The 60,948-nt window shown below is 38.9% G+C and overlaps 1 protein-coding gene across 1 annotated transcript; it reads left to right on the plus strand.

The window, feature by feature from the left end:
* Window positions 1-22,918: 22,918 nt before the first annotated feature.
* LOC149798091 (uncharacterized) lies at window positions 22,919-49,251 on the plus strand. Its single transcript, XM_089963181.1, has 13 exons — window positions 22,919-23,085; window positions 23,729-24,029; window positions 26,026-26,225; window positions 26,760-26,867; window positions 30,957-31,050; window positions 31,636-31,685; window positions 38,183-38,264; window positions 41,247-41,332; window positions 42,984-43,178; window positions 44,038-44,133; window positions 44,539-44,802; window positions 45,111-45,196; window positions 48,011-49,251. Exons 2-13 carry the CDS (start codon window positions 23,816-23,818, stop codon window positions 48,180-48,182), a joined length of 1,647 nt encoding a protein of 548 aa, XP_089819307.1. The 5' UTR covers window positions 22,919-23,085; window positions 23,729-23,815; the 3' UTR covers window positions 48,183-49,251.
* Window positions 49,252-60,948: the final 11,697 nt, after the last annotated feature.

Below are 60,948 nucleotides of genomic sequence, written 5' to 3' on the forward strand. Positions count from 1 at the left end.
CGTGGACCTCCTTCGTGAGGACTTGATCCTAATCAATTGCGAAGAAGAACTGAACTTTGTAAAGGCTGACGAATTTGGAAATGTCATCATTTCAGCCTACGTGACAGCCCATGCTCCATTAAATTGGTACAAAGCTTTAGAACTGTTAGGAGATCGTGTGCTGTATTTTGACACGAACAGTTGCATCTACTTCGATCGCCTAGGTCAATGTCACCATGACATCAAAGGATATCGTATAGGAGCCTGGACGGACGAGCACACCGACGACAAGTTCTAAGCTTTGCTAGTGGTGGTCTCAACAATTACGGCTACGAATATCGGGACCCCTAGGAGAAGTGCACACCGAGTGTAAAATGAAAGGATTGACTCTCAATTATCGCACTAGTCAAGGGGTGAACTTTTAGGGTATTGAAAGAAGCCTTGGAGACTGGAGAGGATCAACATTTCAAAGTGTTCTTCTACCAACATCACAAGATTGTACGTTTAGCGACATACCAAATTGCCAGTCGACCTCTGGAAAAAGTCTATCAAATCGTGTAACAGAAGCGAGTGCGGCTTCCCAACCACTTCATTTTACCTCACAGACACATCGATACTGGTCAGCATATAAAAAAGAAAACGTCCAAGACCGATAGTTCATTGTGACTACCAGACTGTCAGTGACATGGAAATCACCGAAAGGCCTTATCAGGAGGGCTCCTCTGTGACTGTGCCAAGTGATGTAGAAACTCTAAGAACAACACAAACTGTCTCTTGAACACCACACCTTCGTTACCAAACATGTTGTACAGTGACTTATATATATTCGACTTTAATAGTTTTTATGTGTATTGTATTGATGTACTTAACCCTTTGGCTTTTATGTATTGTTGTCTTTCGTGTTCCATTTAAAAAAATGTTTTGAAAGAAACGTGACCTGAAAAAGGTATAAAAACTATTGTCTTGTCTATCTTCCTTTCAAAAGTGACATTCTCTGCACTATGGCTACCACTGTTGTCTCTGCTCCCACTTTCAAAGGCATCGACGAAAACATAGACCGTGCTAGTTGGGAGGCCTTCTATCTTAGCCAACGTTTTAACATGTCAATTGCTGGACCTAGCGGATGAGGCAAAACCGAATTTGTCAAACGTATGATGGAACATAAAAATCATTTGATCGGTCATCCACTTCAACGTATCATGTGGTGTTGCAAAAAGTGGCAATCAGCGTACATCCTCCTGCGAGAGTCCATCGTGTTTGTGGAAGGCATTCCTCGCGAAGACGACGGGATCATGTCTGACCTCAGTCGAACTCATCTTATCATCTTCGACGACATGTTAAGAGAAGACGACGAAGAAATTGAATTTTGATTTACGCGCAAACGGTATCATTTTAATGCCAGTGTCATTTACATCACCCAAAATTTGTTTGAACAAAGTAAAGCCCATCGCACTATCTGTCTCAATGATCATTAAGTGGTCTTGTTTAAAAGTCCTAGAGATAAATCACAAGTGCAAGAGTTAAACAATCATTTAGGAACTCCTTGGCTGACTCAAACCCCTCACGCCTATTTACTCGTGGATTTAAAACCCACGACCCATGATTATATGTGATTTCGTACCCATCTGTTTCACCACTGGTGCCAAGACGGAGGGCCTGTCGTGTACACGTTCCATGTAGACTTTTAAAAAATCTATACAAACCTTAGTTACTTTTGGTCTGTCTCACATATCGTCGCGCATAACGTCCCTTCAGTCTTATCTTCTCGTCACATTGATTCGTGCCTTATACGGCATCAGTCGAGAAAAATTCTCAATACGTGCTCGTGTATCAGAATCCAGTCTCAGGGAAGTCTTACGCTGATTTAGGGTGACAGCACGTCAATTATTGCAAGGCATCATTCACATCCCTCATCAAAACCAAACCCTTTTTTGAATGAAACGAAGTAGCCTTGACGCAACTGGAAGATCCCCGTATCGACACTAAAACCAACAAGCAACTCATTTTGAAACCTGGAGGTAGCGGTTCTCTAGGAGCTGCCATCATCCGCTCCTTCTTAAAATGGGATCCCAATGATCCCAAAGTCATCTCCCAGAAGAAAAGGAGCAGGGCTGTCAAGACTAGGTCAGAGCCCCAGAAAACGAAATGTCCCCAGAAAAAGAGAAGTCCACAGAAAAGACCCCAGAAAACAGCTTCTACCCGCAACATAGACACATTGGCCAGGAGGCAACATTATATCCCCAAGCCACGATCTGCAGCGACGGTGACCGCGTCTCAAGTATCCTCAGGTGCTTCCCTTCTCCCTTGCTGGTGATGCCACCCTAACCCAATTTGACACGCGTCTTTCCTAATTTAATGAAAAAAATGGAAACCAGTGTCTTCAGCAACATCCCCAGTGCTGACACCATCCACCTCTTTAGATCCAGTGGCAGCTGCTAACAAAGTATCTGCCTCCAAAATCAAAGTCCAAGAGAGACTGGGCATGTTACAGACTTTACTGGATTTATCCATGCAAGAACTGTCCCAATTTAGTCCGTTGCGAACCCCTCATCGTCGAGTGATACCTGCCGTGAAGATGATACGACGGACTGACAATCAAATGTGACGCATTCCAGTATACAAAGACCTGTACCAGACCCTATGTATTAGTGACCTTGTGCTCCATAACAAACAAAGAAGTTATCCCTCTCCTAACTCCAAAGGAAAGAAAAGGGAAGGAGTTCCTTCTCGTTTAGCCAAACATTAGGACGTGTTGTCCGTCCTGTCCAAAGCCCCTCTACCCAGGCGAAAACAACTCATTCAAACATCCGTGTGTGAATGATGCCTGAATATCCTGAAAGGCACGATACCTTTGTCTCAACATCAGATAGAATGCTTATCCAAGCATTGACACGTTCTTCGCCAAATGGTCAAGAAAAAAATACCCATCCTTCAAAGGCAAAAGATGTTGGTACAACGTGGAGAAAGTTTATCCATCTAGTTAGGACCCTTGCTGAAAGGAGTATTGGAAACAATGCTAGGAGAACTCATGGAAGCAAGATAAAGGGTACCTTTGGGGTCCAAAGATCTCAGACCTGACCTTTGGAATCAAATGGAAGGACGAAAACTGACTTTAGTGCTCAACAAACGATGGATGGAATTATATCGTTGGCAAGAACAACGCCTTACACATTTACCTCACAATCCCCATCTGACCGAGATGTCCCAGTTACAACGCGAGTTGCAATCGTTGATGGATCTCAGTGATTTGTCAGAAAGGGAAAAATCGCAACAGTACGGTCAAGTGTTGCAACGACTTCAACTCTGTCACCAGAATGTTTTAGACGACCCTGATGGAACTTTCATCACCACCACCACCACCCACTGACCAAGACAGACACAGCCCCATGGATGCCTGAGGAAGAAGAGGCACGAAAGGTCTTTCAAACAACTTCTGCTTCGACAGAAGGGAAAAAGTAAAATGGGAAACCATAAGTGAAAAAGGAAAGCAAGACAAAGCCATCCCATTATCACCACCACCATTACCCTCGACTTCTACTCCTGTTGCACGTCGGACACGTAAAGCCGTTTCCTAGCCACCACCTCACACCATCCAAAGAAGCATCAATGGACAGTGGGTGACATATTAAAAAGCCCTGATGGAGAATTTGTTAGCCAGCATTCACTACGATCCAACCCATCCTTCGGGTTACGGAGGAGTTGAGAAATTGTATCGTGCTGACAAAACCCGACTCAAAAGTGTCCACTTACCTCAAGTGCAACGATGGTTACAAGAACAAGCCACGTACACCTTACACAAACCCATTAGAGGAATATTTTTCAGAAATCGGAAGCCGATCTAGCCTATGTGTTTCATTTGGCCATCTACAATCGTGACTACAAACATTTGTTTTGTGTCATCGATGTCTTTTCCAAATTTACTTGGGTCGTGCCATTGACTTCCAAATAGAGTACTGGGTTAGTGCGAGCCCTAAATCTGGTGTTGAAACAAAGTGGTCGTCAGCCTATAGGAAGGAAAGCCGACAAAGGCACCAAATGTTTGAATCAAGCTATCCAAAATCAAATTTAAAAAACGAGACATGCATTTTTCACCACCGAGAATCCAGACACCAAAGTCATTACCAATTTGAGTTTGAAACAAGGAGACAAGCAATTGTAGGCCATTTTACTGAGCAGTTGCATCAGTTACCTTCACCCCAATCCTTCCCTAAATTACTCTAACTGTAAAAACGGGAGCCTTGTGCCCAAGGCCAACCACCCTCCCAACAGTCACCACCAAAACAGAAACATGATTTAGACACTTCTCTGACGTCGAGTGACCCCTCAGACAGCAGAACTCTGGAATTATGAATGCCCAATTTTACTTACCTTTACCAAGTGACAGTTCCAAGGATGTGTTTCCCCACAAGAATTTGTGCTGCTTCATTTCCAAATTACGTCAGTCCATCCAATTGAATCACGAAGCGCATTGGTAAGTGGCTTTGGTTGAAATGATTCACCCTAAGCAAGTCCTAAATATCAATGGAAATCAAACGAAGTTTTGGGTCCGAATCCTGAATCCACAAGTACAAGACAACACGGATACCAATGATCCTGAATTTTACCAATCACAAACAAATTCTCCCCCGAACATGTATGAGATGAAAATTTAAGCAGGCTATTATTTTAGTGGTCAACATTTTGTGGACACGATTACCGCTATTTTCGACACTCAGTTTGGCAAAGCCTTGGACAAAGCCGAACAAAGTTTCACGATCGAGTACCATAGAATGGCTCGTTGCCTATTCATGAAATTTACGGATCGCCAAACGTTGTCCATCCTTTGTAATCCTTAATTGTTTGAGATATTTGGTGGAGATAAGATCACTTCATCTAATAGTCAGGCCTCATCTAATGGTCAGGTTTCCCCTGACATCAGCATCTTCAGCAACACCCGAGTTTTAAAGTTATTTCGTTCCCCGGTAGAACTGAAAAGGGATTGAATTTGATCTTTGTGTACTCCGATGTGGTCGAGTCCAATGTGGTGGAACACGCAACCGCACTGTTACTACGAGTCATTCCTTTCAAACTGGATTCTGCCACTACCAATAATGAGGAAGGTGGAAACACCTATCACATCAGTCACATAATCCGATAAGACATGTATAAGTGAAAACTTTCACCATCGCCACTGGACTCCGATCCGAGATCGAAGGATCGAAGGTCATCTGTTCCAAGGACAGTTACCCAAACGTTTAATCTTTGGTATAGTTAGCAATGCAGCCTTCAATAGAGCCGTCACTGCCAATCGTTTCGAGTTTAAGCACTACAAAGTGTCCGAGATCGAAGTCAGTCGTGAAGACAAATCCTTGTGTACCAGACCCTCCGAACCTGACTTTAGTGACTAGAAGATCGTACTTGTCGCTATACGAATCCAGGGGACAGTTAGGGATCAACACCAGCCACTGTATATCGTACGACGATTATGCATAAGGCTACGCCTTGTGGGCCTTTGATTTCACATCAGACCGATGCAGCGACGAGGATCGTTTACACCCCATAAAATTAGGCAAACTTCGTGTGGAACTTCAGTTTGCAAAAGGTCTAACCGAGACGGTGAACGTCCTCTTGTCTGCTGAATTCGACAACACTCTAGAAATCAACAGTTTTAGAGAAGTCATTCTAGACTATTAGAAGCTATGAAAGACTCTTATCGCTCTTTGAATGGTGGAGACTCTTGGGAATGGAATGGGAGGATATCGTGGAAGCAGAACCCAAAGACACAGACGAAGAGGGGATGGCCTTGTCCAGTTGGCCAGAACAAACACCTGGCGGAAGAAATTACATTGATATGGATGTCAAAACGATCATCCCAGTCAAATTCAACACGATCAATATATGATGATGAGCCAAGAAGAAAAATTGGACAAGTATGTGGATGACGCTTGAGATCTCATCTCGGAAGAAGCAGTGTTGACTTGCGCGATCATTCGTTCCCTCCAATGACTGCTCTAGAGATATGTTGCATCGAATCTCTCTTGGCCCAGAGTACGGAGACAATGCAAGGGCCAATTACTTGACAGAGATTTTCAAGCAAAAAGTCAGAATTGTATTGATGACTTATCATACCTGTGAAACCAGAAACAAACCAAAAGAAAATGGATACATGAGAACTTTATTACCTTTTGAAATACGGTTCGTATATTGCTTCTTGGAATCCGGTCGTGTGCGCTAAAGATGAACAGCTCCATCGCGAACCTAACGACCATCAAGCTTATGTCATCAACAAGGACGACATTCATCTCCAAAGAACCCACTGGGTAGCCATCTACTTTCCCGAAGATGGTTTTGTGCAGCATTTTGATTCGTATGGAATGCCACCTTTGGAAGACGACATCATCGATTTTCTGAGAAGAAATAACCAGACGACACTATTCAATAATGTGAAATTACAAGGCACAGTTTCCATGGTGTATGGACAATATTGCGTGTATTTTCCTCATCAGCACAGTCTTGGATATCCTTTAGAACATTTAGTGATTCATTTTAATCGTGACTCTTCTAGAAACGATGAAAAATTAGAACAATGGTTTGGTGACTGTTATGGCTATCTATTGTCGTTAGCTAGGAAACGTAATGTATATAATGGCCAAAAGACCTCCATCAGTGGAAGTCTAACTTGACTTCACAACGCTGTAAACCTTGTCAAAAATGTGTTATGTGATATTGATTGGATTGTTATGTAATTGTTTGGTTAATTGTTGGTTGAATAAAAATGTTATATTTTGAAGAAAAAAATCTGTTGGTTGTTTATTTTAAAACTTTTTTATCACTGTATATCCTCTTTGACTTCTCTCTTTTCCCTCACCATGAGATAAGTTATAGCGTTCCTCCCAAAAAATTAGAGATTTTTCTACCGTGTCCGCGCTTTAGCCATATAAATCGCGGCGTCTCCATTCTGACCATTCATAGTATCGATCAAGAGAGCAGTGAGCAGTACAAAAAGACATTACGTGAAATCAGATATGGAGACCAGATGTACTTATTCCCGAACTAGCCCTGAATGCGATACGAGGGTTAGGCTTGAATGTCACTTCAGGATGGAGCATTCGATCACAAGCAAGACGTAATACACTTGTGCTAATTTGGGAAGAACGTTAATTTAGCAATAACTGGAGAAGTGGCCCCCAGAGACGACCGACGTATAGAAGATCAGTTAGCACTTTGCCAAGGGAGCGAGCAAGAGAACAGCATTTCCAACCTGCTAGTAACGTCGACACCATCAGAACCCCCATTAGAATTACACCAATAGAGAGTCCACATTCCAGTGGATAAACAACTGCGGAGGCCCTCTTTAACTTGCCAGTAAAAACAACATTAACAATTGCCCCTGTGAATAATAATCAAGAAGATGCACTCCAGAGGGACAAGGAGGTTTAAACCATAACACCAGAGAGGACTAAAGAAGTAGAGGCAATGGAGGTTACTCGGATCCATGGAAAAACTATGAAGAGTACAAAAGAAACTCCTGCAAACAAGAATCAAGAAATAAGGCCAACGTCAGCAGTAATTCCAGCAGAGCCATTACTAGTTAAAACCGTATCTACACCAGCACTAACATCAACACCATCGATAGAAGTATGCCAAATCCTTACTATGGCACGAAAAATCTACAAGAGATGCAGAACAACGCTTCAGTGGCATCAGAACTACCAACAGAAATAACCACAACAACAACAACAGTCGTATCTGGGACACCAAAAAAGACAATTACTCCGGCAAAAACCAAGCCTTTAACAACAAATATAACCACTGCAACCACTGGAGCTATTGGAATCACGTCAACAAATACCAGGAGAAAGAAACAGAGAAAGAAAAACAATGAACCATTACCCATTCATTCTGAAATTCCAGATATTCCAGAACATACACAGCTAAAGCAACAACAACAGCAAAAACGGAAGCCAAGACCCACAGCCAACCAAAGCGCAGATGTGGTCAACTATGTATTTGATCAAGCCGAGAAAATATGAACTGGATGAATGATGGCCGATCAAATATCCGCATTAAATTACTTAGAAGATTTAAGACGGATGATGAATACCTATCAAAGGGCAAATGCTCAAGGGAAATCCACTCTTCAGCGTGACACCCAATTTATGCGTGCGGCTGTAGGACTCAACAAATTAGAAGATGAATTCCACCTGACTGCATTATCATTATTGTTTTTAATATCCAACTAACTGATCAAAGTACACAGCATGGAAATAACAAAATTTCAATCACTGCCTGTATACGAACACATGGCCCTCGTAGATATCATCTGCCCGGATATAACTGAGACAGAAGGAATTACTATTTCCTGACGAGGATTAACCTCAGTCCTTTTTAGGGCTATTAAATGCATTGCCGTTTATAAAGGATTACCTTCTGGCACGAAATCCCGTTTCGATATCACTTCACTTCACAAATACGATTATTTAATCACCATTCCAAATTAATAACCAATTATCCTCGACCAGACAAAAGTTGCTGGTCTCTTAAACCTATCACATTTTGTTTTGTATATATAATAAATATGCAAACTATGTACTTTTGAAATTAAATTAAGGTTGGAAAATGTATTCCTCACAAAGATGGCTCTAATTACGAGTATGGCTTAAACAAACCTGGTAGTAGGAATCAACCATTACGCAGACAACTGGGTTAAATTTGATCATAATATATAGCATTTCAGGTACGTTCCGACTGCCATTGGTGTCTCCTTCCGGGTTCCTCTCATCCCTGCCTACTCGGACATTAAAAGACGAGTGTGTGGGCCGATTCCCACTCGTCTATAAATTAGGTGCCCCGAAGAGCGTGTACGCACAGAACCGGGGTAACGTCATAAGAGCAGTGCCTAATCCCGTGAGATGGCTTATCCTGTAGTATACAGACATTTATTTACATTGAGTGTGTGTTGGGTCCACTCCCACTCATGGTAGCCATTCATACAGGTCGAATGGGACGTATTGTCCCACGACCTGTCGGCCAAATCAAACAGCACGATGTGAGTGCATTAAAGCTTTGGGAGATGTGGCATCATACCGTCCCCCTCGAAAAAATATATCAGCTTCTTGTGGGGGCATTAACCGGTCGCAAATGCCCTTGTGGGCGAAAGCGACCTTAATTCAAATAACGTAACGTAACGCAGTCTGCCATCCATTGTTGATTCGTCGACCTATGAAGATCACGTCAAGACTAGCAAAGCTGAATGAAGCACACGTGAATTAACATCGTGTCAGGCAATGTCTGATATCCAAGCCTGAAGAGATAGAGAATGTCAGGATGTTAAAGTAGTCCAAGACCTAATAGAAGAGGGTTTCAAAGATGAACTCAGGAAGGAACTAGAATAATGGACCGAGAATACAGACGTCTGAAGCAGCATAGAGAACAACAACAGCAACAACAACAACAGCAGGAGACAGGCAGAGGTTTTGTGGACTGCCGTGTAGACACTAAGGAGTTCTCCTTCTCATTCCGATGAAGCAGACCGTATCCCGTGGGAAAGCCTGCAGCCAGACGGGGGTGCTAACCCAGGCGTTAAGAGATTGCCACAACCCCAAACAAAACTGCCCTTTTCAGGGCAACCCCAAATTTATAGAAAAGACATACTACTCTATTGCCGAAATTTGACTGTCTTGGTGTGTAGGAGGGTTTACAAAATAGAAGTTTGACTATTAACACTTAATTTCTCTGGCTTTGTAAAATAATGTGTGTGCATGTGGGTATTTGTGCTTGTTTGTGAGTAATGCCTATAAACTATTCGTTTCCCTAGCTTGTAAGATAGTGTGAGCCTTTTATATGTATGAGTCATACTAAAATTTGTTTGCAAAAATGAACGAGAGTGTTTCTTCAAGGTAGGTGCGTTCCATGTTTTATGATATAGTGGGTATTGTTAGATTTTTCGTAAGGGGGTGTTTTCCTTCACGTCCGTGCTGCGAAAATATAAAGCGTAGCGTTCGTCATCTGGCTACCTTCGTTGACCTGTCAACACATTCAAAAAATGAACAGATAGCAGAAAATAATGGAATCTCAGATGCATATGGAAAATGCTCGTCGCCTCCTAGACGAGTTCATGTCTGAAGAAGAACAAGAAGTTGCCTTAGAGAAGGACAAAGAAAATGGTATCATTTTTCTCCTGTGGTGAGGACACCCTTACAAAAGCCACCGCAAGCGTTCGCAGTGCCTCAAACATAAGATTGGGACATGCAGCAACAACAAGAAGAGCGGGAACCAATTCAACCACAGCAACATATTCAGAATCCCTCAAACTGAAGATTGGGAGAGTGAAGCGAATCAACCCGCTTCATCACTCCCCATTTTCACCATTTCTAGGACAATGACTGGAGCCGCCGTTGCGTGTGTGGTGCCCGGCCTGGGAGGTGACAGCATAAACCAGGTGCAACTGGAGTCTTTAAAAATGAAAAGCAGACCTTCTCAGGGCTGAATAGATCTCTAGAAAAGAGAGCATGATCAAGTTGCTAGTAATATATTTGTGTCTGTGTGTGTTTGTGGGCTCTTACGTTTGTGTGTGTGTGTGTGTATGTGAGCGCTTAATTGTGTGTGTATGTGTATGTATTTGTTTGTGTGCGTGTATGTGTGCGCGCGTACGTGTGTGCATGTTTTCCTTAACATTCCTTCTTCTTAAGGGAAAACGCGCATTTACCTTTTCATAAAAGAAAACCCACATTTCCATAAAATGGTTAATTTGCAGGAGGTAGTGGAGAAGATATAGAGGGTTAGAGATATAGACAAACAGAGATTTATGTTTGCGCATGTGTGTTTGTGTTTGTGTGTGTGTGTGTGTGTGTGTGTGTGTGTGTGTGTGTGTGTGTGTGTGTGTGTGTGTGCGTACGTTTTTGTGTGTGTGTGTGTATTAGTGTCTTGGCTTGTAGCAATTTATTTTAGGTTTGCACTATTAACTTTGTGGTTTATTTGGTTGGTGAAATGGGTAGTTAGTGTGAGGAAATGTTTTCTTTCACGTGCGTGCTTAATGTATATAAAGTGTAGCGTTCGTCAGTCTGGCTACCCTCGTTGACCAGTCAACACGTTCAAAATGAATATGATGAATGACTTAAAAGATAGTTGGTATTGGATGATTGAGGCAGCGTATGTAGTAGAAAGGCTTGCAGCTGAATGGAGGTATCTAGTTACCCTAAACATTGTGTCAAGTCAAGTGACGAGTCTAAAACCAGCCAGATATCTGGTTAAAGAGGTCGTAGACAAGGAAGTGGAGAAATTGAGAGGAGTTATTAAGTTAGTGTATGTTAACGCGGGAATATTGAAGGAGGCTCTTGATAGAGTGACAAAATTCATGTATTTTTTAGTAGAAATAGAGACTTTAACAGATTGATCTTATCTGTTTCTCAGGACTGTGGAGTGTGTATTGGAGAAATTAAATCAAGAAAAAGAAATGGTTAGTAAGGTGATGGAAGAGGAGGTGAAGAACATAAAACGTACCTGGGCTAAGGACAGAAAGGAGAAAGAAAAAAGCTAGAAAAAGAGGCCTTTGACAGACCCAATCAAAACTGGATTAAGGTAAAGAAAAGTTTAGATCCATGGGACGTCCTGACTGGATACCAGAAATGAAAACATGAAGAGGAAAGGAATAATAGAAAAAGTGAGGAAATGGTGGAAGAACAAGAGGAAATAGAAGGAGAAGAAGAAACCCAAAGGCCTTTTGATGGACACTCCATTTTTGTGTGTGATAGATTTATATTCGTCAATCTATGTGTATGTAATATATCTCTGTCTATGTCTCAATCCCTGTCTCTAACCACGTCCACGTCTCTATGTCTATGTCTCTATTTGTCTCTAGAGTAACACATATTCAGGTCAACCCCTTGCCACACTGTTAAGCCCGATTAATGTCATCCTCTTGCAACACTGTTGACAGTGTCAAGTACCGTGACGTGACCCCTGTTCAATTCCTGTTGTCCGTAGATCGGTCACAATCCATTGTAGCTATACATTCCTTATGTTCAATTTCCCTTGTCCGTATAGTATTTCACCCTTGTTAAATTTCCCCTTGTCCGTAGGGTACAACCCCGCTATTTTAACTTTGAAGTCCCACTGTCCTTAGAGTATCCCCACTCGGTACTGACATCTCTTAAATTCGGGATATACAGCAAATGTTCAGCAGTCAGTCGACAATAAATATAACACTACCTTTTTGATAATACACACACACAAGTGTTACTGCACTGGATGACAGTAGAAGGGGCTGCACTTTAGTGTTTTGAGAGATAGGCAGACAGACTTAACATTACAGAAAGAAAGAAAGAATCGTAAAGAAAAAACTAATGTAGGACAATTTTTGGTTGTCAGTTTTTGCGGTATTATAGGACAAACATAATTAAGACAACCATTCATTCTTTGTGAAAAAATGTTCATGTTTTCTTTCATTCATCAGTTCTATAAACAAAATTATAATCTGATATTTATTGTCGACATTTGCTGTATATCCCAAATCTCAGAGAAATACCGTGTTTTGCAGCACACGATACAGTTTTGCAAAGTTTTCGCACATTTAAGGGCAGGAAATTTTTTTATAATAAAAGCAGCACTAAAAGAGCACCTTGTTCTATCGACAGTCTAAACTGAGGAAAAATAGGACGAACATTGTTACAGTCTTCTCCCCTTCAGCAATACGTCTTGGCATTAGGTGAAAGTTTACCATAGGCAGGGTCATAGAGTGCAGTGACCCGGGTTATTCTCGAAACAGCCGTGTTTTTCCCTTTCGGAAAAACGGTAAACCTAATGTTAGAGGGTTTTTTTCTGTGACGTAAGGCAGTGTCAAATAGGATATATATGGTGTACAAGTTCAAGTCAGTTGAAGATTTAATAGCAATCAACGATTTAATAATGGAAAGAAATCGTTCTGCAATATTTTAGGGGTGTAAGTTTTTCAAAAAATTACATGACAAACGGAACAGTTCATGTAATTATGGTGACTACTGATTACATGTTTGGAGAGGTTTTCCTAAAAGGTGAAAAAATACTATTGGGATTTCAATCAAAACGATTACGTTGAAGGGAGATAATGATATTCATACTTTTAAAAATATCACTCTCTTACGTTTGTATGGCATATTTTTCCTACGAAATTTCAATAACACACATTTCATTCAAATAACCATTCCTACAGGAAAATAACACCACCATTGTAAAATATCACAAGAGTGAATTGGAGACATAAGCTACTAAAATCATTCTATCAAAAACGTCGATATAAAGTTATCACAGAACAGAACACCAAACGTGCTTTAATGTATTTCGCAATAAGACGGACATAATTTCTACGAGTCGCCCACGGTACGATTGCTTGTGCATTAGTTTTATTATTTGTAAAGTGACTAGTGGTCAGGTACAGAAAAACAAGTCCGATCTTTTCGCTTTGCGAATTGTAACAAGATAACCGGGTGGGATTTTGGATTTACAATAGAAAACTTTTGATGGTGATACAAATACAATGTTTAATGACGAATGACTTGAATGAGAAAAGAAAGAAATATCGAATCAATTAACAGAATCCGCACGAACTATAAAAGAAAAATACAAATAAATGACCATACATGTACAAGGACGAGGGGTGAATGATTCACAGTGATTTCACAACAAAAAAATAATGTGTTTTACTCATATAGTAAAAGTGTGGTATTTTACTCATATAGTGGAAATATATTCACTCAGATAGTGAAAATGATGAAAACAAATGGACAGATGTACAAAATATCTTTACTGTCCCAAAGATTAGCCCACGGCTAAAAGATTACATGTATGGAGTTACTCACTCCGTCCCAGCACACTTGGCTACCAGTCACACTGGTCAATCAAGTAGCAAGCAGTCCGTATTCCAGGTTGGTCAATCAGTCAATCAGCGCCCATCAATCTCTTCCAATCCCAGTCAGGAACGTCCGATCACCTGCTACTCGACCAGCAACACTGTTTACTCAGCTCTACAGCTGCTATTGTTCAGCTTCACAGCTGTTATGGTCAGCTTATATGGTTAGCTCTGCAGCTGTACAACGTTGACTCCAATCACTCCGATAATTCTGATCACTCTAAATCACCATCGGGTATCGTTGTACACCAAAACACGAAACACGAGTACGTGTACTTAATAAATAAAATGATTTATACAATTTCGTGACACGAATAACAACTGAAACCGATTTGAAGCTAAGGCATTGAGATATATCGGTTAGTCTATGAAGTTACTTACAATGAGTGACGTATTGTTTGGCTCAAAATTCAAGGCAGGTAGTGTAGTTGCCAGGCACAGTGAAACACGTCTGATCTTGTCACTGTAAGAAGAGCGACTAAAGGAAATTCTGAGCTAAGGTGGCAGAAAAAAGTGGAGCCAATACAATTGCTTCTAACGACTGTCGCTTTGTATTTGCTGAGGCTCTTGCGTTTTTATCATTGCAGCGCAGACTGGCTGGAGTGTGAACTTACTATCCTGTTTTGCGTTTAACATCACATCAGATACTTAAGTGTATCATTATTGTTTGCGTTTCGAAACTGACAAAAATATGTTCTCACTTGAACATTTTGAAATACACACATTCACATAGGTAGAGAGAGAAATGATATAGTATTGAAGTGGTATTTTCCTTCTTCATCAAATTAGTGAATGTGGGGCTTGTATGAAACAAAAAAGCTAAAGTTCAGTGAACCTCAAGGACGACGACCCAAGCTGTCTGTCTGAGTTGCATGTATTGACATAAGAAACATATGCCCTCTAAAACACAAAGATATATGGTAAGCATGATTTGAATGAACATAAAGACAGCAAACTGTGCTAATAAAGGTATGTTTTCCTTCTCGTCTGCGTAACTTAGACTTTCAATCCCTTTGCAAGACAAACTTGGTACCTTTTGTAAAGCTTGAAATAAGAACACTGAACAAACTTAAGCACTCTGCTACAGACATTTTCCTTCACAGCAACATACTTAACAACATAAATACCGTTACAACAATAAAATAAAACAATCTTACATCTTCCATAAAAGAAGAAATACATAACAAATATAATTAAAGATTAACGACGACTAGCCAACAAAACCGAATTTAACAAAGGCAATGATATGTGTAGAAATGACTCTCACTTTGAGATTGTATGCAGATGTAATTTGTCATATACCAAATACTTGGAAAAACATTACAAACAAAGAAAAACCTTAATTCAAGGTTCATTTTCTCAACATTGTTTTTGTTTTTAGGGAACATACATAGGGAACAAACATATGGACTAATAAAGGGTGGAACAGAGACAATGCACATAAAAGCTTTGATATTTCTGAAAAAAAATGAGGGGATATTGATAAAGTTCTTAACCAGCTCTTTATCCATGAAGGGGTGTGGGATATCCATAAATAAGAAAGTACAGATTTTAGGTCACGTTGCAAGCGTATGCGTGTCTTGGAAAATTGTAAAACTTGGATAGATATTTTTCTTGTAACACTTGTAAAGTATTGAGTCTGTCCAAATATCAAAATCTAAAGCGATATAATTTTTGTAAGGCTTGTAAACTTTTCCACTTAAGAAAATGTGAAGTATCACAAGTTATTATGACAAACAGATGTGGAACATAGGGGCTTAACAGTTGTTGTTTAGATACACCCAGACCACTTCACAACTTACTTGCTCTGTCTCATACTTTGGTCTTGGAAACGATCACCTTTGTAGGTGCAGCAACAATGGTAAGAGCAGGACGAGACGTCGTCGCTGCTGTCTAAAAATGGTAGTTCTTTTAAAACTGAGTTTAGTAAAAACATTTATATAAAATGAAGAAACGGGTGTTATGTTATGGTTGTTAGACATCGTGGTCAACGACAAAAATGAATTGATAGAGAGAAGGAGACATCGTTGCCGAGTAGCGTGGTTTTCTGGAGTACTACGTGTTCTAATGGCTCAGCACCGTCTCTAGAGATACCAACAGTCTGTTTTTTTTTTCTTACAAATTATTTATTTCGTGGTAGGGTTTGAATCTAAGGGTCGTCACGATGCATGAGGTGTTGAAAACGAACCGTTAACGTTCGCATAAGTCAGTCAGGGTTCCTATATGTTTGGTTTTCACTTGCCCTTATGAAATATACCAAGCCATTGTCACAACAAGAGGTAGAGAGGGTATATACAGAAACAGCGAACTTGGTTAAATCATTTCTTAATCAGAAATCGAGATGAAATGATTTTAGTGAGAGAGAAGAGGAAAGTAAGAGTCACCGACGTGACTTATCGCCTCCCACACAAAATCAAGTGTTCGCTCAACTCGAAGCCATGAGCAAATCTGAACCAACACCTTCCACGTCTGCGACCAGACCGAGAGAGCCTACTTCAAACCAAAATTCATCAGTATCACCAGAAAAGTATTATTACAATATTAGAAAATTTAGAACTACGACTTACACTTACACTGTGAAGTTTAAAGAGTTCACGTCAGACGTACAGCTGAAGAAAGCAGAAAAGTTAATCACCGATTTGTAGGATTCTTTGTTAACCACACTGAAACGACAATGAGAAGCCAAAGAAGACGTTGTTTTCAGACTTTCCGTTTATCACGACAGTCTGAAGTCACCTGTTTGGATCGAGTTTAGCATCCCGGTAGAACTTACACCTTGCAAAGTCATCGGCAGGATTCACACGTGCAGCAATCCAACGACAAGTTTCACCTCACCTATGGAAAGCGACACTGTACATGACACACGTTTCTTTTTCCAAAGGGACCGGACAACGCAGAAAAGTATTATTGGAGGACAAAATTCGCAGCATCAAGCGCAGCATCGTTCAAATTAACAACATTCAAGACAATATGTGTTTAGCCCGAGCCATCGTCGTGGGAGGAATGTATGCCAATAAGAACGACACGGCAGAATGGAAAATAGCCTGGAAAACTATCCAACGATCAGACCGAGCCAGACAACGAAATGAAGCAGATTTCTTGCTAAAGCAAGCCTGTCTATCCAAAGACACCACTTGTGGCATTCCTGAAATGCAAAACTTGCAAGACGTCTTGGCTACACGCTGCACCTTGAAAATACATCCTCAAGAAGTGCGTGGACCTCTGTTGTTTCAAAGCAAAGATTTCAAAGACGGAAAATACATTCACGTTCTCATCACGATGAACATTTCGATGCCATTATCAGTATATCTTAATGCCTCGGATACGGTTATTACTGTGAGAAATGTGACCATGGGTATAACGATCAAGAAAAACAGAAGCAACGTGGATCGAAATGCCGAGGATGTTTCGCCTCTAAACCCTGTCTGGACGAAGGACAAGAACGAGTGCATCGCCCGGCTTGTCAGCGACCTTCTGTCAGTCCTACTTGTTACCAGTTACATCTCATGACGCAAAGTTGACAGAAATTAAGTGCTTTTCAACTCCTGAGACTGTGCCCTTCCTGTGGTCAAGTTATACGTAGCAATAATGCCAAGTCAAACATTTGTCCAGGAAAGGAACGATGTCATATTTGTCACCCAATCGAGGATTTGGAACACGAATGCTACATTCAGAAATACCATTCCAAACAGGAAGAGGAGAGAGATGACAAGAAGAAAGGGAAATTCATCTTTTTCGGTTTTGAATGCATGCAAGAGACTAGCATTCACATTCCTAATTTCTGCGTGGCTCATTGAGCGTGCGAGATGTGCATCAAAGAACCCATCTTTTGTCATTGCATCCACTGTAGCAAGATTCCTGGAGGACGTGAAAAAATCCGTCGAGAGCCTAACATGCTGGCCGATTTCGCTCGATGGATCTTAGACCCTATAGACGAGACGTGGTGCCAAGAGGACATCGAAAGTTACGGATATTGTCATCGCTATGCCAAGGTGATGGGTCAGAATTTATCTGGATAACATGGACAGTTTCTTCTGATACACTATACGGAACAAAGAACCAAACGTCCTTGAATCACTTTGAACGAAGCCAAAATTATTTCCGTGCAAGTGGGACAAGTACAGCTTAAACTTTCGATGACTTACTTGGCTATGTCATTGAGCTGAATGCATAAAACATATGGAATGACAGAATTGACCAAAGACATTTTTGCGCAATTTTTCAGTACCGATGCCAATCAACACGCCGTTCTGTGAAATTTGCTTGATGCTTACTACTATAACCCCGACTACATGCGCACCGAACAACGAGAAGCTTTCTACGCTTGATACCACTCTAACGCCTAGGAACCCTTCGACTTTCAGGAAGAAATGTTAAAGTATTGTCTATCCGACTTGGACATTTTATGGCGTTGCTGTGGACAATTTCGAGAACTCAAGTCGGAACACCTTTGGCAAAGGGTGCTCCTTAGTGTACCGGAAATGATTCATGCCCGAAAACACCCTGGCTGTCATGTGTCCTCAAACAACGAACTTTGTCAAATGTCGATACACGGTCAAAGCTCAGCGTTGTCTACATTACTTGTGCGACAAGGAAAACAAATGGATTTAACATGACAGAAACGGAGGAGGCGAAAAGACCATAGGAACGTATTAGGTGGATAGATGTGACTTAATAAACCCTAAGATCTTGTACGAGTTTATCGGATGCTTATTTCTCAGATGTCCGATCTGCTACCCTCAAAGTGACAGTTAAAATCAGTTTTTACAACGTACCATGGTAGACTTGTGCGAGGACACTTGTCAACCACGCTTGAAGTTAGAACCGGAAGGATACCAAGTGGTGGAAATGTGGAAACACGAGTACGTATCGTGGAAAGTTACATGTTGGTGGACCTCCTTTACCCCAGGGACAGTTTGTATAGAGGAAGAACCAATGTCACGTGTTTGCAGTACCACGCCGACGAGGAGAAAGGAGAAGAAATCAAATACCTAGACGTGTGTTCACTGTATACTTACGTGTGCAGATATTGTTATTTTCCAGTATGTCACCCACAAGTGCTGACGGAACACATCGGCCTGGAAAACATTCGACAATAGGAAGGATTAATCATGTGCAAAGTCTTGTCTCCCACGGACTTGTATCATTCCATTTTACCTTGCAATTGCCAAGGAAACTTATGTTTTTGCTGTGTCGTATTTGTGCCGAAACTTGTAACCAAGACCAACCTTGTCATCACACTCAGGAAGAACAAGCATTAACTTGAACGTGGGTCAGTGTGGAATTGTTTAAAGCTTTGGACTTGGGATACCAAGACAGAACAGTACCAAAAGGACGACGAGACTCAGAAAGGTATTTTTGCGGACTATGTGAATGCCTTTTTGAAACTGAAACAAGGGGCCAGCGGCTATCCTTCCTAGTGTCAAACTCCCGAAAACCAAAATAAATTCAAAGAGAAATACTTTAACTTGGAAGGTATCACTTTAGACCACGTGTAGGAACACAAAGGACATCAATCATTTGCCAAAGTGATGTTGAATTGCTTGTGGGGAAAATAGCCCAACGACTGTGTTTACAAAAGACGGAGTATTTGACAGAATCTTCCCGTTACTTCCAGATGATTCACGACAAAACCTAATACATGAAACACGTGGACTTCGTTCTTGAAGGCTTGATCCTGGTCAATTACGACGAAAAACTTGAGTTTGTAGCGGCCGACAAGCTTGGAAATTGCATCATTGCGGCCTACGTGACAGCCCATGCTGGTTTAAGATTCTACGTAACCTTATACCAATCAAGAGATCGTGTCCTGTATTATGATACGGACAGTTGCATTTACATTGATCGCCTTGGTCACCGTCACCCTAAAATCGAAGGAGACCGTTTAGGAGCCTGGACTGGAAGGACGAGCACCCCGACGACAAGATTCTGAGTTTTGCTGTGGCGTTCCAAAAACTTACGGCTACGAATACCGAGACCAACGAGGAGAACTGTACACAGAGTGCAAAGTGAAAGGATTGACACTGAATCATCGCACCAATATAGTGCTGAACTTTAGCACGCTGAAAGAAGTCTTGCAAACTGGATAGGATCAAGACTTTAAAGTGACCACCTACGAAACGCACAAGAATAAAAATGTATTAAAACGTGTTCAGGAAAGATAGTTCCGCTTCCCAACCACTTCACTTTACACGCCGATAATGACCAGCATATAAAGGGTAAAACTTCCAAGACCGATAGTTAATTGTGACTACAAACGCCAAGATGAAACCTTTCAGACAGCAGGTATCGAGCGAGAGAAACTCAAGTGTGATGCTGTGCATCGCGATCACATCACCAATGCAGTACCACATCTTGGTTGTTTATTTACTAACGCCATGGGGGCCCCGAGTGCCCGAGCGGTCTAAAGCGCTCTTCGTTACGGATCACTGCCATCTCACCTCTGTCTGCGTGGGTTCGAGTCTCGGATTCGGCTAATGTGGATATGTGAGAAAGCTTGCCGGTAGCATCTCGTGGGTCAGTGGTTCTTTCCTGGGTTTTCCGGGTTCTTCCTCCACCATTAATACTGGCCGCCATGTATAGCCTATCGTGTGCTGAAAAATGGCGTTAAACCCCATAACAACAACATCAACAACTAACGCCATGTCAAACTATGTGCAACCAGTGCGACTTCCAGACTTCAAGACTGTACCTCATGATACCCTGATATAACCCAGTATAAAAAGGGACGCCTTCCAAGAACAACACTTCATTGCGAGGACAAACACTGAGAAAGATGAATCACTCTACGCAGATGAAAAAACAGAAGGAGCAAACATCATTGACCTCTTTCACCAAAATATCGTCATATCAATGTGCGTTCAAGAAGGAAAAAGATTCAGTAGACCTAAAGGAGTATTTTTGTATCCAAATGACTCAGACAGCGACTTCGAGAAACTTTAAGACAACTTACGGTGAAATTTAAAGACTTCGCATATAACGTTCTACCCGAGGAAGCGGCAGGTTTCATCACAGATTTATTTGACTCACTGTTAGAGGAACTCAAACGTCAGTGACAAGTCAAAGATCGGGGTCGTTTGAGCCTATCTATGTATAACGACAGTTTGAACTCTCCTTATGTCTCGGGTTTAGTACACCTGCAGAATTAACTTCTTCCAAACTTTTGAGGGCTACTGAATACGTGCAGACAATGAGAGAAATTTTTTACATCACCGATGGAAAAGTGATCATTCATATGACATACGTTGTACTTCCATGGGAATAAAACAATGACTGCATCTACCGATAAGTGTACCTAACACGATGGATACAACAGCAGATTTACGAATCAAAGGGAGTATGTGATGAGAAACATTAACGCTGGTACACAAGTAGCTGACCAGATTTTAAACAACGTGTGTGACTGATAAAGAGAGAAACATGAACTTTGTTCTATTTGATTGTTTGGTTCTTGTTTTGTTCTGGCATTTTAACGTGTTTATAAACATTCCTACCCTTGTCGTTTGAAAATATGGTTGTGTGCTTGATTATAACCGACAAGCAGATGCTGGATAGTCGGGTGTGTCTTGCAAATATTGAAACAGTTGCTTAATGTCAGACATATGGACAATTTTAACATAGGTTGTCCAGTCCAGTCCCAGTTTGTCCCCAGAGTGTCTCCCACGTGTTAATCTACGGCGTAATTTTAATTTCCATTTGTGTTTAGATCGTATCATATAGCTGTGAAATTGTCTACATTGTTGTAAAGTAGTTTTTTGTGTTGTGATAAATTGTCAAGTACACTGAAAATATCCTAGCATTTGATTTTTCCGACAGTATTTTCTGTTTTCATATATGTTCATCTGTAATGACACAAATCTTGAAAACAAAACATTCCGCCTTAATGGCATTTTTCGTCTATATGGTGATTAGGACCGCCATTATATTGTAATATGAGTAACATGTCAAAATATCTTCGTCATTCTGTTGCTGTTATTCTTTACAGAATATCAAATTCCTTTTCGACTTCTCTAATATCTTAAATTTACCCTCCCATTTATGAAACAACAAATGGATACATGTTTATGGTCTTTGAATCGGTATGATTGTATGCAAACAGTCTACGATATTTACCACTCAGCGTTATACAGCATGTATTTATTTTTTTTCTGCCTACTTTCTATTAAGCAGTCCATTGCAATGGGCTTTATATAAATTAATTGTGTTTTCATTAATATTGACTGAATCGCGAGGAAACATGGCTAAGACTATGTGACGTCATTTGATTTTGCGGATAAATGTTTTCAATAGAAAAATCTTCCAGCAAGACATTTGCAACTAATTTATTGCAGGATTTTAAAACTATAAGTATTCAACTTGGCTAGAAGAAATATGTTGTAAAAGTATATTTTTTCACAGAAATGGCTCTCTGACATTTTTTAATTGTGCGCGGTTTTGTTTTGTTTTTGCGTAGGGAAAAATCAATTTCCTCTTGGAAATTGCCGATCTATGCATGAGAGCCTAGTGATACGGTTTATTTAAAGACTTCAACATTTGATGATTGTGTAAACGGTTCTGTTCAGTAAAGTGCTTTCCATTAAGCAAACTAGTTTGAAACTGCTTATTAGAATTTGTAATTAATCTATTCGTGAGAGTTGGTGTACAAATGTGTCTGTATGTAATCAATCCTAGGAATCGACTTTTCAGTGCCATAGCAGAATTGAATTCCTTTTATGTCTCAGTACCACTCTCGATCTGGCAAAAAGACCGTATAATGCATACATAAACAGTCACATGATTTTCACTGAGATTGACTTTTATCAAAAACACTAGATAATAATACTTGATGTAAATTGATTTTCTATGACGAAAGTTTTCCATACACAAATAAAAATCACTATTTTTGGTTCGCCTTCCACAACAATATTATTTTATAATGTCGTTAGCTGCGATGGAAAAAAAACAGAAACTATCAAATAATACATATCGATTTGACGGGCCGACGCGCTCGTTTAGCCGCGCATGGATCGTGTAATGATTATTAGAGTCCAGTATCCGAATTGAAATTTCCGGTGCATTGACTCGCAGCAAACGGCTGTTTTCTTTAATACGAGATTAGTTTCATGGCATTGAATGAAGTGGTATACAATTCGCATCGTCATCATAAACTTGGCTACAGCAGATGCTGATCAGGACCATTCATGACGTTGTGTTTCAATCCGGGCAACTACACTTACATCGTGAATATCATTCGTTTCTAACAGGTAAGTGTAATTCTATAAAAATGTGAAATAATTAAATATTCTGCTGATTACCTTCTAATGAAGACTTAAGTTAAATCAGTTGAAATTATACTATATTAAATTAATAATTTTCTCTTCTGTGTATGTGTGCGTTTCACTTTTTCCAAAAAGTCAATTGCAACGTAAAACAAGTTTTCATAATAAGAATGAAACAAACCGGATTTTTCTAAACCTTCTTGATTGACCAGTGACACAAAAATGTATTCTGATTTTCAAAAAAAATAGCCATAAAGTGAACTATTTTTTTATGTACAGGCTGTAGTACTGGAAAATGAACTTAAGAACAACAAGAGAAGATCCAAGTAACCTATATCCCATTTTGTTTTCTGAAATCAACTCTGAGGAAACTGCAGATACAAAGTAAAGCTGTTTTACTCTATTTATTGTCCTGTTCATGCTAGAGAAAGAAACTCAAATCGAATGAGCCGATTTGTAAGATAAACATTTTCACAGTCTTATGAACGTTTGGAGAAAACTAGTCTTGATGGCTAATTATATGTATTGAAGGTCAAAACACTAGTAAAATCTTCTGGATTTCTTTATTGTAATGACCTGACCAGGCACATTAAAGGTTTAATCTAATACGTAATTTACACTTTGACAGAAACAAAAATCGAACATCCGCAGGTGGCCATTTGTCTAATATTTTCGCCGATTTATGTGATGAATTGGATGTATCTACAAATGCAAGATGGAAAAATTACAAACTGATAAGGCCATGAAAGCAAGCACAGGCAGTGTGATTCCTTGTAGTGCGAAACGTACGACGAAGAAGGGTTACCATATTATCTGGAAAAGACAACTCTGGGCGGAACCCGAGGCAACCTTTAACAGGACTAGCCAGAAACTAGGTCAAATCCCAGAAAGGAAGGAAAAGGACTATAAAGATGGACAAGTTACACTGGGTGAATCTTTGTTCTGCTAAAGTAGCAAGCTTTTACTTGATTCATGTATTCCTACCAACTGACATATATATATATATATATATATATATATATATATATATATATATATATATATATATATATGTCACAAGATTCTGTTCAAACAAAACGCTCAGTCAACAGTCAATATTAGCTTTAGTTTCAGACTGCTTACTATACTAACTCTCCCGGCCGTGACTGATTGATCGCCCCCCCACTGAAAAAAAATTCAGCGGGCACCCATGGACCCGTATCTTTATACGGGTAGTATTCGTTTAATATCATGAATATTCCCCAAATTAAAAAGATTGAAACGTTTTCCAAATTTTGTTGCGTGATTTGTATAGTATTACTTACCCCTATCATATTTTAAATCGAAATTAAATTGAGGCGGTGAACAATATACATTACGAAATGTTGGAAATAACAAGACAGAGAATTAATGAAGCATTTAAAAAAATTGAAATGTCGCTTCAAGAGATGAAAAGGCAAATGACATACCTTTGCCGCCAACATGCATGACGCATTCTTAATCCAGTGCCGGACTATCTATTAAGCACTCTAAGCACATGCTTAGGGCACCAGAAAAAAATTCAAATTCATTGTTGATGATAAAATTGAATGAATTATTGTGGCGTGACGGGGTTATTATGCCGTCACTGTGGTAGGCGTGGGGTGGGGTGCTTCCAGTATTTATTTAAATTATTATAGAAGTCCCACTCAGGCTCGATTTTGGTTGGAAGTTAAATTAGTGAAAGATACATGTAAAGCTCTGAGCCCCCAGTCAGCAATGCCGACGATTAAATGACTGGAAAAGTGAAATTCAACAAATAACAATTTAATGACAATTCAATAATCAAATGATTAAAATTTCCCAAGTACTCGGATTCCGCTCGACCCTGTGTTTGCCTATTGCATCATTTGGTTTGTAGTGTGACATAGCTTTCAACCTGTCCTTGTGTTCTATTCATCTGTGTATTCTTCTCTCATATTCCTCCAATTCCTTCTTTTCCTCCCTACTTCCTCCAAATTCCTTCTCCTCCTAGACTTCTCTACATTCCTCCTCCTTCTCAACTTTCTCCTCCTCGACTCCTTTTCCTCCTCCTCCTCCTCGACAATCTCCCCGACTTGTCGATTCCGACTGCTCTGCTAGTCTTACTTACGTCTCCCCTCTTAGAGACTCGGAACTCACTGAACAGGAAGTTCTGTCCCCCAAAAAGCTTCCTTTACGAAGCTTTGTCTTTCCTTAGAATATCCTAAGTTTTTCCGCCAAATTATGAGTGGCTCTCTCGGAGTAACCCTATATTGCTTATCAACCTTCCTTGGCGATACTAAATTTTCGTTTGCTAGTTAGAAGCTATAATTTGGATCCAGATTGTTATCACACCCTCCGTCTCAATTCCGATTGGATGTCCCAAACTTAGCGGACAAAACGTCTTTCTCGCTGTCTGTCCACGTGAGGACGGATTTAGAACACGCCCCGGTCCTTCACGGTTGCCCTGATCTTAGGACAAAGCTGTAACACCTAGGTGGGAAGTCGCTCGATCTAACGCCTGTGCCAATTCAAGATGCCATATCTTCTCTCTGGTCACGGTAACCTTGCTTAAGAGACGAACTCTAGCCTAATGCTATGTACAGACATCAAACATGGCTTGTACTAATACCTTAGTTTATACACGATTTATGAGCTGGACTAAACAAACGTGATAATTATAAATGACAAGTTAGATCTGCATGTACGGGTATTTTGATTTGGAATGATGGCAACGATGACATTTTCCATTTTCCCGCCTTTTTAGCTGAAAATATTGTTATTTGAGTTTCACATTTTGTAGGAAGTGTAGTAGCACAATACTATTTTCAGTGCTTAGGGCCCTGTAAGGCCTTGATCCGGCACTGCTTACATCATATACGAGAGAGAGAGAGAGAGAGAGAAGCATAATGTAAAACATTCTGGTTCTCTGATATTTTATTCCAGACACACATGTCGCTAGCAAGCAAGAAACAGTCGACGCAGATGTTATGGACCCTTGTCAGAGAATTTATCTTAATGCATGTAAACTGTTTTATGTGACTCCGTCCACCCATTTCTTCCGAAGTCTTATGAAAGTTGACATTGAAGTGCCGAACCATTCACTTGGCCCAATGGGTACAAAAGCTGTGGCTGTAGCTTTAGTGGTAAGTGATTTTATCGACGAATAATTATGTGAGCAAGTCTTAATATTGTTTTTACTTGTTTTGTTTTGATGTTTGTTTTGCTGTTGTTTTCTTTTTGTCAAATAAATATGTGGGAATTTGTAAATTTGTTTTTTTCCGAATTATAAAATTGAAAGCCCCTATTTTCAGTCCTAAATAAAATATCTCAAAGCTGATCTTTTTAAAATATGTGTCAGAAATATAATCAAAATGAGAACATATGCGTACATCTTCAAACAATCAAAACCCACAAGGATCAGACTGTTTTATTCATTCCTATGTTACTTTTCATATATTTCCAGCGGTTGGATCAAAATACAAAATTTCAAAATATTTCAAACATGGATACAAAAACACACAAAATCAGTTAGTTTGATCAAATGTTAAGAATAGAAAAACATATTCAAGATCATGCGAACATGATATACGGCTGTGCTGTTATTCAATTTACAAGAGAATAAGACAACGCAAAATCTATATAGAGTATATTTTAAGTGGAGTGAATTTATTTAACAGAAAAATATCACTGTTCAGCGGTTGAGCCTAGCGGGAAATAAGATGGGTTCTGATGGTGTTAGGTACCTGACGGAGATGCTGGAAGAAAATAACACCATCACTGATATTGTGAGTACGAAATTATACTGTGTAATCAATATTATAATATCAAGACATATCCGTTTTTAAAAGCTTCATGTGAATCCCTATCAATAATAATAATAATAATAATAATAATAATAATAATAATAATAATAATGAGGACTTTGTATAGCGCCTAATCTTTAGAAGCTCTAAGGGCTTTACAACTTTAGACAACACCTATAAGATAAGAAACATAATAATATTATTACAAAAACAAACAGCATGAAATTAGAAAAACATTAATAAAACAAAAATAAAAAACATGCTGAGAATATTTCAGGTAGGAAACATTATTAGGTCTTTAAGTTTGTTTTTGCTGTCAAAATAAGTGAGTTTTGAGAGCCCTCGTGAATGTGATCACTGTGAATTTGTGTCTAAGTTTAGTGGGCAATTCATTCCACGTTCCTGGACCCTTGTATGCAAAAGAACGCTGTCCATATGACTGTTTTCATACTTGGAATAATGAGTATACGATTGTCAGAAGAGGAGCGTAAGTATCTTGCTGGTGTGTACACATGGGTGAGGTCAGATAGGTATGTTGGACTAGAGTCCGACAGTGAAATGTAGCACAGAGAACAAATTTCGTGTTTGATTCTGGATCGAATGGATAGCCAGTGTAGGGTACAGAGCAGCGGGGAGGTGTGCTCTGATCGTGGTACTCTAAGTATGATCCGAGCAGCTGTGTTTTGAACTTTTTGAAGTTTCTGGAGTAGATATTGAGATGAACCAGACAGAATTGAGTTACAATAGTCCAGTCTTGAAAATACTAATAAACACACAAGTGTTTTAGTGGCATCAACTGAAAGATATTTGCGAATTGCGCTGATGCGTCTCAGCTCAAGATATGCAGCCTTGCATATGTTCATGACATGTTGGTGCAATGTGAGAGTACTGTCCAGAGTAACACCTAGGTTTCGTACTGATTGTGTGAATTTAATGTTGGCGTTGCTGATATTTATTGTTTTAGGTAAATGATGTGAATGAGAAAGTCTTTGTGTTGTGATCAGAATGGCCTCAGTTTTATCATCATTCATCTGCAGCTTTTTACAAGTCATCCATGATTTCACATCAGAAATGCACCTCTCTACACCTTGGATGGTAGCATCAACTTCAGTTGGGTGGCTAGATTTGTATATTTGCGTGTCATCAGCGTACAATTGATGAGGCACTGGATGATGATCGATGACACTTGAGAGCGACTGAGTGTACAGAATGAAGAGAACAGGTCCAAGAACAGACCCCTGTGGAACACCACAACATAGATCAACTGGGTTGGAGTGTGTTCCATTTGCAGATACAATTTGTGTCCTGTTGACCAAGTAGGACTTGAACCACAGTAAGGCTGTATCATGAATGCCAAATACATGCTGGAGACGGTGAAGTAATATATCATGGTCTATTGTGTCAAATGCTGCAGACAAGTCAAGGAGGGTGAGGACTGTAATCTTTCCGCTATCTAATGCAGAGAGAATGTCATTAACTACTTTTAGAAGAGTAGTTTCAGTACTGTGGCAAGGGCGATATGCAGATTGTACATTGCTAAAAAGACTGTTTGAATTTAGATGAGATACAAGCTGGGATAGAACAACCTTTTCTAAGATTTTTGAAATGAATGGGAGATTAGAAACTGGTCGGTAGTTCTTTAAATCGTTATGGTCTAGTGTTTGTTTCTTCAGCAGAGGCTTTACAATCGCAGTTTTGAAAAATGATGGGAATTCCCCAGATGAGAGAGAGGTATTAATTACATCAGTTAGTGAAGGCAATACTGGATCTAAGCACTCAAGCAGCAGTGATGTTGGAATTGGATCAAGTTCACATGACTTTGGTGCACTCTTCATCAGGATTGTACGTACGAAATCCATAGAGACAGGTTCAAATGCTGCTAATGGTTGCCGCTCAAATTCTGTATCCCAACTGTATGGTGACGACGAGTCAATTGAAATTGTGGTGTCAAGCTTATCTCTAATGGTTTGTACTTTGTCACGGAAAAAATTTGCAAACATGTCCGGAAGGTCGACTGGAGAGAAGGTAGTTGGAAGTGGTGTTGATTTGTTCCTTGATATTAGCTTGTTAGTAATCTCGAAGAGCTCTTTGCAGCTGGAACTTTCCATGATCTTAGTAGTGTAGTGGGCTGATTTCGCTGCATGGACTATATTTGTGACATTCTTCTTGGCGACTTCATAGATTTGCTTATGAATAGTGAGTCTGGTGGAAAGCCATAGGCTCTCAGCTTTACGGCGGTCTCTTTTAGCAGTGCGAAGCTGGTCCCTAACACTGCTATACCATGGAGAACACTTTTTAATTGATACTCTGCACTTGGTAGCTGGGACATGTTTGTCAAGTAATGAAGCAGACAGTTATCGAGTTGTTCTGCGGTAGGAGGTAAGCAAATTGTTAGGTTAGCTTGGATGTCGTGCATTAATTTGGTTGTATTTATCATACAGAGGTTTCTCTTAGTAGCAGATAAAGGTGGAGGGTTAGGGACTGATACGTCAAGATGGCATATAATGCAGAGGTGATCTGATGCAAGGTCATGGGATACCAGGGAGGACCGTAGAATGTTATCATCAGGTCTATGAAGAATCCAGTCTAAAATGTGACCATGTTTATGGGTGGGTTGGTTAACTGACTGTTTGAGGTTGAAAACATTAATGGAATCTATGAGTTTTGATGTATTTGAGTTTCCGGGACAATCAAAGTGAAAGTTGAAATCTCCAAGAATAATCAGGTTGCCACCTATCGAATTTCCATAGTCCAGGAGATTCGGCAACTGCTCCAAAAAGAGAGAGTCAGCCAGCTTGTTTTTTCTACTAGGAGGAGGGCGGTATAGGCAGAAAAAATGGACTGACCTTTGCTCCATCAGTCGAATAGGCTTTTAGCCCTGAACGTTATAATCTAAGCATCACTAAATATATTTAAACTGTAAATTGCACTTATTTAAATAAATATGTAATTTCGAATTATAAACGTATGTCAGCGCTGGTGTGTCATATCGGTGCTACGAAGAAATCTACCAACGGACTTATTGAAGATTTTTAAAATTCCCTTATATTTTAAATACGGTGATGAAGGTAGAAAAAAAAATTATATTTTGTACAAAATTGCAAAACTTGTAATTCTTTTCCTCTTTATTGTATAAGGACTGTCAACAGAAAGATTAAAGATAAGAAACTGTAATAAAATAAACAATTTCCTTGTAAGCGTATTTTCTTAGGAAACAATTGATTTAGTTGGCATGATATTATGGAGGAAATGGGAAAGTTCATATTGTCAAAAGTTCCATTTAACTTTAACAAAATATTGTTATTTAAAACTGCGATGTGAACATGAAGCGTGTCAGTTTGTTTCAACATCCTTATTCGTGTTTGTGTTGTTGTTGTTGTTGTTGTAGGGTTTAACACCATTTTTTAGCACACGATAGGCTATACATGGCGGCCAGTATTAATGGTGGAGGAAGAACCCGGGAAAACCCCGGAAAGAACAACGTGTTTGTGTATCAAACATGTACTTAAAAATTGTGTTTGTTTATCAAACAGGTACTTAACAGTCGTGTTTGTTTATCAAACAGGTATTTAACAATCGTGTATGTTTATCAAACAGGTACTTAACAGTCGTGTTTGTGTGTCAAACAGGTACTTAACAATCGTGTTTGTGTGTCAAACAGGTACTTAACAATCGTGTTCGTGTGTCAAACAGGTACTTAACAATCGTGTTTGTGTATCAAACAGGTACTTAACAATTGTGTTTGTGTATCAAACAGGTACTTAATAGTCGTGTTTGTGTGTCAAACAGGTACTTAACAATCGTGTTTGTTTATCAAACAGGTACTTAACAGTCGTGTTTGTGTCTCAAACAGGTACTTAACAGTTGTGTTTGTGTATCAAACAGGTACTTAACAATTGTGTTTGTGTATCAAACAGGTACTTAACAATTGTGTTTGTGTATCAAACAGGTACTTAACAATCGTGTTTGTGTATCAAACAAGTACTTAACAATCGTGACAAACAGATATATACGAATTCAAACAGTAAAATGTCATTTTTATCTTTGTTATAGTGTATTAGTTTCTTTCAGAATTTGTCAGACAATGATATAGGAACCCTTGGGATGAAAATGTTAACAGACGCCTTGAAATCCAACAGATTCCTCAGATCGCTGGACATATCAGGTAGTTTATGAAAACATTTACTTTTACGGGAAATGCAAATGCTGTCGATGCAGGAATCTTTATGGATGGTGTCTCTGGTGTCCAATAAACCTCTAATTATCAATCTTCAGGAATCTTTATGGATGGTGTCTCTGGTGTCCAATAAACCTCTAATTATCAATCATCAGGAATCTTTATGGGTGGTGTCTCTGGTGTCCAATAAACATCTAATTATCAATCTTCAGAATGTGGAAAACAGTTAAATTCTCAAGGTTCAAAATATATAATGGTAATCGATAAATTCATGCTAATTGATAAGCGAAAGACTTAATCTGTTTTCAATCAAAATAAATACACAACAATGCAATGGAATAGCTTTGAAGCATAACATGCATTATCAGTGTAATCAAGAGGAATTCTGTTGTTAACAAAATCTGTGAAAATGTCGAAGTGCTAGGTACATGTTTGGAGAGTCAAAAATTTTACAGCTGCTACGAAAAGTGATACTTTAATTTTTGAATTGTTATATTGTTTTGTCTGTCGGATTAAATACTATTTTGTCACTATTTTGTGAATTATGGTGTTGAAAGTTACCTCTCTTCACAGAAAATAATATCAAAGATGAAGATTCCAGATACATAGCTGAATTAATCGAAGTAAGACCCATTGAACACCTCAGTTGTCGTCTGCCTTGTTTAGAATAGTCCGCTTACAAAATCCTTTTTGTTTCGGAATATCTGTCAGTGCACCCCGTTCCTGCGCACTCATTGTGTCTCTTCCAAGAGCATCAGAAAGGGTGACTGGGTTGGCCTTTGTCGTACCAATTTAATACACAAGCTATACAAGTATTTTTAATGATATTAATTGAACCCAGTTCCCTCGACCAAATAGAAGCCTCAATGAAACTTAATTTCTCCTGCCCCATATGAAAATTATGCTTGCATGCCTTCTGTGTCTATATCCATATCCTTCCCATACAACGCATGCTTTCCGATTTCATAGATCAATGGAAGGAAAAATTCGTTGCTCATCCCACAAGTTTCATGCTTCAGTTCATTTATCAGTGTATACAACTTCTTTTTTCTGTTTATTCACTTTTGTAAACTAATAATACATGTATAACAATCTGCTATCCTGTATTTATTTTGGTCTGTAGTATTCAATTTGTTTTCTTTTTCAGTATGTGGACAGCGCATTCGTTTTCTTTGTCCACGCTGTCTGTTTTATTGTCTGTCCCAATTCGTGTGGACAGTACGAACATCCTCTGTCTATTTTGTTGTCTATCACAATTGGTGTAGATTCTGTGCACGCTTTCTGCCTACTGTCTTATCCGCCCTGATTCGTGTAGACGCTGTGCACATCTTCTGCCCTTTGTGTTATCCGCCCTTGTTCGTGTGGACACTGCAGAACTTCTGCCTATTTTGTTATCTGACCCAACTGGTCTAGATTCGGTGGACATCTTCTGCCCATTATGTTATCCGCCCCGGTGCGTGTATACACTGTGGACATTTTCTGTCCATTGTGCTATCCGCCCCGGTTCGTGTAGACACTGAACATGTTCTACCCATTGTGCTATCCGCCCCGTTCGTGTAGACACTGTGAACATCTTCTGCCCATTGTGTTCTCTGCCCCGGTGCGTGAAGACACTGTGGACATCTGCCCATTATGTTCTCCGCCCCGGTTCGTGTAGACACTGTGGACATCTTCTGCCCTGTGTGCTATTCTCCCCGGTTCATTGTAGAAATCATCATTTCAATTTGTACTCAATTTATTAATATTGACTTGAATGTGGGACACGACTTTTGCTGTCAATACCTGCTTTAACATACAGATTTTTGTGTCATTCATTGCGTATCCTTTGCATGCCCACTAGGACCGATATGGTTCCCGTTTATGAGCAATATTCAAAGAACACATATATCCTCACTTCATTACATCGCAATGGAACATCATAAATAGTCATTTGACTATACATGGAGTGCTGAGTGATTTTATGTTGGTATTTTTCTTTCAGTGACTTTGATTGTAGAAATAAATACGTCAACTGTAGCATAAAAAATGTACATGTTCAAAACGGCCTGTAAATTTTGCTTCAGATAAATGTAATAAACTGACAACGAACAGTGCGAAACTAGTATCTAACTACCCTGAGCGCTTTCGACTATATATATATATATATAAAGAATCATTGACCCTTTTAAAAGGGTGTGTTAATGTATTTATGAAGAAGATAACTCAGCTTTTGCAATGAAACTTATCTAAACATAGTTACACCTAGGATGTCTTTAAATTATGCGTCATTGTATCATTATTTATTTTTGGTCCTCAGATCAAAGCAGCTCTCAAGAGCTATAAATCAATAAACAATGTCAGAGTGAGCAATCTCCTGATGAAGCATCGCCAAATGGTGACAGTAGAACAAAAGATGGCTCTATCCTCTAGCTTTTTGGACAAACGCTTTGTCTAAGCAAAACGATTCAATCTATAAATATGCTTTGGAAAATGAAGCAAGTGTGCATAGAAATGTATAATGTCTTATGTGTGCAATGAAATGCTGAATGCCTTATGTATGTAGGGAAATGCTGAATGCCTTATGTATGCAGGGAAATGCTGAATGCCTTATGTATGCAGGGAAATGCTGAATGCCTAGTGTAACAGGATTTGACCTGAATGCATGCTTGGCAGAGGCGTAGCTATGATATTTTGCGCCCAGGGACGAACTATAAAATTGGCGCCCCAGCCCCCTCCCCGTTTAATCACATTTTTGAATATTACCCTTGTTTACTTATTATAATGTAACGTTGTAAGCCTCATTTTGGCGCCCCTGTACCTTGGCGCCCGGGGACATATGTACCCCCCTGCTACCCTCCCCCCCCCCCGCTACGCCTCTGATGCTTGGATCAAATAACAACACAACACAATGTGGTGACAGATGGAAGTTAATGAAATGAATTAATAAAAATATGTATATACTCTACAAATACAGTGTGATTCTTTCACGCTCTAAACATACGACTCATTCAGTTACTTTACACAAACATTCACAAATAGGAAAACAAAAATGTGATTCGTATATTCTCATGTAATGAAAGTGAGATTCAAAAGATCTCACGTAATGAAAGTAAGATTCAAATAATCTCATGTTATCTCATGTAATAAAAGTAAGATTCACATAATCTCACGTAATGAAAGTCAGATTAAAAAAATTTCACGTAATGAAAGTAAGATTCAAATAATCTCATGTAATGAATGTACGATTCAAATAATCTCATGTAATGAGAGTAAGATTCAAATAATCTCATGTAATGAAAATGACTCAGTTGTACTCAGTTGAAACAACATAATCAATTGAAACAAACATATGACTCGTGCCAAAGTCATTTGTAAAGCCGTATGACTCATAAATACTTGTAAAAACATGCAAAAAGTGTCCATTGACAAACCATACAGTTCTCACGAATTCTTGGTTTGGCTCACTTGTATTGGCCACAGACACCCTTCATGGATCCACCATGCGCATTAGTTTACAAATCAGCAGCTCCGTCCCTGTATGGCGAGGGAGGGAGTAGGAACAGTTCGTCTTGGCCTCAGCCCATAAAGGGTCTCAAAAGGTGTTTTTTAAATAAACAGTTCTGAAAATAATAGATATAGGTCATAGATTAACTACCAATCCCGGATTATCAGGTCCCAGATTTTAAGGATACAAACCAACTGATCAAGTCCTTGTTATAAAAGTTTCGAAACGCTTCCCAAATGCAGGTGCCGCCCCTGATACATCTAGAAAGAGAACCCACTGTCCACTTACAGCAAATGAGACTTCAAATTGTGATCGTCACTAGAGCATGAAGAGCGTATCAAATGACACACTTTTCCGGCGATTGGTGAATATTCCTTAAGATAAATATACCAGTTATGTTTCATGACTGTGTGTGAAACAGTGCAAGAGAAACTGGGCCAAACGTAAATAACTGACAGTATCATTAGAACATTAAACGTTATACAATGTGGACTAATTTTTCCAACAACTAGTAATCATTTGCAAGATAGATGCATCAGTTAGGTTTCATAACTGCATAGGCAGCAAATATAATGTTTAGTGCAAAAAGTTAACATTATCACTGAAGCATGAGAAGCACACCATTTGCCGAAATAACATGAAATGTAGGTCACTTGCCGAAATAGCATGAAATGTAGGTCACTTGCCGAAAAAGCATGAAAAGTAGGTCACCTGCAGAAAAAGGTAAGACCTAATTCTTGTCATCTGAAAGGAAGACGATACAAAAATTTCAAATTCAACTCTATTTAATCAACTCCTAAATTTTGGATTAAATTCTAAAGACAATGTGTCGCATGCATGAATGAGTATTCAAGAGAACTGTTGCCCAGAAGCATCAACAGTAATTCCTCCCAACACCAATAACCATACCTCCCGCATTTACTGTGAAAATCTTCGACTCCAGCAATTTACCCATACATTTAACTGTTTCAATATTTATTAATTTTTCGTCAGTTTTATCACATGTATTTACACCTTGTACGTAAATTTTACAGCGATACACATGTGACATTTAATCGTCAAGCATTTCTTTAAAATTAATAAAAGAATCGAAGTTGGAGAAAATACTTGCAAAGTTGCAAAGGGAGAAGTCTCATTCAAAAAAATAATGTTTCTTTCGCTTCTATGTTTGTTTAAATCCATGCTGTTTTGTTATTCAGCATGATGTAGATTTCATGGAATCATGGAAGATAACTTTCTCTAGTTATCAAAACAAGTGTGTTGCTTGTGTATATTCATACAATTCACTTTAACTGTTGTTGTTTTTTTGGGTTTTTTTCACGTTTGTAATCTTGCTTGAACACCCTTTAGACGTACAATGTTTCGACATGTTCTATTCTGCTTTGATATGAATTATTCAGTTTGTTTGTTTGTATTTTCAATCTGTAGACTGTGTCGTCGTACCCAAAGTGCACATTCTCCATTTTATCGTCTATCCATATGATTGTAGACACTATGCGCATTTTCTGCCTCTTTTGTTCATGGGCCTATGAATTACGTAACATATACATTATCATTTTTCCATCGAAAGGTGCGCTAATCTTTTCTGAAAATGGTTAATCAGCTTGCAGAGTAATAAAATAAATACAAAATAATTTATATTATTAAAGGAACCCGACACTGTGTTATAATAGCAGCAATGATTGATGAACATGTCTCAACATTACGTCACTGTAATCTTTATTTCTATTATGTAGCACAATACAGCTTTCACAGGCTGAACATCAAGGCATGATCTGATAACTAACTATTTTCTATTAATGCATTGTGAAACGATGAAATCAATAACAGTAGGCTGTTTAGATGCAATAACACCAAACGGTTCTGTTTTCATTTTAATTGGTCAAGAGATGCATCTGAACAAAAATGCTTAATCCCTCATGTTGGCACTAATACATAGTACCATGTTTTTATGCTGATTATGAAGGATTCTTCGCGAAACATAATACACACTTTAAGCGTGCGTTTAGTTATGTTTACCAAAGTTTCAGCCCAATAAAGCATTTTATCAATTCCTTCTAATAAGGGTTTCAAGCGTTTCGTAAATACAAATGTAAATGGTGCTACCATTTGAAAGTGATATGTGTCTCAATATCTGCCTAAATTATAGTCAGAAAATTCAGTCACAATGACCTAACTTTGGCAGTGGTGGTCAGTACTCCTTTAGGTCAATGCATCAATTTGGTTTGATTTCTGTACATGAAATAGAACTTGATCTAATTGTAAGAAATTTAAATTATCACTGAAACTTTAAAACTGGTCAGGGTAACCTATATTTGCTAGCCTACTTCTGAAGACAAATGCATCCGTTAGGTTGCATACCCGTACATACAGCAGATTTAAATCTTCAGGGTAGAAGCATGACGAAAGTAGGACTGTGATACTTACATCTCATCTGCAAACGTTAACAATACAAAAAATCAAATTTCACCTCCATGAAATCAGCTCCTATAGCTTACCTTTATTCCTAAATACAATTTAACTTGGATATCAACAAGCAATCAAGAGAATGGCTGTCCCATAGTATCACGAAGCAAAGAAATAGTTATAGTTTCTATATTTGCTGTTAATGTCTTAGCCTGATCCTCTTCACATGTACACAATCATTTAACTCTTTCAACACTTATTAATTATTTGCATCAGTTGCAAACATAAGTTGAAAACTTATACAATGTGTCCAGTCGACGCAGATATGGCATTAGATGATCTTGACGCATATAATTTACAGATATAAAACAAGTTCATTTTTCCTACAAGCTGGGAAACGTTATAATATCACGTGCTGGAAAGGGAAAACGTTTAACATGACCTTACCTTTTTGTAAGAATGATTAGTGTGTGTTTGAGTCTAAATAGTAATATCATTATGTAAAAGGAGAAAGTAACAAAGGGATATGTTATTATCTTATGAATTAAGTTAGTTTAATAATGAAAGAAAGGGCTTGCTGCAAGGTTCGATTTCTTGAACGTCGTTTAAAATACCTTCATAATTTCTTGTTAATATATATGCTTCCCAAGGTGTAACTGAAACAGATGACGTTGTACGTGAATTTTGTCTTTAATAATGACGTGAAGATGAAGATGACAAGCTCAGTGTCGATAACAGGCCTAGTTTTCATAAAACTTCTCAACTTGAGTTCGAACGCAACTCAATATTGTGTCTCTCTTTTAAATTGATATACAGTTATCAAAGTATTTACAGGGCAGGGAGAACCTAACTTAACTAAAAAAAGTCACAACCGGAAATAATGTATGTCAGTCGGATTCAATTTAGGTCGGTAGAGCTGCAGTTTCAATGGTTTGACATAATTCATTAATCTCCGACAGATGCATACACTGTTGTTTGGTGCAGTGTTTCGTTTTATTGTATATTTAAACAGTGAATGTCAGTCAGTGAGAAGGGTAACCATTCTAGTACATAAACAGAAGTATGCTTGTATTTCAAAAGCGTTTTATTTCTTAAAAAGAATATTGAAAATAACATGATATAAAACGTTTGTACCGGCTTTTTTTTGTTGTTAAAATATTGAAAATTTTGTTTTCGATGCGTGTTACAGTATAATGTTTAAAATTACTAATAATACTGTTATGTTTGTAGGAGAACTCTGTATTACAAGACCTAAGGGCTAGCTACAACTCTCTAGGAGACAAGGCTGGAATGTCCATTGGCTACGCTTTAGGTAAGTGTTTTATATTATTATTATTATTATTATTATCTTCTACTTATACTCTTTGCTGTAACTTGAACGATTAAATGGAATATGCTACCAATGTGGACAATTATTCTTTGCTATTATACTATCAGACTATAAATATCTTTGACTACACTGGACAACAAATTTTTGCAAAAGTCATGTTACTGAAATAAAATTAGTCAATTCTTATCAATTTTTATGTGCTGAACACGAATATGACAGTCAAATTGCAAAATTGGCTCTAGTTTTTTTGTAATCTGCAAGAAATTAATGTTTACATAACGAAATGCATTCCAATAGTAAAAGGTCAACTGTAATAGCCTACCTATAAAAAATCAAGTCATTGACTACATCTTAGATTTCTTCGCCTGTCTCTTGTACAGCTGTTCGGGAGCATCTCTGAGGAGTGTCCAGCAGTAGTCAGCCAGCATTGTAGTGGACCATTTTCCCTGGTATCTTTGTTCCATTGTTGCGATATCTTGATGAAAACGTTCGCCGTGTTCATCACTAACAATACCACAGTTGCTAGGAAAGAAATCCAAATGGGAATGAAGGAAGTGAATCTTTAGAGACATATTGCAGCCAAGTTTCTTATACTTCATCAACATGTCTTCTACTAGTTCCTTATAGTTTTCTGCCCTAACATTTCCGAGGAAGTTTGTAGAAACTAGGCGAAAAGCATTCCATGCTTGTTTCGCGTCACCTTCCAGCAAGTTGTTGAACCGGTCATCTTTGAAAAGCTCTCGAATCTGAGGACCCACAAAAACTCCCTCTTTAATCTTTGCTTCGCTGAGTCAAGGGAATTTTTCATGCAGGTATCGGAATGCTGGCAAAGTCCGGTCAATGGCTTTCACGAAGTTCTTCATCAAACCTAGTTTGATGTGAAGGGGTGGTAGCAAGATTTTCTGAGCCTCAACCAGAGCTGGGTGTTGGATATTCTTCTCTCCAATGGCTACATTCTGCCTGTGAGTCCATTCCTTCCTCATGTAGTGCATTTCCCTTGCTCGGCTATCCCACTCGCATAAGAAACACATGTATTTTGTATATCCTTGCTGCAGTCCCATTAAAAGGGCAACTACCTTCAAATCACCACAGAGGTGCCAGCTGTACTTGTTATACTCAATGGAATTCAGTAGCTGCCTTAAGTTATCGTATGTCTCTTTCATGTGGACAGCATACGCTACTGGAATAGATGGAAGAATGTTTCCATTGTGCAAAAGCACAGCCTTGAGACTCAGTTTCGAAGAGTCCACAAATAGTCTCCATTCTTGTGGGTCATGAGTGATTTTTAAAGCATTCATGAGGCCCTCAATATCGGAACAGAATATCAGATTACTTTCCTTTCTGAAGAAAGGCTCCAATTGCTGGTGGCGCTTTCGATATGCAGTAATTGTGACATCTTCTTCTAGAAGATTCCATTGTTGGAGTCTTGATCCTAGCAATTCTGCCTTGTTCTTTGATAAGTCCAAATCACGAATCAGGTCATTTAGTTCTTCCTGTGTTATTCTGTGTGGGGTTGATGATGCACCACAGTGAAAATCTGGATCACTGCATGCTGATGGACCAGGAGAAGAACAGGTCGACTCACCTTTGTCTTCGTCAGATGAATCAAGAGAATATTCTGCTGGAGGTTCTGGAATAGGAAGTCCCTCACCATGTGGAACTGGTCTCAATGCAGACGGAATGTTTGGGTAGACTATTCTCGACTTCTTTCGCTTCGTTATTCCGCCGGAAAGAGGAGGAACCAAGCAGAAGTAACAGTCATTTAGGTGGTTGCTTGGCTCTCTCCACACCATTGGGACTGCAAACGGCATTGATGACCTTTTGCAATTCAATCACTGTGAAAGCTGTGTTGTACATGTAGCACAGCATATATGCGGAGCCCAAGGCTTGTCTTGGTCACCAACCTTGCATCCGAAGTAAAGATGATATGCCTTCTTCACTTGAGAATTGATACTTTTCTTCTGGTTGGCAAAAGTCACTTCCCCACAAATATAGCAAAAATTGTCCGCGGTATTAACACACTTTCAAGGCATTACTGTTCTTTATTGTACGTAAATGGATAAAATAATAAGTTTTATGTAACAGTAGCTTGAACTGTCTCGCACAACGTCTAAAATATTTTAAATGCTGAACCTATCTGATTGGGCTTTATATAGTACACTGCTTACGTCAGCTTCAGCAGCCGCCTGGCATTAGTATAATAGGCCTACACATGTATAGTACACTGCTGACGTCAACTTACTTCAGCAGCTGCATGGCATTAGTATTGCATTGCATCAGAAAATGATGCAATCAACTGTGGATGATGTGAGCATGATGGTATTATGCAATGTTACATCATTATTCCGGATGTTGCTGCAGTCCTACTGGAGAAATTTACACAGTGAAACATAGAAAATGAGGTATATGAATATCTTCAAAACGAGAGCCAATACAAATTTTTCACGGTTATATTCGTGTTCGGCACACCAAAATACTACAGATTAGGGCCTTTTCAAGTCAGTAATGATTTCACTGTTGACCAGTGCTATAGTTATCTTAAACTGAAGCCCATTAGTAATTAAAACATGTATGTCTTTTATATATATATATATATATATATATATATATATATATATATATATATATATATATATATACACACACACACACACACAAGCACACACACAAATGTTTAGAAGACAGTACAAATCCGTACAGACACTTCCTCAAACATCAGAATATTAACAGTTCTTACGAAATGATCAATGTTTGTCCGTACATGCAAATAAACTCAATAGAGAGGAACCACGAGAAAAAGGTCGTAATTAATTAAATTCAAGTTCAGAAAAATTTGCCTGCAAACTTTTCTTCAAAAACTATGCATGAAATATTCGTCTATTTTCAGAGTAATAATCTTATATTTCATTCCCGCTGGACTACAACTATATAATTTGCCAATAATGCAAAGCATTTATCGTGTAGGTTACAACAGTACTCTACTCTCACTGGATCTAAGCTGGAATCATCTTAGACAAGACGGAGCCATTGCGCTCTGCTGCGGTTTAAAGGTAAGCATAGTTGTCAGAGATGAATCAAAGGTCCTATTCGTTGTTTTCAATGAAGAACCAAAGATCCTTTTCGTTGCTTTCTGCCATAGACCAAAGGTCCTATTAGTTGCTTTCAGAGTTGAACTAATAGTCCTTTTTGTTGCTTTCAGAATTGAAACACAGGTCCTATTTATTGTTTTCAAAGGTGAAACAAGGATCCTAGTCGTTGCTTTAACAGATGAACCAAATGTCCTTTTCGTTGTTTTCACTGATGAACTAAAGGTCCTACTCGTTGTTTTCAGTGATGAAGCAAAGGTCATATTCGATGCTTTGAAATATAAACCAAAGGTCATATTCGTTGCTTTCAGAGACGAACCAAAGGTCATACTTATTGTTTTCAAAGGTGAAATAAAGATTCTAGTCGTCGCTTTCAGAGATGAACCAAAGGTGGTAGTTGTTGTTTTCAATGATGAACCAAAGGTCATACTGGTTGCTTTCAGAAATAAGCGAAATGTCATTTTCGTTGTTTTCAGAGATGAACCAAATTTCCTATTCGTTGTTTTATAGCTGAACCAAAGATCCTTATCTTTGCTTTCAGAGAAAAACCAAGGATAATTTTCGTTGTTTTCAGAGGTGAACCAAAGGACCTGTGTGTTGTTTTCAGAGATACATCGATCGCAAATTGCTGTATATGACAGTCAGTCATATTAAACAACAAAATGTGTTCCAAATTGAAATCTGTCGTCAGAATGAATCTGCTCATCCCTATGGTCTTATCGCAGAATGGCGTCTTTGTTAAACTGCCTCTAATAAATACAGACCTTGAAAGTCATGACTACTTTTACTGGCATCTGTACGTTCTGTGTTAAGCTGCCTCTAATAAATACAGACCTTGACAGTATGACTACTTTTACTGGCATCTGTACATTCTTTGTTAAACTGCCTCTTATAAATACAGACCTTGAAAGTCATGACTAATTTTACTGGCATCTGTACATTCTTTGCTAAAATGCCTCTAATAAATACAGACCATGAAACTCATGACTACTTTTACTGGCATCTGTACATTCCTTGTTAAGCTACCTCTAATAAATACAGACCTTGATAGTATGACTACTTTTACTGGCATCTGTACATTCTTTGTTAAGCTACCTCTAATAAATACAGACCTTGATAGTATGACTACTTTTACTGGCATCTGTACATTCTTTGTTAAGCTACCTCTAATAAATACAGACCTTGATAGTATGACTACTTTTACTAGCATCTGTACATTCAGACGGGAAATTTCAGTTTTTAGATTTTTTAAAAAGAATTCAAAATTTGAATCCAACTAGCACGTATTAGGTGGAATCGTGAATGTACACATGGATGGAAAAAAACATACTGCAGAACTAGAACTAAAACTTTCAGATGACAAACAGCTTTAATACTCGTAATTATTAAATCACACACACACACACACACACACACACACACACACACACGCGCGCGCGCACAAACGAATATGTTTAATATAAGCGTATGCAAAGAAAATAATATCAGTTTCCACAGAGTAATTTTGTTAAATTTAAGGCTATTTATCCACAAAAAGAGTTAATATTGGGCATTTGTATCATGGACAGCTATAAGTGAAGGGAATAATAATTCTAATAACATTTATCATTGTTAGGACAACACTGCTTTGGAGACCCTAAACATTGCATGGAATGGTTTTGGTGTCGAGGGATGTCACGAGATGGGTAAGGTTTTGAAGGTCAACAGAAGTCTGTGCGAGATAGATCTGACCTCCAATCGAGTGACCATCGATGCCTTTAAACAGCTGCTTAAAGGCTTTACAAAGAATGGACACATCAGAACATTAAAGGTTAGAACATAACAAATCACACAAAGAAAAAGACACATGTCAAAGTCTCAACAACTCCATTAAAACCTTAATATGTTTTTTCCTTTCTAAAAACTGATTGCATGCAGATTGATTCCAATTAAAACTTAATAACCCCGTCCCCCAGCAATGTTTCAACCAGTAATCATTGATAATATTTTGTTTATTTCTGTGGAATAGCAAATGCAGGCTACCGAATATGTTTGACAATCACGCTTGATACCCTAGCCTCGAAACGGAGTCTAGTCAGTATGATAGCTTTGTGTATGTATGTGTGTGTGCGCGCGCACTCGTCCTGTGTGCGTGCGTGTGCGTACGCGTGCGTGTGCAAGTGTGTGTGTGTGTGTGTTGTTATGAAAAATAGTCGAACTCACTAAGTTTACTGAGGATGATGAAAGGAAGAAATGGCTAGATGCAATGGATTTTTTTCAACAACTGCTGGAGTACCGCAATAATAATAATAATAATAATACGTAAGTGATTGACAAGACAGTAGTCAAGAATCTGACTGGTTAAATATACGGCATGTAACTGAGGAAATCTTTACAAGAGGGCGGGGTTCTGCATCTTCAGACACACTTCTGGTTTGTGTGAAGTTTAGCTATCGATGCTTATAGGAATTTTATAAATCAACGGCATTGATCTTTCACGTTTTCTTCCACCATAAACATTCCACCTCTCTCGGAGCTCCTAAGTTCGAAACGATTCACATGGATGTCTCATAATCACAAAACCAAACAGCTGGAAGATAACATGCCTAAACGCCCTTTTAATAATTCACCCTAAGCGTCTGCATTTGTCATTTTCAAACTCATAATCTACAAAACCTTTTTTACCACAGATAGGAACTAACCCCATCACTACAGATGGCGCTACCGCCATTCTCAAAGCCGTAGCCGATGACAGATGCACATCGCTGTGTCACCTAGATTTATCGGTAAGTTGCCCAGTTGTTTGATAGAGATTATTAAAATGTTAACTGAAATAAAGAAAGAATATGAAATGAATACATGTACATGTACGCGAAATCATACTTCATCAGTCAACATAACCTTACAGATTCTACAAGTACGTCAGATTAAATCAATGCTTCTTTGCATAGATTACAATCCGTCTCTATCACTTTTATTTTACAAGAAACTGCAAAAATAAGGATGTTTGAGACACTGGCAGGAGATTAAAAGAATAAGATGTAGCCTATTAATTTGAAATTTATATCAGAAAATATCCTGTTTGAAAAGTTCCTCTGATTAATTTAATTATTTTAAATATTGGTACTCTTACATCACTTGTATGTGGATAAATAGCACAATTTTGTTTCTCAAACATATTTCCTGTATAGAACGTGTCAGTGGATGATAACTTTGTTGACATGCTTCACGAGCTCCAGAAGACTCGCCCTCTGACGGTGACGTACGGAATCACGCTCCGCATGGATGATATCCGGATGGGTCAAGGCTGGGCAGTCGTAGACACGGATGACCCTGTGACCATTCTGTTCGAGTATATGAAGCTGAGAAACCTCCGCCTCATTGATCTCTTTCATAGTTTTGACAAGGACAATAGTGACACGTTGACTAGAGAGGAACTCAGATGTGGTTTGGAGGTAAATGTTCTTGACCATTCCCAACTTGTTTCTGCCATCAAATGCAATAATGAAATTATTTCAGTGACTTTACAAATAAAAATTCCTGCCACATAAGTTAGAGACATAGACATTTTTTTTAAAATAAAGGTACAGAATTGTGTCCTAATTTCCTTTTGTATGATGGTATACATCTTTGCTATGACTTTCTAACGAATGGAAAACTTTTGTTTGTTTATAAGTCTCTGCTTCTTTGAATATCCGAACGATTTATTGTAAATTAGAATACAAATTAGATAATAAGTAAGCAACTGTTTTAATATTTTCAGAGTTTCGACATCCCTCTAAGTCAGCGATCCTTGGACATTTTGATGACCAAACTTGATAGAAATAAAGACGGTCAAGTCGACTTTGAGTAAGCCTTTTATTTTTAACTTCTCTCTTCTGAAAAGTATATTTGATCCATTGACTGGGTTATGTCTTATAATTAACGGGCGTATTTGCAAGCAGTGATCTCTTTTTTTTTTGATGGGGGTGCTTCTTTTTGTGTGCATTGTTTTCTTCTTCTTTTCTTTTCATGTGGGAGGGGAAGTAAAAGAAAAAATACAGTGTAGCAATTCAGCGATTGTTTGGACTTACTCCCCTTATTGTGTCATAAAGACAGTAATTTTCACGTTTCATAACTATACAGCACCCGTGATACACAACAAATTTCTTTCAATGGAGTTTGGCAAGAAAAGCCGTTAAAACTTTACGTTAGTTGATAGCGAATCATTCAAAGATTTCGTCTGGCGAGAGTCTCGTGTAAGAAATGTGACGATGAAAAGTTGATTGTCAAGATTTTGGCATATAAATTTAGTCTTTTGTTCTAAATAATCTGTTAGTCTTCTATTTCCCACCACGTGCGTTAATTTTCTTTTCTTTATTGATTAAATAATTTTGATATAAAAAGCCCAACGATATCGCTTTATAAAAAAATATAACAACAATATCGCTGTATTTCCTTTGATATAACAAATAACATCAATATAGCTGTATTCCCTTTGATATAAAATAACACCAATATCGCTATCACATTATTCACTTTGTCTATAAAAAATATCAAATATCACCGATATCGTTGCATTCCTTCTGATAAAAACATCGATATCGATGTATTCCCTTTAGTGAAAATAACACTGATATCTACTGATTCCGTTTGGTATAAAAATAACACCGATAATCAAGTTGACAACGGATAATGTACTGTGTACCTGATCAAAACAATTATAGTGCTATCGCAATGGACACTGTGATAGTCAAGACCTTACAGATAATATTATTACAAAACTTTCAAATAGAGCTTACAAACAATCGATTGGCATTTCTGAAAAAGCTTCCTTGATTGAGCAAGATCTGTAGAAAGAAAGAAAACTGTTGCAATGATATTGGCAGATGATATTTCTTCATCATGTAGCTGCAGAAATGTTGCTCTTGCTGCACGCCTTCCGCATTAGGTGATTTAAACTGAGAAACACACCCAGCAAATATCATGACTTTATACACACAGTGTATGTGCTCTCGTAAACTTGAAAAGGCGGCCAATCTAACCTACTTTTACCGATATTTACACCCACCAAGGAGAACGTACTATTTATTCATACCTTTATCCATCTGTCTACTTAAACCTATTAAGTGTCGGATGTATATCTGCAGGCACTATAAAATCCATTCTGATCTAAGAAATATGTCCAAGGAACCTATAGTTAGTATTTTAAGTCATTTTTTTTAAATATGATACTTTGCATGATTTTGCCGATCTCTCCTACCTTGAACTCTGCATGTACACGGAGCGGAACTGGTCTTCTTGATCATTTTACATCGCACATCTGTGTGTGTGTGTATTTCTGTGTGTGTGTGTGTGTGTGTGTGTGTGTCAATACACATTTCCAATGAATCAGTAGACTTGTAACTTTGTCAATACGCATTTCCAATGAATCAGTAGACATGTAACTACGTCAATACGCATTTCCAATGAATCAGTAGACTTGTAACTATGTCAATACGCATTTCCAATGAATCAGTAGACTTGTAACTATGTCAATACGCATTTCCAATGAATCAGTAGACATGTAACTACGTCAATACGCATTTCCAATGAATCAGTAGACATGTAACTATGTCAATACGCATTTCCAATGAATCAGTAGACTTGTAACTTTGTCAATACGCATTTCCAATGAATCAGTAGACATGTAACTACGTCAATACGCATTTCCAATGAATCAGTAGACTTGTAACTATGTCAATACGCATTTCCAATGAATCAGTAGACTTGTAACTATGTCAATACGCATTTCCAATGAATCAGTAGACTTGTAACTATGTCAATACGCATTTCCAATGAATCAGTAGACTTGTAACTATGTCAATACGCATTTCCAATGAATCAGTAGACTTGTAACTATGTCAATACGCATTTCCAATGAATCAGTAGACATGTAACTATGTCAATACGCATTTCCAATGAATCAGTAGACATGTAACTATGTCAATACGCATTTCCAATGAATACTATGTCAATACGCATTTCCAATGAATCAGTAGACTTGTAACTATGTCAATACGCATTTCCAATGAATCAGTAGACATGTAACTACGTCAATACGCATTTCCAATGAATCAGTAGACTTGTAACTATGTCAATACGCATTTCCAATGAATCAGTAGACATGTAACTATGTCAATACGCATTTCCAATGAATCAGTAGACTTGTAACTATGTCAATACGCATTTCCAATGAATCAGTAGACTTGTAACTATGTCAATATACATTTCCAATGAATCAGTAGACGTAACTATGTCAATACCCATTTCCAATGAATCAGTAGACGTAACTATGTCAATACCAGTTGTGACTGGTAAAATATGTAATACATGCAGTTCCAAGGAGACATATTTTAGACAAATTCAGTACTGTTATAAGCTACACAACTACGCATTTCCAAGGAGACATATTTTAGACAAATGCGATACTGTTATAAGCTACACAACTACGCATTTCCATGGAGACATATTTTAGACAAATTCAATACTGTTATAAGCTACACAACTACAAATTTCCAGCGAGACATATTTTAGACAAATTCAACACTGTTTTAAGCTACACAACTACGGATTTCGATAAATCAACAGACCTGTATCTATGTCAATACAACCCTATTACCAACTGTGCAATTTCTTTCACAGAGAACTGCTAGCAAAGCACAAAGAACACGTACGACGAATGGCCAAAGTGAAGAAGGAAGCGGCCTCCAGCATTCGCCATTCGAAGAGTTTTGAGAGACTGGAGCAGTTAAGAGAGGCTGTGCGCATGCGTATTGCAACGAGTTCTGCTTCTTCAAGTCAGCGTTCCAGTTAAATATATTCACATGGAATCGCTAGTGATACTTACAACAACAAAAAAATTGATCAAAGTAAATGTTAAAAAGCAAAATTAACTTTGTCAGATTAAAATCATAAGTTGCATTCTTGCTAGACTAATATTCTGGATTTTTTCAGTCATAAAATATCAACAACCAAACAGTTAATGGTTTCTCAGAACAACGGTGAATACAACATAAATAAGGTCTTCCCATTGTTTAAATCACAAAGATGTCAGATTAGCAGCTACACGTTATGTGTGACACATATTTTTGTAATCGCCATGAAAGATGTCTTAAAAAAAACAACAGGGAAATGTTCCTCACACCTCGTTCGTTTACCGGTGTTTTATTCTTATCCCTGATCCTTAAAATGCAATTCGCTTGATCTTGCTACTACAAAGAAAACTTGTACCAGCACGTACTTAATTTTGTTGTATTAATCATGAGGATCGATGCATGATCTTTGCTAATAAGCGACAATCACGTGTCTAAATTTAAGCCCTTTCTGGACCAAGCGAGTTCCGCAATTTTCCAAACAAACTCTTTAAGACCAATCTTTGCAAAACAAGCAGCATTTCATTGCCGTGGCCATTGGACAAATTAATGTACCAACACTCTTCTGCTTGTGGCACTTGCATCTGCTAGAAATGTGATTATATCTTTACGATTCTAAGTCTTAAACAATGTAACAGAAATATGATCAACCAATACGTTAGCAACATCAATAAACAATTTATTTCCTTAAGTTACAAAGTGAAAATTAAAGAGACACTTTCAGCATTATGAACTAAATCCCAACTAAACTTACATGTCCCATGACAAGTCCAAAAGTAAAGAATGCTCTTAACTGAAGATGGAATGACACGTGCATTTACTAGTTAGATCCGGTCCCCGAGTGGCCGAGTGGTCTAAAGTGCTCACCGTTACGGATCACTGCCATCTCACCTCTGTCTGCGTGTGTTCGAGTCTCAGCCTTGGCTAACGTAGGTACGTGAGAAAGCCTGCCAGTAGCTTCTCGTGGGTCGGTGGTTTTTCCCGGGGTTTTCCAGGGTTCTTCCTCCACCAATTATACTGGCCGCCATTATAGCCTATCTTGTGCTGAAAAATGGCGTTAAACCCTACAACAACAACAACGACTAGTTAGATCCATTAAAAAATACCCACAGATTCATCAAAAGTATGCCTTCATCAATTTAAACCACATCCTCGAAAATGCATTTTTAAAGTTACAAATTAACTACTTGCTACACGTGTAGATGTTAAATTCAAATTGAGGAAGCCGTCTTTCGCTTTTTACATGCGAATGACGATAACGTCACACCTTCAGCCCTCATGTTGTATTCAGTCGTGATGCCTTTTGTTTAGACTCCAGTGTACTTGCTAACGGTGGAAGGGAAATCTGAACATCAGTCGCTTCAAACATAAATCGATTTAAGCCTTTTATAACTTAAAATATATGCATGCTTTATCTGAACGTTTATTATACTTTCTTTATGTTAAGGCTTATCATAGTTCTGCTACTTTGTACAAGGTACTGCCACTGATGTGTTGACGCTTCGACAAATCCGCTTCCAGTGATAATTGCTTCTAACGTCTTACGACATTTCGCAGCGAATCTTTATGGCTAAATGAGAAATGCATGACCTTGGTTGACTAAGGGAATATCTGTAACAGCAAAAAGACGTATTTGTGATATAACTGCGCACAGGAGAAAGTTCAACATATAGTACTATCTTGGAAATTTACGTTATAATTCAAGATGATATAGTCGGTAAAAATAATGTTCAAACATGACGTTTGATTATCTAGAGTCATGGTGTTCCGATAGAGATAACCTACTCGATGATGATTAAAACGTTCAAAATGTCGTTTGATTTTCTAATTGTGTTCAAATAGATTTAATCCATTCGGTGATGATTGCAATCCCTTTTAACAACAAGATTTGAAACAGTTATACTGGCAACTTGTCACTTGTTTTAAAAAAATCTACAAAGTTCACATGAAACAAATTGGAATTGGCAGTATTTAATTTATTGTAATGACGTTCACTTGACACATGTAGTAAGTTTTCACACATTTTACGTATTTTTCTAGGGGATATATTATTACGATCTGTCAATCCGAATATACTGTAATAAGCAGCAACCGTTATTGACTGAATCGGATAGTGAAGAATTTTTCTTAAATTTATCCCATTAAGATTCTCCAAATTTATTTTGGACTCCACCCCCCAAAAATAACAACAAACAATAATCAATGATATGTATTTCATTGTAAGTTATTTTGTCATGGACATCCTTAGAAAATACGGATATGACGACACACCTTACATCCTGGGATTACCCAAGGGTGCAATAAAAATGTATCAGACATTGATATCCGTTATTGAGTATTAGTCAAATAAACAATTCATAAACAAGTTTTGCCCTATTTCTGCAAGCACAGTGTAAAGAAAGGGTTTTGTGTTAATTTCATGCAAAACAATGATTAGTGTAACCTTGCTTGTAAATCAATGAAACTTAGGTTTAAAGCCCATTAGGGGCCGTCCATTTAGTACGTACGCATGGAGGGGGAGAGGGGTTAACCCAAATACATCCGCTTGCGTATGGTGGGTGTCTACTGATAATGTACGTACGCATAGAATAGGTGGGCGGTGGGTGAAACCTCGATGATAATTTGTCTAATACGTAACCTCTTCGACAGGGTTCAGTTGGCGTTTGAATTTTAGCGGACACTAGACAAAGTTTTTAAAGTTAGGGGCTTATTTCTTTGATGCAGCCAGACATTCAACGTTGGTGGACTCTCAGTTTTATTAAACACGTTATTATTATTAATCCTTGATCGTTTCTGCGTGGATTAAATATAGGTCGTTCTATAGAATGGGGGGGGGGGGGGTGCGTCAAGCGTACGTACGCAGGTGGGGGTGTAAAAATATATGCATGTGTACAAGGAGTGAGGTCAAGCTTTGCCAGAGTTTTGCATACGTACTAAATGGATGGCCCCTAAACGGAACGAGTGATGCCAGATAAAATAAAATTTTTAAAAAAGATTCCACGAATAATATGAAATCTGAACTGTGCCTTTAAAAGTTAATAGTTAATATCAATTAAATTGAAATTAATACATTTGCCTTGAAAATACAATTAGTGCATTATGAAAATTTCATCATTTTGTTTAAACTCACGTGCACGTTGACCTACATTAAAGATTATATGTATCTTAAACGCTGGGCTGATGTGTTATATTTACTATATGAAATTATCTTTGTCTAACAAATGTTTGGAAAATTAAGAACTCCAGCTTCGTCGTGGATGACCCCACCCCACCCCCATTTGTTCGTATTTATAGACATTACATGCCGTTCTATTCAATAGCAGTAAATTATTTGTGCTATATTAAACATTTCGTACAGTCTGACATTAGTCTTCCTTTTCCTACATTACGAACATATAAGTTGCCATCTTAATATTTAGTACCGCTAAACTAATGATTCCGTTTCGTTGACCCAGTAACAGTCAACACAACCCCAGCAACTGCGGGGAAATGGGGAAATGGGGGACCAGACCAAGAGGGGGCCGATTTACCCATCAAATATTTTTTTATTGGTCGGGGAACCCAGAATTAAGTTTTCCTGGAGGGGGAGGGGAGGAATTTCCTGTTACGCTATTGTTATATTATCTCGAAAGAGTGATTGGTTCCCGGGTGTATGGAATATGACGTCACGCCAAATTTTATCATAATGGTCAAAAAAGTTATTTAGTGTGATAATATGCGTCAAAAACTTCAGACCTGTAACAACGTCTTAGCTTCTTTTAGAATAAACGAAGCAGGTGCAATCACTCATCTTAGTGATTCTACATTAAGTGTTCCAAATTTGTTGCGAATGTCGTGCGAAGTAGGTTACTAATGAACTATGATAAACATTACACAAATGGTTACATCCTTAAATAAAGAAATTAACAAAATAAACGTATCAGTTTGGCACTATATATATATATATATATATATATATATATATATATATATATATATATATATATAATCAAAATTAGCATGTATGCAATGACCGTATAAACTACATCTATGACACACGCACAGAGTAAATACATACATCGTCAAGAAGTACTCGCACATGAAATATTATATACGTGTGTCTGTGTGTATTACAATTATGCGACAATAATTCTTTCTAGAGGCAATGTCTCAAAGGGACCCACAAATTTTGCACCAATGGATATTTCTAACATACATTTCCTGTTAGAGCCCGCAGAGGACTAAAAAGAAAACGTTTTAGCCTCAGTGTTAAATTTCCGTTAAAGCTCATATATGTCAACAATGTTAAACCTATGGACATTTTAATCGTTACATTTCTCCTTACCCCTTTGAATCCTAAAACTTATGGCCTAATATTAAGTCCCCATTTTCCCCACGTGGTTCCACTTGACCTATGTTCCCATTGCCTACGACCGCTCCGGTGACTTAGTGGTTCAAGCGTCCGCCTCGGATGCGGGAGGTCCGGCGGAGTCATATCAAAGACTTGCAAAAGTGGTACTAACAGCTGCCTCGCTTGGGGCTCATCATTAAGAGGTTAGTGTTAGGACTGGTTGGCCTGGTGTCAGGATAATGTGACTGGGTGATACATGATGCCAAAAATTTGCGACATGATGCCCCAGTGCTAGGCATCATTATAAACTGCCACACTGCAGACATCGTAGCGATATGACTGAAAGATTGTTAAAGCTACGTTAAAAATCCAAAATCACACACACCCATTGCCTACAGACAGTCCCACGATGTTAAACCTAAGGACATTTTTAACATTACATTTCCCCGTGTCCTATAGAATCCTAAAATTAAATCCCCATGTTCCCCATGTGGTCCCACTAGACCTATGTTAAACTCCCATCGCCTATAGACAAGTCCCATAATGTTAAACCTATGGACATTTTTAACATCTTATTTCCCCATATCCTACTGAATCCTAAAAGTAATGGCCTAATATTAAGGTCTCATGTTCCACACTTGGTCCCACTAGAACTATGTTAAAATCACATTGCCTGCAGACAAGGCCCATAATGTTATACCTATGGACATTTTTAACATTACATTTCCCGATGTCCTATTGAATCCTAAAACTAACGGCCTAATATTAGGTTCCCATATTGCCCACGTGGTCCCACAAGGTCTATGTTAAATTCCCATTGCCTACAGACATGTCCCATAATGTTAAACCTATACACTAATGAGTCTTCCAAGTGTTCGGTATTCGGTAATGTCCGACGTTGGGTTAGTTAGCCCCCACAGAGGTATTCGGCAATATCCGACTTTGGGTTAGTTAGCCCCTACAGAGGTATTCGGCAATATCCGACGTTGAATTAGTTAGCCCCGACAGATTTTCAGCATGACTTTCACAAACAATTGCTTTTACCCGTTATGTCATTTCAAGTTCTAATTAAGTCAATTACATTTAGTTTTCTTTCTAGCAGCTAAGCCGCGTCGACCTCTTTTAAAGCTATGCGTTTTTCGGGGGTGGGGGTGGCTAAAATTGTAAACTCAAAATGCCAACAAAAGCAATAGTAAGTGCATCTTAAATCTCTCTGTAAATCTTCTTTTTCTGGCTTGATGGCATGTTTTCCTTGTGGAATTTTTGTTGGGGGGGGGTATACGTACTATTTTAGCTAGAATAATGAAACTTGAAGACGGAGTAGCGTGCATCTTGATAAGCCCCATATCCTTAATTTAAAAAGTGGGTCTCTGTGATTCGTGTATCACGGTCCATTGATTTTGCTGAATCTTTGATCTTTTAAAGTTCATTTCTTGGGTACTGTTCATGTTAGAGTCACAAAACTTGATTATTGATCCTCTTCACAATTTAGTATAAATTCTAACCCGTACTTTGAGTGTACAGAGAATTGAGGCTAAATGTGTACGCCACTACATGAAATCAATGCAGCGCAAAATATACAGTGACACATTATCGGTTTTTCTTATCGATTTGAATGAGCTTTTCACTCTGCGACGCTTCTGACCAGAGATTTATAAAGAGGCATTCAAAAATAAATTTTCAACAAGACTTTCTGAAAAACTCAAGACTACTCTTCTCGAGATGAAAGTCAAGATGCCTATTATGTCTGTCAAGATGCTTATAATGTCTGTCAAGATACTTATTATGTCTGTCAAGATACTTATTATGTCTGTCAAGATGCTTATAATGTCTGTCAAGATACTTATTATGTCTGTCAAGATACTTATTATGTGTCAAGATACTTATTATATCTGTCAAGATACTTATTATGTCTGTCAAGATACTTATTATGTCTGTCAAGATGCTTATTATGTCTGTCAAGGAAAATGACGTTGGGGTCCAGAATGTCCACAACGTCAAAGAGGATAAACGTGTATGTCAGGAGAAAAGAGAGACAAATGTAATGATTCTTGTTTTCATCGTCAAGAGAAAAGACAATGGTTTGCATAAAATCCAGGGAACTAAACTAAAAGCTCTCTCTCTCTCTCTCTCTCTCTCTCTCTCTCTCTCTCTCTCTCTCTCTCTCTCTCTCTCGTTTGGCACAAAACAATTATATCCGAAGTTTAATTTATAACAAAAGTGAACCGACATTGGGGATCCCGAAGTTAGCCTGTGTACTAAATTTAGTCTTTACATAATCACACAATTTGTAACAAAACATAAGAACTAAATCTTATTTCCTTTAAAGATTTATATTTTTTTATAACTAAAAAATGCTTCTACATCAAGCGACAAAATAGGACAGTAGTTAAGGGGAATACTCTACGTACAATGGGAATTAGCATCACAGAACCCCTTGGGACAATCTACGTACAATGGAAATTTAACATGGCGAAAAATCGTGGGACAATCTACGTACAAGGGGAATTAACATGGGAATAAATCGTGGGACAATCTACGTACAAGGGGAATTTAACATGGGAATAAATCGTGGGACAATCTACGTACAAGGGGAATTTAAGATGGGATTTTTTTTTAAATTTTTAAAAAAGGGGTAGGCAATGGAAAGGCTATCTCTTTTCGAGATATATGGCTGGCCCTGAAAAGGGCCTTTGGTTTATGTTAATATGCCCTTAACATAAAGGGCATTTGCGACATCTTCTTGTCCTCAAACTTCGTCTTACAGCAGGGCCATACATCAGAGTCCTCTTGAGGCAACCTTGTCTCTCTATATAGACTCTTCTTATCCACAGGCTGCTGTTGGTCCTGTGGACAACGGTCCACTTGGATCGGACATACATGAGCATGTCCGTCCTGAACATCATCGTTGACACAAGGGTTGAAGATTCAACGTCTGTCCACATGTTGAGGCTCCGACAATAGGTGAATCAATGCAGTGAACTGCGCTTATTTATAGGGACAGAAAGGATTGAAACGGATTGAGTTCATTCACCAATCCGAACACGCGTTACAGAATTCAGTCAGCCCGCATCCAATCCGAAGAGAGCAGTCTGTGACGTCACATAGTCTATATAGATTCGCTAGCGCTTGTGTGCAGTCAATCTATGCGACAGTGATTCAACATGACGGAAACTCAGAAAACGATCCAATGGGGTGCACAAACAGGGGAGACCGCCCAAGGGAACCCGGACTTACTTTCAGAAGAGGTGAATTGGGATTTTGTGGATTTTCTCTCCTCGCAAGAATTTGTTCCGGAACCTTCGTTACCTTCTTCATTACCGCAAGTGGAAAATTTTAGACAGAGACAGAAAGAAGAATTGGAGAAATTTATACAACGACAAAAGGAAGTGGAACAGGCTTTTCTCCTACAGCAACAGCAACAAGAAGAAGAGGTAAGAAAAAAACAACAGCAGCAACAGCAAGAAGAAGTAGCAGCAAAGAAACAAGAGGGTGAGAATCAAACGGTCACGGTACTGTTGGACATTTTAGCGGAGTTAAGAAGTCTGAAACAAATGTATCAGACTTCTTTATCACGACCGAAGAGAATACGACCTTCCCGAGCTAAACACGTCAACCCTGTGACTAAGCCTACCGTACCACCCTTAGTGATTTCAACCCAATCATTATCATCATCATCAACATTACGCAGTCCAGAAGTAGGCCTTGGCAGTGGCAAAGGCATAAGGCAGTTAAAGTTGATTGCTTAAACTCACCCCTACACCAAAAAAGGCCCTTTTCAGGGCCACCCACATTTCTCGAAAAGAAATACAATTTCAATTTGCCAATAACTCAAAAAACCCCACCCATTTTACCTTATAGTACGTGTCTGTGTATGAGTGCGTGAGTGTAGCTTCTTATTTTAAAATCAAAACTCAAAGACACTTACCTTATATCATTAATTTATTCTTTTCTCCATTTTTTACAATCCAATTCACAATTCACAACACAACACTTTAATAAAAAGTTCATTGACTTCTTCTTTCTCCTTTTTTAGTCTCTCTGTTTTTTGAATTTCTTCACCGTCGCACTCTTTTCCTCTTCTTCCTCCTCTCTTTCTTCCCTTCTTCTTTTTTTCTCCTGTTTCTTTTTCTTCACCTGTCTTCTTTCTTCCTCACAAGAATCCCTCTCTTCCTCTGAAGAATCCCTCTCTTCTTCTGAAGAATCCCTCTTTTCTTCTGACTCCTCTTGTTTCTTTTTGGGGCAATCTGGAGACCAATGTCCTTTTTCTTTACAATAATAACAGGTATCTTGACTTTTGTCTCTTTTAGTCCCTGTTTTTGTTCTTGTTTGACGGTCTGGACACTCTGAAGACCAATGCCCTTTCTTCTGACAGATATAGCAAGTATCTTGACTTTTATCTCTAAAGGAAGGAGAGTAGTCCGTAGGCTGGTCTGAAGAGAATTTTCTAATGACCCCTCGCAAAGCTCTGACGAAACGTTCCATCTGGTTAGTCTCTTCCATCGTTGTACTCGGCTTGAGAGTGAAATGAATAGTGAAAGGACAAGACACGCACCCTTTTATATACGCTGGTCTGCTATGACTATAAAGAAGCTCATGGTGTTTGAACTTGAGTCATTTGACTTTTTGCTTTCAAGATGAAACGATCTAATTCATTCGAGAAGAAAGAAGAAAAAGAAAGTAAGAGGCAGAAACGTGATCTATCGCCTCGTACCAGGGCTGAAATCTTGGCACAAATTCATGCCAGTGATTTTGAAGAGGACATGAGTGAACCAGAATTTGAAACCTCTAAACTAAGTTCACCACCCTTAGTCAATCCTGAAAAATACTATTCCATTCGAGAGACGGAAAAGCGCTCCTCTAGAAAATTTAGAACCACGGCTTACAAATACACGGTGAAGTTTAAAGATTTCAAGTCCGAAGTACCGTTAGAGAAAGCAGAAGGGTTCATCACCGGAGTGTGGGATTCTCTGCTCACTTCACTCAAGCGACAATGTCAACCCAAAGAAGACGATCGCTTGAGACTTTCCATACAACACGACGGTTTGAAATCCCCTGTTTGGATCGAGTTTAGCACCCCTGCAGAATTGACCGCTTCCAAAGTCATGGACAAGATTCAACACGTACAACAATCTAATGATCAGTTTGACATCACCGATGGTAAAGCCACACTGGACATGACCCACGTCTCTCCTCCTCAAGGGACAGGACGCAAAAAGATGTTATTGGTGGACGACCTTCGCAACACCAAAATGAGTCTCGTCCGAATTAACAACCCTCATGACCAGATGTGTTTAGCCCGTGCCATCGTGGTGGGACGAACCTATGCCAACAAGAACGACACGGTAGAATGGAAAAGAACCTGGAACAATATTCAACGTTCCGACCGAGCCAAACAACGAAACGAAGCAGAACTCCTGTTACAACAAGCGGGACTGTCCAAAGACACACCCTGTGGCATTCCTGAGATGCAAAAATTGCAAGATGTCCTAGCTCCACGATACACCTTGAAAGTGCACCCTCAAGAAATGCGCGGGCCTCTATTGTTTCGAGGTCAAGATTTTAAGGACGGAAAATACATTCATGTTTATCATCACGATGACCATTTCGATACCATTACCAGTATCACCGGATTCCTGGGATACGGTTATTACTGTGAGAAATGTGACCATGGTTATAACAATCGAGAGCAACACAAGCATTGTGGATCGAAATGCACAGGATGTTTGGCCTCTTCACCCTGTCTGAGCGAAAAACCAGTGCCTTGTTCAACTTGTCTCCGCACGTTTGTCAGCCCTACCTGTTACCAACAACATTTGAAGACGCAAGGTTCACAGAAAAAATGCGCTTGTCAACTCCTGAGATTGTGCTCTACGTGTGAACAAGTCATACGTACCAATAATACCAAGGCACACGTATGTTCAGGAAAGAAAAAATGTCACATTTGTCACCACATCGTGGACTTGGAACACGAATGTTACGTGCAAAAATACCAACCCCCACCAGAGAAAGAGGACGGTCACAAGAAGAAAGGCAATTTCATCTTTTTCGATTTCGAATGCATGCAAGAGACTGGCATTCACATTCCTAATTTCTGCGTGGCTCATCGAGCGTGCGAGAAGTGCATTCAAGAACCTATCTTCAGTCATTGCCCTCACTGCAGCAAGATTCCCGGAGGGCGTGAAAAAATCTTTCGGGGACCAAACACGTTAGCCGATTTTGCCCAATGGGTCTTAGACCCCGTCGACAAGACGTGGAGCCAAGAGGACATCGAACGTTACCGAGATTGTCATCGTCATGCCACGGTGATGGCTCACAATTTTTCCGGATACGATGGACAGTTTCTTCTCAGATACTATACGGAACAAGGCACCGAGCGTCCTAAAGTGACTTTGAACGGAGCCAAAATCATTTTCATGCAAGTGGGACAAGTGCAGTTTAAAGATTCGATGAGTTATTTGGCCATGCCTTTGAGTCGAATGCCTAAAACGTTTGGAATGACAGAAATGGCTAAAGGGTACTTTCCACACTTTTTCAATACGGAAGCCAATCAACACGCCGTTCTACCCCATTTGCCCGAGGCTCACTATTACGACCCCGACAACATGCGTACCGAACAACGAGAAGCTTTCTACGCTTGGTACCAGGCTCACGCCTCGGACCCTTTCGACTTTCAGGAAGAAATGCTAAAGTATTGTCGTTCCGACGTGGACATTTTACGGCGTTGCTGTGGAAAATTTCGAGAACTGTTCATGGAACACGGAGGGGTCGATCCTTTGAAAGAAGCTTGCACCATTGCCAAAGCGTGTTCCTTAGTGTATCGACAACGATTCATGCCTGAAAACACCGTGGCTGTCATCAGCCCTCAAACGACCCACTTTGTCAAACGTCAATACTCGGTCAAAGCCCTACGTTGGTTACATTACTTGTGCGACAAGGAAGACAAGTGGATTCAACATGCCCGCAACGGAGGGGGCGAAAAGACCATCGGAACGTATTCGGTCGATGGCTGGGACTTAGAAAACCCCAAGATCGTGTACGAGTTTAACGGTTGCTTATTTCACGGATGTCCCGTCTGTTACCCTGACCGTGGCACTAAAAATCAGTTTTTGCAACGAACCATGGAAGACTTGTACCAGGACACTTGTCAGCGGCGCCTAAAGTTAGAACAGGAAGGATACCAAGTGGTGGAAATGTGGGAACACGAGTACGATCACCGTATGAAAACCGATCCCGAGTTTAAATGCCTCGTGGAAAGTTACCAGTTCATGGACCCGCTGAACCCGAGGGATAGTTTGTACGGAGGAAGGACCAATGCCACCTGTTTGCTGTACCAAGCCGACGAAGAGAAAGGAGAAGAAATCAAATACTTGGACGTGTGTTCGCTGTATCCCTACGTGTGCAAATATTGTCGCTTTCCTGTAGGGCACCCGCAATTGCTGACGGAACACATCGACCTGAAAAACATTCGACAATACGAAGGCTTGATCAAGTGTAAAGTTTTGCCTCCCACGAACCTATACCATCCCGTCTTACCTCACCATTGTCAAGGCAAACTGATGTTTCCCTTGTGCCGTACTTGTGCCGAAACGTGCAACCAAGACCAACCTTGTCAGCACAGCCAGGAAGAACGGGCCTTGACGGGAACCTGGATCAGCGTAGAATTGTTCAAAGCTCTGGACATGGGATACCAACTGTTAGAAGTGTACGAAATTTGCCACTTTCCCAAGACACAACAATACCACAAGGGTGACCCTACTCAGAAAGGCATTTTCGCAGACTACGTGGATGCCTTTTTGAAACTGAAGCAAGAAGCCAGCGGCTATCCGTCCTGGTGTCACACTCCCGAAGACCAAGTACAATTCAAAGAGAAATACTACGAACAAGAAGGCATCACTTTAGACCACATCGAAAAAAACGAAGGCAGGCGATCGTTTGCCAAAGTGATGTTAAATTGCTTGTGGGGTAAAATGGCACAACGACCGTGTTTACCCAAGACGGAATATTTGACAGAACCTTCCCGCTACTTCCAGATGATTCACGACAAAACCAAATACATGAAACACGTGGACGTCGTTCGAGAGGATTTGATCTTGGTCAATTACGAAGAAGATCTGGACTTTGTACAAGACGACCCTTTTGGAAATGTCATCATTGCAGCTTACGTGACAGCCCATGCTCGCTTAAAATTGTACGAAGCTTTAGAACTGTTAGAAGAACGCGTCCTGTACTTTGACACGGACAGTTGCATTTACATCCATCACCCGATTCAACATCACCCTGACATCGAAGGAGACCGTTTAGGAGCCTGGACAGACGAGCATCCCGACGACAAGATTCTAAGTTTCGTCAGTGGCGGTCCCAAAAATTACGGCTAC

Source organism: Sinohyriopsis cumingii, chromosome 6 (genome assembly GCF_028554795.1).
Source record: "Sinohyriopsis cumingii isolate HCF-2022 chromosome 6, ASM2855479v2, whole genome shotgun sequence".
In the NCBI taxonomy this organism is placed as follows: domain Eukaryota; kingdom Metazoa; phylum Mollusca; class Bivalvia; order Unionida; family Unionidae; genus Sinohyriopsis; species Sinohyriopsis cumingii.

Coding starts and splice junctions, on each gene's coding strand:
- LOC149798091 (XM_089963181.1), top strand. CDS start 23,816: ATGGAAAAATTACAAACTGATAAGGCCATGAAAGCAAGCACAGGCAGT. Junction 24,030..26,025: donor AGATGGACAAGTTACACTGG/GTGAATCTTTGT, acceptor ATTTTATTCCAG/ACACACATGTCGCTAGCAAG. Junction 26,868..30,956: donor ATAACACCATCACTGATATT/GTGAGTACGAAA, acceptor AGTTTCTTTCAG/AATTTGTCAGACAATGATAT.